This window comes from Pseudonaja textilis, chromosome 2 (genome assembly GCF_049901715.1).
Source record: "Pseudonaja textilis isolate UNSWEBS1 chromosome 2, rPseTex1.2, whole genome shotgun sequence".
Taxonomy (NCBI): domain Eukaryota; kingdom Metazoa; phylum Chordata; class Lepidosauria; order Squamata; family Elapidae; genus Pseudonaja; species Pseudonaja textilis.
Genome location: NC_141991.1, coordinates 10,376,037 through 10,447,467, shown reverse-complemented (window position 1 = coordinate 10,447,467; position 71,431 = coordinate 10,376,037). Strand labels below are relative to the sequence as shown.

The 71,431-nt window shown below is 42.2% G+C and overlaps 4 protein-coding genes across 8 annotated transcripts in view; 1 reads left to right on the top strand and 3 right to left on the bottom strand.

The window, feature by feature from the left end:
- LOC148126705 (vomeronasal type-2 receptor 26-like) overlaps positions 1-1,946 on the bottom strand; it is a 2,964-nt gene extending 1,018 nt beyond the window's left edge. Inside the window, exons 1-3 of the mRNA XM_087923113.1 lie at positions 1,841-1,946; positions 908-1,002; positions 1-317 (exon numbers count right to left, since the gene is read on the bottom strand). The exon at positions 1-317 is cut by the window's left edge and continues 1,018 nt beyond it. Of these exons, the coding sequence (XP_087779239.1) occupies positions 1-317; positions 908-1,002; positions 1,841-1,946 (518 nt within the window). The remainder of the gene's footprint in view (positions 318-907; positions 1,003-1,840) is intronic.
- Positions 1,947-26,123: 24,177 nt separating this feature from the next.
- LOC113452469 (uncharacterized) lies at positions 26,124-35,727 on the top strand. Of its 4 annotated transcripts, none has more exons than XM_087927797.1 (6): positions 26,124-26,253; positions 28,147-28,677; positions 30,713-30,824; positions 31,322-31,446; positions 32,424-32,550; positions 33,331-35,727. In XM_087927797.1, the coding sequence occupies exons 2-6, from the start codon at positions 28,261-28,263 to the stop codon at positions 35,187-35,189; spliced, it is 2,640 nt and encodes an 879-aa protein (XP_087783923.1). In that variant the 5' UTR covers positions 26,124-26,253; positions 28,147-28,260; the 3' UTR covers positions 35,190-35,727. The 4 variants fall into 4 exon arrangements, with proteins under 4 accessions (XP_087783923.1, XP_087783921.1, XP_087783922.1 ...); XM_087927795.1 differs by having other exon boundaries at positions 30,710-30,824; XM_087927796.1 differs by having other exon boundaries at positions 26,124-26,274.
- A 422-nt stretch (positions 35,728-36,149) lies between these two features.
- Positions 36,150-65,358, bottom strand: LOC113453957 (uncharacterized). The gene is given in 16 exon segments (XM_087927659.1): positions 36,150-38,893; positions 40,086-41,252; positions 46,034-47,287; positions 52,015-52,144; positions 53,497-53,564; positions 53,687-53,801; positions 54,601-55,018; positions 55,020-55,144; positions 56,180-56,437; positions 59,290-59,383; positions 59,385-60,681; positions 62,130-62,259; positions 63,009-63,052; positions 63,176-63,275; positions 64,266-64,844; positions 65,057-65,358. Coding segments are annotated over 14 exon segments (5,418 nt in total). The 5' UTR covers positions 64,680-64,844; positions 65,057-65,358; the 3' UTR covers positions 36,150-38,893; positions 40,086-40,281.
- A 1,341-nt stretch (positions 65,359-66,699) lies between these two features.
- The window catches only part of LOC113452162 (zinc finger protein 75D-like), an 11,218-nt gene continuing 6,486 nt past the window's right edge, over positions 66,700-71,431 (bottom strand). The window contains exons 6-7 of one of the 2 annotated variants that reach the window (XR_015742447.1): positions 67,333-67,471; positions 66,700-66,789 (exon numbers count right to left, since the gene is read on the bottom strand). The gene's annotated coding sequence lies outside the window, so the exon portion shown is untranslated. Of the gene's footprint in view, positions 66,790-67,332; positions 67,472-70,928 lie in introns of those variants that run through there. The other variant, XM_087928132.1, reaches the window with a different exon arrangement.

Sequence of the window (71,431 nt, the reverse complement as noted above, 5' to 3'; positions counted from 1 at the left end):
GCTTTCCTTGGTTGACCAATGAAGAGAGAAGAAGACAAGAAGCAAAACAGGAGAGAGAGCAGGAGAATGTAGGAGAGGTCCCGGTTGTTGGCTTTGACAATGGGAGTTTCTCGGTATTTAATGAAGATGATTAAAACAAGGCCAGTGGTTAGGAAGAAGAGCATGGCAAAAGAGACCAGAATGATGCCCAGATTTTCTTCATAAGACAGGAAGGTTATAACTTTGGGGATACATTGGATTCTATTCTCATTTGGGTATTTATCATCTGGACACTTGGTGCATTTTTCTGTATCTGATAAAGTGAAAAAGCAATATTTCTGTAATATTTTGTCCTTTTATCTTACAAGAAATACGTTCTTTGGATAAGAACTGTTACCTTGGGTATTTTCCAAAAGTATTTCTTAACAATTTCATTAAAATGAGCATAAGAAGGATATATTTTTTTTTAAAAAATGTAGCTAGGTTTATGAATTTGAGGGAAGTTCTAGGATGGTAATTATTCCCAGTGTAATGTGTAGAATCTTCATAGGAACCTGCTTTTTTAGAAGTTAACAATTAATCATATAATCTTTTTAGGCAAACATCCTGAGTCCTGCCCCATGGACTTGGAGAATACCTACAGTATCTTGTAACACCTGGAAAAGCATCCTGGAATTAAGAAGAAACTTCCTATCAGTGAGAACAATTAACCAGTGGAATAGCTGGCCTTCAAAGGTTTGGGGTTCTTCAACATTGGAGGCTTTTAAGAAGAGATTGGACAGTCACTTGCCTGAAATGGTATAGTATCTTCTGTTTGATCAGGGGCTGGACTAGAAGACCTCCAAGGTCCTTTCCAGTTCCATTCTGATTGATTGATTCATCTACATTATTGGCAGACTATTTGTGTAATGAGTTCCCCCATAACTACCCACAGCACCACATTATAGACCAGGGACACCTTCTCAGGGATCCTCAAGGGGAAGCCAATAAACAGGGAATTGCAAGGTCTTTCAGAAGGTGGACCTAAAACAATTCACCAAATTTCAAGGAACTCAGGTGTTTCTAGAAAGATAAACTTAGCAGCACCTATCCAAAGTAAAAAACAGAAGGGATATTTCCTCTGCTGTTAGTAAAGCTTGCCCAGTCTACCACCCCTTCCTCCCATCTCTTCCCAGCCCCTCCTTCAAAGTGTTTTTTATTTACTTCCTTTTAGATCAGAAATTGTGCAGGTTAAAAACAAACAAACAAGTGAGCTTCAATCTGTCTTTAACTTGCACTTTCATGAAAATTTTCTGGATGGATCCAGTTCCACCAGGCCTTCCTTTCCTCCAGTGTCACCCACCTTCCTGAGTGGAGATGGTCCCCTCCGGACAAGAAACGCAGTCGTAGCAGCAAACTGGGTCTCCTTCTCGAACCCTCTTGACAAATCCAGGAGAACAACTTTCCACACATTTAGAATGAGGCAGGGACTGAGCAGAAAAAAAATAGGGATGCCAAAGAAAGTGTGTGAGGACTCTCCATCTATGGAAAACGGAGTTAGAGATGGATGGAGACAAGTAGCCTCTGGTCTTCACTGAGGTAAATATGAAATCTCTGACTATCAAATCAGATGCAGGAGGTAGAACAACTGGCAGATTCTTCATTGAGTTCCATTCTTTTGCTTTTGGAATTTAACAATACAATAAAGTATTTTACTATCTAATAAAGTCTACAGGGATGGAATTGGAAAAAGATTTAAGTATGATGATATATTCATATTAAAACTGAGAATAAAGTTTACTGTAAAAGATTTAGGAAACTTTCATTCCATTAGATTTTTTAAATATGAAATTAAACTGTGATGAAGAAAGAAACCTCTGACCAGTAAGATCTTGAAAGATTTCATTGCAAAGCCACTCCACTGAGGTCCCGTCTTGTGAAGAACTTCCATTAGAAGACACCAACTGGCATGGAAGGCCAACCACCATGGAGACTCTAGGCTTTGCCCATTGGAAATGGGAACTCAGGCTTTGGAAAACAGAGAAAAGACACCAACATTTATCTCACCTTATTGAGCGACTTTAACCGTGAAAGAGTATCTTGGTTGATAGAAAGTCTCTGTCTTTCAAAATATGCCAGAGTCTTGGGCTTCTTGAGAAGAACCAACCAGCCAATGATCATCAGATCTGCTGTTATCTCTCCATTTTGGTCCAAGTACAGTTTAAAGCTGGAAATATTCCAAAATTCATTCTTCTCCAGAAAGGGATGAAACTAGAATGGGAACATCCAGGAATTTGAAGAGGAGAAAACTTGGTTTCTTATCCCACATTGAATCTTTCTTCTACAATTGTCTAATCTCTAAATATGCTTAATTAAGATACAAATACTGCCATTATCTTCATAAGTGAATGAAAAAGTTTGAGAAAAATTTGCCACTTATACACTGACGATTCATAAACTCTTTGAAAACAACAAGTTGAGTCCCAGAAAGCATGAATTTATCAAGAAGGAAGTTGTCAGGCTAATCTTCTCCCTGGTCATCCTGATGGAAAACACATCCAGATATGCTAATTCTACTTGATTGTACTACATTAACAAAATTTTGCAAATCTGAAAGAACAAATCTCCCACCAAATCTTTTTTCAGTCTGAAAAGTTACCGAGGATCCTTTCTGAGTTTATTTCACTCCCATTATTAAGCTGCAGGATTCTCCACTCTTATCTGATCCTTCCCTAGGCAACCTCTCTTCTCCTCATCCCAAAAGTCATTGTCACGTATCATTATGCTTCCGAAATAGATTGTGGTAATTCTGGTGATATAACTGGATTTCAGTAAAGGACTCACAAACAATTGTGTGATGTGATTAGAGACCTGAGGGGTTGATGGTATGATGATTAAGTGGATAAAAACTGTCTTCAAAATGATACTCAAATGATTTTGAATCTTTTTAAATCTTTCCTATGAAATCTGAAGATGATGGATAGCAATTTGCAATTGGTCATCAATTTTTCTATATTGTCATTAATATGGTAATTAATACAATCTTAGAGTAAGCTAATTTGATGTCATTTAAGGAATATAAAGTCCTTCAACTTACAAGCCTTATCTGAAATTTCATTTTAAAAGTTTGATAATAAAACAATCAAAATTAATTAATCAGAAGAAAGCAACAATTGTTTAATTGGATGGATTGAATGGATGGATGGTGGGATGGAGTGGAACATAATTTGCTGCTGGTATCCCTGAAGGAGGAGTCTGGTTGGAAGGCAGGCTACTTGGAGATGTCTGGAGAGGCCCTGGATCCTGAAGACTCACAGTGGACAGAACGGATGACTGATGAAATGGATTCTTTCAAGAAGACTGAGGGAGATGGGGGAATGGACTTATCATATATAACTGGAAAACAAGTCTTAAGAGGCATCGTGTTTCAACTTACAGGTCCAAAACTTTGGGGAAGGGAAAGCAATTGTTGGGAAAGATCGTAATTACAATTTTAAGGAAATGCATTATTATTAAGAATCAAACAAAGATGTTTAACCCTGGACAGATTCTGAATGGAATAGAAATAATGATTGTGGTGGTCTGTGGTAGATAAGAAGTCCCTGTGACTTCTGGTTGCATTTCCTTCAAGGATGGACTGAAGACTGTGCAGCTTTGATCCATGTTGCACTTGTTAGAGGGCTCCAAACAGGGCTAGAACCACCTTGTAGGGGTGGGGATAAGGGGGAGATCGCCTGTCATGTTGAGGGGAGCCACATCTCCCCTCCTTGGCTAGGTAAATTCCCTCCGAAGACAGGCTGCAACGGTGGTTAAATATGGCCACCCTGAAGAAGGCGTTGTATTAACAGAGGGATACAGTCAAGATCAAGGGAAGTACTAATACCACTCTATAAAGCCTTAGTAAGACCACACCTACAGTACTGCATCCACAGTTTTGGTCACCACATTATAAAAAAAATTGAGACTCTAGAAAAAATACAGAGAAGAGCAACCAGGATGATTAGGGGACTGGAGGCTAAAACATACAATGAACGGTTGAGGAACTGGGCTTGGCTAGTCTAGTAAAGGGAAGGACCAGGGGAGACATGATAGCAGTCTTCCGATATTTGAGGGGCTGCCACAGGGAGGAAGGGGTCAAGCTATTTTCTAAAGTGCCTGTAGGCCAGACAAGGAATAATGGATGGAAACTGAACAAGGAGAGATTTAACCTGTAAATAAGGAGTAACTTTCTGACAGTGAGAATGATCAACAAATGGAACAGCTTGCCCTTGGAAGTTGTGGAAGCGCCATCACTTGAGATTTTCAAGAAGAGATTGGACCGCCATTTGTCAGAAATGGTGTAGGGTCTCCCGCTTGGGCAGGGGATTGGACTAGATGACCTACAAGGTCCCTTCCAACTCTGACTATCTGTATCTGTACCTGGGACAAAGATAGTGCTGGAGCAGTGATGAATGGATCCCCATCAGGACACCATACCTGCCATGGCTGCAGCCTTTGAGCCCCCAATCTCTTTTCTATCTCCATCCTTCCCCTCCTCAATCTGGGGGAATAGGCGGCATTCATGGCCTGGGCCAGAGTCTGAATGACACTGTAATCCTGCTGTTGGCTTCCGAACCAGATCCCATTCTTTTTCTCCTGGGTCTCCAGTGGGGCTTTCTGGGTGCATCTTCTGCGGCCTTGGACAGAAAAGCTGTGCTTGGAAAGAGAACAGTGGAAATAATGATCTTGAAATGGAACTTCCACAAAGAAATTGGGTTCAAAGGAATCACCTCTTGGCCTGTTTTTAAGCAGATAACCAAAGTTCCAAATACTATGGATGTATTTGAAAAGATTGTGCTTGTTTATTGGATACTGTACAAAATTTGTGATGACCCAGACTTTCCCTTCAATGGATCCTGGCAAATACATAAGTGCTTCGTGGAAAGGACGAATTATGTCCCAAATGGAATCAACTTCTATGAAGTGAACAAAGACATTGACTTGTCTCTACTTAGAGAGGGCCTCCCTGAGGGCTGCTTTATTGTCAGTTGTTGAGAACAGTCGTAATATAACCACACAAATTCCACTCCTGACAAGCATAGGAGAGAAAGTCCTCATGAAATTCTCTCCATTCTCTGTGTCTGAAGCAAAGAGGCCAATCAGGGTCCATCTGAAGTGGAGGAGCAGTTGGACAATTGCTGGGTAGTGGAATCCTTCTTTGGGATGCATCCGGTGGAAAAAAGGGAATTTACTTTTATCACTCAGATCCTCTGAAGCAGTTTTATAACTGATCTGAAAAAGCAATGAAGAATGCTGTATTATACTTGGCATCAGATCAAATCCAAAATGTTAGATTTTAATAGATCCAACCTGGTTCTCATGAATGTATTAGAATAGTTTGTTAATTAGACATTTTTAAAATATTAAAGGCAAAATATTAGCAAGATTGAATTATAGTGGAAAATAACAAACAAAAACACAATAAAAATATAAATTATATTACTGTATCACCCCTACAATTTATTGCAGCTAGATTAACATGTGCAAATGCCAATTGAAGGGTTCTATTCCAATAAAGGGCCTATCATAATGAGGATTGCTGCATCTTTTTCTGCTTCTATATCCCAGATTCTTTGTGGAGGAATCTTCTTCTCCAGTTGTACAAGACACAGGGAGACCCCAGTTGCAGTCTAGGATTGCAATGGCTTTTTTTGGCCTCTGCCACAAACTGCTGGCTCATATTTAAGGGATTGTCCACTCAGACTCCAAGATCTCTGTCACAGTTACCACTATTGAGCCAGGTGTCACCTAATCTGTAAGTGTACATTTGGTTTTTCTTGTCTAAGTGTAAACCTTACTTTTCTCCACAGTGAATTTCATTTGTTAGATAAGACAACTGTCCAAATCTATCTAGATCCATCTGGATCTTCAGCCTATCTTCTGGGGTGTTGGCTATTCCTGCCACTTTAGTGTCATCGGCAAAATTGATGATTTCCCCATCTAACCCCTTATCCAAACCATTGATGAAGATGTTGAAAAGTCCTGGGCCTAAAATGGATCCTTGCGGGCCCCCATGTAGATGAACTTCTATTGAGGACCACAGGCTGAGTCCATCTGGAGGTGATGCTGTCTATCCCACATAGTTTTAGCTTACCGGGAAGTAGGTGGTGGTTTACTTTGTCAAAGCCTTTCTGAAATCCAAGGTTACAATGTGCACTGCATTTTGCTGGTCCACTAATTTAGTACTTTTTTTTCAAAGAATGAAATAACATTTATTTATGATCTGTTCTGGATCCTTCATTAGTCCTAGGAAGTCATTCATATCTACACCGAATAACAAGGGTTCAAATATGCCCCCTTCCCTTTCTCCTTGCTAAGTATCGATCCTTCTTCTCATGGCTCCATTGAGCCCAAACCTCCCTCTCAAACAAGGCCTTGGATCAGGGCCAAATGTCGGAGCTCCATTTTGAGGGCAATCAATTTCCTCCATAATATTTCTCTGTTTATTGTGTCAAATGCTGCACTAGCATCTCGAAAGCCAGCAAACTGTGGTTTACCTACTGATATATATATATATATATATATATATATATATATATATATATATATATATATATATGTGTGTGTGTGTGTGTGTGTGTGTGTGTGTGTGTGTGTGTGTGTGTGTATCTTTGGTTGTTCGGGTTTTCTCCCGCGTAAGATTCGAAGTATCTAGGCAACGTTTCGATGAAGTCTCATTCATCATCTTCAGGCTTCTGTCTCCGGCTCTGTGCTTCTCAGAGTAATGTGAGATTGCAGCTGCTTCCTCCTTTTAACTGCCAGTGGGGTGGGACTTGATTGGGTGGGGGCTTGGCTGTGTTCTGATTGGGTGGGGTGTGTTCTCATTGGTAGGGGTTTGGCTGTGTTCTGATTGGTTGGGGGTTAGCCGTGTTCTGATTGGTTGGAGGCATGTTCTGTTCAGGTGGGGGCTTGGTTGTGCTCAGGTTAGTCTTAGTTGCTGGGGGATTTGAGCTGGTGAGTTGTGATCTTGCTGTTTGGCTTCGAGTTCGTGGTCGTGCTGCATCTTCATAGTGGGTGTCGGTTTGCTTCATGTATGGCTCGGAGGGGTTTGAAGTGGGTAGTGATGCAGCTGCAGTGCAGCTTCTGGTCCATGGTCGTGTCTCATCTTCTGAGTGGGTGTGAGTCTGTTTCCTACATGGAAGTGTGGTGGTGGCATCTTGTGTGGCTCTCATGGGTGTGGGTCTGGTGTCCTTCTTCATGTTAGGTACTCGTCTGTTCATGAGGCGGGTTTCCAAATGGCTGGAAGGCGGGAGGTGTCATCTCGTTTGTTCATGCTGTGTGGGCGTTTTTCTATCTCTATGGCTTCTCTGATTATTCTGCTGTTGAAGTGTTCGGTTTTGGCGATGGTTCTGGTATTTTTAAAATCAATTTCATGTCCTGTGGCTTTGAGGTGTTGGACCAGGGAAGAGGTCGTTTCTTCTTTTTGATTGAGTTCTTATGTTCTTCAATGCGTGCACTTATTCTTCTGTTAGTTTGTCCAATGTATGTGGTAGGGCAGGCAGTGCAGGGGATTTCGTATACTCCTTGGTTTTCTAATTCGATTTTGTCTTTGGGGTTTCTTAGGATGGTGGATATTTTTCTGTTTGTGCAGAATGCTGTTTTGATGTTGTGTTTTTGGAGGATCTTGCTAATTTTGTCTGTAGTGCCTTTTATATATGGGAGGAGGGCTTTGCCGTTTTCTTGTTCTCTGTCTTGGATTTTGGTTGGGGTTTCTTTTTGGATTAGGTGGGTAATCTTCTTTCTTTGGAATCCATTGGCTGTAAGTACGTTGGTGAGAGTGTGTAGTTCGGTTTTTTGGTGTTGTTCATCGGCTAAGCATTTTGTTCTGGAGATGAGTGTCTTGGCTACGGAATTGATCTGTGCTGGGTGGTGGTGTGAGAGTGCATGTAGATAGCGGTTAGTATATGTTTTCTTCTGGTAGATGGTGTGTCCTAGGGAGCCATTGGATCTTTTGTATACCAAGACATCTAGGAAAGGAAGTTGATTGTTGGCTTCTGTTTCCATGGTGAATTGTATTTTGGGGTGTAGGCTGTTGAGGTGTGTGAGGAAGTTGTTCAGTTTTTCTTTCCCGTGTGGCCAGATTATGAAGGTGTCATCTACGTATCTGAGCCAGAGTTTGGGTTTGTGGTCGTATTTTTCTAGAGCTTGTGTTTCAAAGTGTTCCATGTAGAGGAACCTCAACAGCCTACACCCCAAAATACAATTCACTTCAACAGCAGAATAATCAGAGAAGCCATAGAGATAGAAAAACGCCCACACAGCATGAACAAACGAGATGACACCTCCCGCCTTCCAGCCATTTGGAAACCCGCCCTCATGAACAGACGAGTACCTAACATGAAGAAGGACACCAGACCCACACCCATGAAAGCCACACAAGATGCCACCACCACACTTCCATGTAGGAAACAGACTCACACCCACTCAGAAGATGAGACACGACCATGGACCAGAAGCTGCACTGCAGCTGCATCACTACCCACTTCAAACCCCTCCGAGCCATACATGAAGCAAACCGACACCCACTATGAAGATGCAGCACGACCACGAACTCGAAGCCAAACAGCAAGATCACAACTCACCAGCTCAAATCCCCAGCAACTAAGACTAACCTGAGCACAACCAAGCCCCCACCTGAACAGAACACGCCTCCAACCAATCAGAACACAGCTAACCCCCAACCAATCAGAACACAGCCAAACCCCCTACCAATGAGAACACACCCCCACCCAATCAGAACACAGCCAAGCCCCCACCCAATCAAGTCCCACCCCCACTGGCAGTTAAAAGGAGGAAGCAGCTGCAATCTCACATTACTCTGAGAAGCACAGAGCCGGAGACAGAAGCCTGAAGATGATGAATGAGACTTCATCGAAACGTTGCCTAGATACTTCGAATCTTACGCGGGAGAAAACCCGAACAACCAAAGATCTACATACAAATACCCGCGAGAACCTCAGAAAACAAATATATATATAACCTGGCCAAATTTCTTGCCAAACAACTACAACCCTATGCAGAATCCATCAACTCACACGTAAGAAACTCATTCCAGTTCATCGAGATCATAAAGAAACAAAACTTACAACCTAATGACCTACTAGTAAGCTTCGATGTCATATCCCTCTTCACCCAAGTGCCAATAAAAGAAGCCTTGACAGCCATCCGAAACAAATACAACCCCCCCAAGCACATCCTAGATCTGACCAACCACTGCCTATCCAATACATACTTCACCTACAATGAACAAAAATACAAACAAATAGAAGGAGCACCCATGGGATCACCCCTCTCACCTGTCATCGCAAACCTCTACATGGAACACTTTGAAACACAAGCTCTAGAAAAATACGACCACAAACCCAAACTCTGGCTCAGATACGTAGATGACACCTTCATAATCTGGCCACACGGGAAAGAAAAACTGAACAACTTCCTCACACACCTCAACAGCCTACACCCCAAAATACAATTCACCATGGAAACAGAAGCCAACAATCAACTTCCTTTCCTAGATGTCTTGGTATACAAAAGATCCAATGGCTCCCTAGGACACACCATCTACCAGAAGAAAACACATACAAACCGCTATCTACATGCACTCTCACACCACCACCCAGCACAGATCAATTCCGTAGCCAAGACACTCATCTCCAGAACAAAATGCTTAGCCGATGAACAACACCAAAAAGCCGAACTACACACCCTCACCAACGTACTTACAGCCAATGGATTCCAAAAACACAAGATTACCCACCTAATCCAAAAAGAAACCCCAACCAAAATCCAAGACAGAGAACAAGAAAACGGCAAAGCCCTCCTCCATATATAAAAGGCACTACAGACAAAATTAGCAAGATCCTCCAAAAACACAACATCAAAACAGCATTCTGCACAAACAGAAAAATATCCACCATCCTAAGAAACCCCAAAGACAAAATCGAATTAGAAAACCAAGGAGTATACGAAATCCCCTGCACTGCCTGCCCTACCACATACATTGGACAAACTAACAGAAGAATAAGTGCACGCATTGAAGAACATAAGAACTCAATCAAAAAAGAAGAAATGACCTCTTCCCTGGTCCAACACCTCAAAGCCACAGGACATGAAATTGATTTTAAAAATACCAGAACCATCGCCAAAACCGAACACTTCAACAGCAGAATAATCAGAGAAGCCATAGAGATAGAAAAACGCCCACACAGCATGAACAAACGAGATGACACCTCCGCCTTCCAGCCATTTGGAAACCCGCCCTCATGAACAGATGAGTACCTAACATGAAGAAGGACACCAGACCCACACCCATGAGAGCCACACAAGATGCCACCACCACACTTCCAAGTAGAAAACAGACTCACACCCACTCAGAAGATGAGACACGACCATGGACCAGAAGCTGCACTGCAGCTGCATCACTACCCACTTCAAACCCCTCCGAGCCATACATGAAGCAAACCGACACCCACTATGAAGATGCAGCACGACCACGAACTCGAAGCCAAACAGCAAGATCACAGCTCACCAGCTCAAATCCCCAGCAACTAAGACTAACCTGAGCACAACCAAGCCCCCACCTGAACAGAACACGCCTCCAACCAATCAGAACACAGCTAACCCCCAACCAATCAGAACACAGCCAAACCCCTACCAATGAGAACACACCCCCACCCAATCAGAACACAGCCAAGCCCCCACCCAATCAAGTCCCACCCCACTGGCAGTTAAAAGGAGGAAGCAGCTGCAATCTCCATTACTCTGAGAAGCACAGAGACAGAGACAGAAGCCTGAAGATGATGAATGAGACTTCATCGAACGTTGCCTAGATACTTGAATCTTACGCGAACAACCAAAGATCCATATATATATATATATATATATGTAGATCTTTGGTTGTTCGATTTTCTCCAGCGTAAGATTTGAAGTATCTGAAACGCTTCGATGAAGTCTCATTCATCATCTTCAGGCTTCTGTCTCCGGCTCTGTGCTTCTCAGAGTCATTACTTGCTAGTGCAGAGGATGTTGGTGATTTCGAGTCTGATTTTGTTAGCATCATCAGGGTTGGTTTTGGTCAGGCTGGTTTCAACTCCACATATGATGGTTTCTGTGGGGATGTGTTTGGGAGCGACAGCAAAGTTGAATCCTTTTGAGAGGATCTTGGTTTCAGCTTCAGTGAGGATCTTGTCTGAGATGTTGTGCACTGTTTGTTTCATGTGTGGCTGTGGGGGAAGAGTTGGTTTCTGGCATTGTTGTAGTTTCCTGAGTTTGTTGGTCTGTGTGTCTGTCTTGAGGATGGTCTGTGTTTCGGCTCTCCAGACAGCGAGTTGTTTGGATTTGTCCCAAAGTAGAGGTGAATCTTGTTGCTGAGTTTGAGGTGGAGTGTGAGGAGATCTTTGTTGATTTGGTCTAGGAGAAACCTTTTTGTGTGAAGTTCATTTCTAATTAGGGCCAGTTCTGTTCTTTTAAGGATGCGTTTGGTGGCTGCTCTGTTGGTGTGGAATTTCAATTGGAAGCTTGTGGGAATTAAATTTTGATCTCGGCAGTTGCATAGGAATGCAAGGTCACATAAAATGGAGGCTCTTTGGACTTCAAGTTTTTCATAAGTCCTGGTCAGATGGTGGGTTTCCTCCCGTAGAGGTGCAATATTTGTTTTCTGAGGTTCTCAGGGTATTTATATGTAGATCTTTGGTTGTTCGGGTTTTCTCCCGCGTAAGATTTGAAGTATCTAGGCAAGCGTTTCGATGAAGTCTCATTCATCATCTTCAGGCTTCTGTCTCCAGCTCTGTGCTTCTCAGAGTAATGGAGATTGCAGCTGCTTCCTCCTTTTAACTGCCAGTGGGGTGGAACTTGATTGGGTGGGGGCTTGGCTGTGTTCTGATTGGGTGGGGGTGTTCTCATTGGTAGGGGTTTGGCTGTGTTCTGATTGGTTGGGGGTTAGCCGTGTTCTGATTGGTTGGAGGCGTGTTCTGTTCAGGAGGGGCTTGGTTGTGCTCAGGTTAGTTTTAGTTGCTGGGGATTTGAGCTGGAGAGTTGTGATCTTGCTGTTTGGCTTCTAGTTCGTGGTCCTGCTGCATCTTCATAGTGGGTGTTGGTTTGCTTCATGTGTGGCTCAGAGGGGTTTGAAGTGGGTAGTGATGCAGCTGCAGTGCAGCTTCTGGTCCATGGTCGTTTCTCATTTTCTGAATGGGTGGGAGTCTGTTTTCTACATGGAAGTGTGGTGGTGGCATCTTGTGTGGCTCTCATGGGTGTGGGTCCAGTGTCCTTCTTCATGTTAGGTACTCGTCTGTTCATGAGGGCGGGTTTCCAAATGGCTGGAAGGCGGGAGGTGTCATCTCGTTTGTTCATGCTGTGTGGGCGTTTTTCTATCTCTATGGCTTCTCTGATTATTCTGCTGTTGAAGTGTTCGGTTTTGGCGATAGTTCTGGTATTTTTAAAATCAATTTCATGTCCTGTGGCTTTGAGGTGTTGGACCAGGGAAGAGGTCGTTTCTTCTTTTTTGATTGAGTTCTTATGTTCTTCAATGCGTGCGCTTATTCTTCTGTTAGTTTGTCCAATGTATGTGTTAGGGCAGGCTGTGCAGGGGATTTCGTATACTCCTTGGTTTTCTAATTCGATTTTGTCTTTGGGGTTTCTTAGGATGGTGGATATTTTTTTGTTGGTGCAGAATGCTGTTTTGATGTTGTGTTTTTGGAGGATCTTGCTAATTTTGTCTGTAGTGCCTTTTATATATGGGAGGAGGGCTTTTCCGTTTTCTTGTTCTCTGTCTTGGATTTTGGTTGGGGCTTCTTTTTGGATTAGGTGGGTAATCTTCTTTCTTTGGAATCCATTGGCTGTAAGTACGTTGGTGAGAGTGTGTAGTTCGGTTTTTGGTGTTGTTCATCGGCTAAGCATTTTGTTCTGGAGATGAGTGTCTTGGCTACGGAATTGATCTGTGCTGGGTGGTGGTGTGAGAGTGCATGTAGATAGCGGTTAGTATGTGTTTTCTTCTGGTAGATGGTGTGTCCTAGGGAGCCATCGGATCTTTTGTATACCAAGACATCTAGGAAGGGAAGTTGATTGTTGGCTTCTGTTTCCATGGTGAATTGTATTTTGGGGTGTAGACTGTTGAGGTATGTGAGGAAGTTGTTCAGTTTTTCTTTCCCGTGTGGCCAGATTATGAAGGTGTCATCTACGTATCTGAGCCAGAGTTTGGGTTTGTGGTCGTATTTTTCTAGAGCTTGTGTTTCAAAGTGTTCCATGTAGAGGTTTGCGATGACAGGTGAGAGGGTGATCCCATAGGTGCTCCTTCTATTTGTTTGTATTTTTGTCCATTGTAGGTGAAGTAAGTATTGGATAGGCAGTGGTTGGTTAGATCTAGGATGTGCTTGGGGGGGTTGTATTTGTTTTGGATGGCTGTCAAGGCTTCTTTTATTGGCACTTGGGTGAAGAGGGATGTGACATCGAAGCTTACTAGTAGGTCGCTAGGTTGTAAGTTTTGTTTCTTTATGATCTCGATGAACTGGAATGAGTTTCTTACGTGTGAGTTGATGGATTCTGCATAGGGTTGTAGTTGTTTGGCAAGAAATTTGGCCAGGTTTTGTAGAGGTGAGCCTATGGAGCTGACTATTGGTCTGAGTGGGGTTCCTTCTTTGTGTATTTTGGGGAGACCATAAAAATCCCCCAGCAACTAAAACTAACCTGAGCACAACCAAGCCCCCTCCTGAACAGAACACGCCTCCAACCAATCAGAACACGGCTAACCCCCCAACCAATCAGAACACAGCCAAACCCCCTACCAATGAGAACACCCCCACCCAATCAGAACACAGCCAAGCCCCCACCCAATCAAGTTCCACCCCCACTGGCAGTTAAAAGGAGGAAGCAGCTGCAATCTCCATTACTCTGAGAAGCACAGAGCTGGAGACAGAAGCCTGAAGATGATGAATGAGACTTCATCGAAACGTTGCCTAGATACTTCAAATCTTACGCGGGAGAAAACCCGAACAACCAAAGATCTACATATAAATACCCGCGAGAACCTCAGAAAACAAATATTGCACCTCTACGGGAGGAAACCCACCATCTGACCAGGACTTATGAAAAACTTGAAGTCCAAAGAGCCTCCATTTTATGTGACCTTGCATTCCTATGCAACTGCCGAGATCAAAATTTAATTCCCACAAGCTTCCAATTGAAATTCCACACCAACAGAGCAGCCACCAAACGCATCCTTAAAAGAACAGAACTGGCCCTAATTAGAAATGAACTTCACACAAAAAGGTTTCTCCTAGACCAAATCAACAAAGATCTCCTCACACTCCACCTCAAACTCAGCAACAAGATTCACCCTCTACTTTGGGACAAATCCAAACAACTCGCTGTCTGGAGAGCCGAAACACAGACCATCCTCAAGACAGACACACAGACCAACAAACTCAGGAAACTACAACAATGCCAGAAACCAACTCTTCCCCCCGCACAGCCACACATGAAACAAACAGTGCACAACATCTCAGACAAGATCCTCACTGAAGCTGAAACCAAGATCCTCTCAAAAGGATTCAACTTTGCTGTCGCTCCCAAACACATCCCCACAGAAACCATCATATGTGGAGTTGAAACCAGCCTGACCAAAACCAACCCTGATGATGCTAACAAAATCAGACTCGAAATCACCAACATCCTCTGCACTAGCAAGTAATGACTCTGAGAAGCACAGAGCCGGAGACAGAAGCCTGAAGATGATGAATGAGACTTCATCGAAACGTTGCCTAGATACTTCAAATCTTACGCGGGAGAAAACCCGAACAACCAAAGATCTACATATAAATACCCATGAGAACCTCAGAAAACAAATATATATATATATATATATATATATATATATATATATATATATATATATATATAGTCAAGTTATATATATAGTCACACATACACACTGTATTCAATATATATATATTACAGTGTATTGTATTGTACCATTTTGCAAAAGAAAAGAAAAAATAACAGATATACTCATAGTAAGAATAATAATACAATAGAATAATTCTAACCATGTTTATAATTATATTCACTTATTTATGTCCCTATTTATTACCATACTTGTAGTTTTGAACATTGATATTTTTACTTAAACAAAGCAATACTTTCTTCATTTAATTTCTACCTCTTATCTCTGATTTTACCAAAGATTTTACCATTGATAAAACCTATTCCACGTTAAATAATATTCTGCGTCTCCTTTATCTTTTATTTTCAATGTCAATCTATCCATCTCTGCACAATCCAATATGTTCTGAATTATAATTTCATCTGATATATTTCTTGATTAGATATTTCAGGACAAATTTGTTGTCAATATTAGATTATTCTTATGTATGATTTATTATAAAATCTATCTAGCTTTTAACTCTACCTAAAACCTTTTGGTTCTTCTGCAAGGAATGCATTTGTCTCAAGTTTAACTTGAGGATCATGACATAAATTTTAGCCACAATATCTGCCAATCTATTTGGCCTATACAGGTGAAACTCAAAAAATTAGAATATCGTGCAAAAGTTCATTTATCTCAGTAATGCAACTTAAAAGGTGAAATTAATATATGAGATAGACTCATTACATGCAAAGCAAGATAGTTCAAACCATGATTTGTCATAATTGTAATGATTATGGCTTACAGCTCATGAAAACCCCAAATCCATAATCTCAGAAAATTAGAATATTACATTCAATCAATAAAACAAGGATTGTACCAGGGGTAGGATTCTACCAGTTCACACCTACTCACTAGAACTGGTTGTTAACATTCTAAGCAGTTCGGAAAACCAGTTGTTAGAAGAAATTACTGGGCTAATCCTGTAAGGAAGGCAGGAAGGAAACATTCTGGTGTTACTTACAGAAACTGCCTCTCTGTTAACCCTTAGTACATTCTTGGCAGGACTAGACTTCCTGTCTCAGGAACTTCTCAGGAGTTTTTTTTCCCTCCTTTGCTGGTACTTTGCTTGTGTGGAGTGACCATTCAAAATTAAAATGGTACTGAAAAAAGTGTCTTATGACCATTTTTCACATTTATGACTGTTGCAGCATCCTCACAGTCATGACAGGCCAGGCAAGGAAATGTATGCCTCGATGTGAGTGATATTGAGTTGGCCACGCCCAGCCAATAACATGACCACCAAGCCACGTCCACCCAGTCACATGACCACCAAGCCACAGCCACCAACTAAGCCATGCCCACAGAACTGGTTGTTAAATTTTTTTAATCCTACTCGTGGATTGTACATAGAACAATATTGGACATCTGAAAAGTATAAGCATGCATATGTACTCAGTACTTGGTTTAGGCCCCTTTTGCAGCAATTACTGCCTCAATGTAGCGTGGCATAGAAGCTATCAGCCTGTGGTACTGCTGAGGTGTTATGGAACACCAGGATGCTTCAATAGCGGCCTTCAGCTCTTCTGCATTATTCAGTCTCATGTCTCTCATCTTTCTCTTGGCAATGCCCCATAGATTCTCTATGGGGTTCAGGTCAGGTGAGTTTGCTGGCCAATCAAGCACAGTAATCCCACGGTCATTGAAGCAGGTTTTGGTGCTTTTGGCAGTGTGGACAGGTGCCAAGTCCTGCTGGAAAATGAAGTCAGCATCCCCATAAAGCTTGTCTGTGGAAGGAAGCATGAAGTACTCCAAAATCTCCTGGTAGACGGCTGCGTTGACCCTGGACTTAATGAAGCACAGTGGACCAACACCAGCAGATGACATGGCTCCCTAAATCAGCACAGACTGTGGAAACTTCACACTGGACTTCAAGCATCTTGCAGTGTGTGCCTCTCTGTTCTTCCTCCAGACTCTGGGTCCTTGGTTTCCAAATGAAATGCAAAAGTTGCTCTCATCAGAAAAGAGGACTTTGGACCACTGAGCAACAGACCAGTTCTTCTTTTTCTTTAGCCCAGGTAAGACACTTTTGACGTTGTTTGTTGTTCAGGAGCGCCTTGACAAGAGGAATACAACATTTGAAGCCCATGTCCAGGATCCGTCTGTGTGTGGTGGCTCTTGATGCATTGACTCCAGCCTCACTCCACTCCTTGTAAAAGTCCCCAACACTTTTGAATGGCCTTTTCCTGACAGTCCTCTCCAGGCTGCAGTCATCCCTGCTGCTTTTTCTTCCACACTTTTCCCTTCCACATAACTGTCTATTAATGTGCTTTGATACAGCACTTTGGGAACATCCAACTTCGTTTGCAATTACCTTTTGAGGCTTTCCCTCCTTATGGAGGGTGTCAATGATGGTTTTCTGCACAACTGTCAGGTCAGCAGTCTTTCCCATGATTGTGATTCCTACTGAACCAGACTGAGAGACCATTTAAAGTCTCAGGAACCCTTTGCAGGTGTTACGGCTTAATTAGCTGATTAGAGTGGGACACTTTGAGCCTAGAATATTGAACCTTTTCACAAAATTCTAATTTTCTGAGATTGTGGATTTGGGGTTTTCATGAGCTGTAAGCCATAATCATCTCAATTATGACACATCACTGCTTGAACTATCTTGCTTTGCATGTAATGAGTCTATCTCATATATTAGGTTCACCTTTTAAGTTGCATTACTGAAATAAATGAACTTTTGCATGATATTCTAAATTTTCAAGTTCCACCTGTAATTGCTAGAGTTCTTTTTATTCCACATTTTAGATAGTTAAAATGCTACTATAATATGGAGAAAAGCAACTCTTGAATTCCATGGAGAAGACATGATTGCCTCTATTGCTCACCCACCAACACCTACCACTCACTGTACCAGATAGAGAAAAACACACACAAACCTGTGAGACTTTGTAGATGCTTCCTAATGTTGACATCTGGATGGAGATGGTCCTGTCAGCTCTATCAAGAAGAGCCAGAAGGTTCTCCTTCTTTCCACAGCTGTAGTTGGGGACATTGGTGTCTCCAGTGGAGAGTATGTCTAGCAAGGCATGTGAAGTGTGGAATGTGCTCCAATAGTTGTCATGGATGTTGTAGCCCAGTGTGAGATTATGCAGCTGCTGGGAATTCTTGTTGACCATTTGAAAGGCGAAAATGAATAGAAAGCCATATAAAAAGCCATAAGCATCCCTATTGTAAAAAAAATGTTATAATCAACAGCAACAACAAATACTTTTTAAGTACTGTATATAATATACATAATCCTCCACAAGCCTACTGAGCCTTAAGCCAACATTGATCCAAAAGGAATGATCAGTTACACAAATATGGAAATTGGCTGAGGTACGGCAACCACAATTGGTTCAACCACTGCTTTAAATAAAATTCATTATTCAAGTGATAAATTAAGGATTGAACTGAGAGAGGAAAATAATCTGCAGTCCTTTCAGCTTTTTTTCAGACCCCTTTTTGGATGTGAGTCTCTTTCACAAATTCAGACAAAAGAGAGAAGCCATGGAAATCAAAATCAGACTTATCCCCCTATGTAGGAATAAATGAGAAAAATAAAAAACAGAAAAGAAGGAGGGAATGGAGGGAGTGCAACTCCATCACCCAGAATGACTTACAAATCATGGAAAACAAACTGAACAGAAGGAGCCACGTTGAAAAGCAACTTTGTATGCAATCCTTCATTTCCACTGATGACTATACCAATGAGATAGTCTCCTGGGCTGTAAAAGCTCTGTGGTTGTTTTCCATCCTGGTGCTTGAAATTTGGAGGGCATTTCTTTCTCAGCTTCCCAGAGACTGGATGGGACACCAGCAGCAGCAGAACCAGAAGCAGGAGGTCCATAATTCATGGGGGTGAATCAATCAATCTCCTTCCTGTTTGTAAAGTAGAATTAGAAGAATTCAAAGGATTCTCACAAGATGGAATATCCAGTCACTTTCCTGATTGAAACAGAGTAACACTCAGCTGCAAAGTAGAGAGACACATTCAAGAGCCCTGCCTCTCCCCAAAATCCATATTTCTCTACCCAAAGTCTCCCCTGGAGGATTCGGCCAAAGAGCAGAGTTGAAGCTTTTATCATAATTCTCCCTCTCAGGAGGGATCCCTGGATAATTCAACTAGTTCTTGGACTCAAAGATTGTTGGGCAATTCTCTGGAGATGAATGAAAGGGGAATAATCCTCGTGTGACTCATAATAATAGGGGCAAAGATTGAATTAAATCTATCATCTAGAATTGAGGGGTTTGGGGTCTCCATCCTTGAATCTGACCCAAGAGGGAATACACGGCACTTGTGGCTGAAGACAAAAAGAAATGTGACATTTGTTGACGTTGTGCTTAAAGATAAAATCCCAGGGGCCAGTTAATGCCAGAGCATGTCACGGATCTGAAACAGCTGCCTGCTGAGTTGCAACCAAAATGTACTTTATTTTGAAAGCTAATGCTCAAGGGCACCACCACAAAAGGGCTGATGCAATAGTGCAGCCAGTCTCTAAGGAAAAAAAAACATTAGTGAAAAACTAGTTGCCAGAACTTTGCAGCGTTAATGTGCTGTCCCAGCCAGTCTATGAGAATTGGATAGTTACTTAGGAATTATGAGCTGTCTCCTTAAGGGAATGTATCATGGTAAATGTACTTAAAGGTATCCTAGGAAATGTAGTTCATGTCACGTGGCCACATCTGCAATCCTGATTGGTCACTAAATTGACCCTCGAGGAGTTGCGGGGGGGGGGTCCCCTCATTCTTGCCTGGACTCACTAACTCATAGCAGCTTTTTCTACTGCTACGAGATGGGTTGGGAAATAACCATCTTTTACCTGCAAGGCTGATATACAAAGGATTGGTCATTAAAGAAGAACTTCGTCACAAATGTGAGTTATGAAGATACCTGATGTACCAATAAATGTATTTTGTTATGGATGTTTTGTGGAATTTATCTATCTGCATCTGCACAGCTACAAATCCACCTCTGTGCATGAGACAGGACAGTTAAATAATAATCTCACACACAGAGACACAGACAGTAGTTAGAAAAAAACAAAGTGAAAAGAGATGGAGAAATCAAGGCTGCCTCTCAACCTCATGGAAGGGAGGGAGGGAGGGAAGGGAAGCTCAGGAGCCTCGTGTTGCAGATGGAACGCAAAAAAATAATTGATCGCTCGTCTGGAGAACAGCTTGAAACATTTTATAATTTTGTCCTGTTGGAACATGTTAAGAGTTAAAATTCCTCTGTCTCAGATTTCTACATTTCTTCTGGCTGTAAGCTGCTCCTTTGTGAAATGGTAATGGGAGCAGCACAAATATGGGTGCCCCAGAGCTGTCCACACCATCTTATTGTGGACCAGCAACATCTTCTCAGCGTTCTTCAAGGGGAGGCCCATGTCGAACATATCGCAGTAATCCTTCCAGGAAGGGGACCAAAGAGATTTCCTTGAATTGAAAAATCTCAGATGTTCCTGGAGAAGTATGGTAAACGCATTGAAACTAAAACAAGAAAAGAGATTTTCTCTGGCAGTAGTAAAGCTTGCCCAATCTTCACCCTCCTGCTGTTCTGACCAAGGCTTTCTGAGACTGCAACAAACACATGCTAGTCCCAAAAACCTTTTGTTTTATTTCAACTGCTGTGAATTATATACATTCACAGCCCGTAATGAGTCCCAAACAGTTTGGGAATAGACCAACAGAAGTCTGCCACAGTCTTTCAAGATAAGACTGATAAGCACCCACCTTTATCTCCCTTGAAATGCTGCCAATGACTAAATTGCCAATTAGCTGTACAAGGCCAAATGGAGCACAAAGTCAACACGGAGCTTCAGATGTTAAACTGACCAGAACGAACAAAGTTGCTTCCTGCAAAGGCTCCTGTCCCTTTGCTCCTCCTTTATGTCTTATGGGAGAGGCCAATCACCTTACTCCCAACATACTCCTTATGGGAGGGGCCAATCACCTTACTCTCAAGAAATCCCTTTTGTCTTAATTGTTCCTGCCTTCTGGCAGCTCTGCACAAGTGCGCACTGGGAACAGGCTCCCACTGTTCCTCTGCCTCACTGATGTCAGATTCTGGAGGCTCCGGAGTCAGCACATAACTCCCAGATGGCCTTTGCCTCATCTCTGTGTCGAATGCAGATCCCTTGTCCGAGCCTTCCCCATGCTCCAGGATGGGCCCCTATTCCTCCCCACTGTCTGACTGCTGCCAGCTCTGCAGGCCGCTGGCAGGCCACAACACTTGCCTCTTCCCTTCCAAGGGCTGACTAAGGCCGGGATGACTGAGTAATATCTCTCCATCCATGAATTGGCTGTCTCATCTCACTGGATGTTGGTTCAAGTGTCATCCAAGACAATATGTTTCCACACTTTCCTGTCCATTGGATTAATATCAAAATTCCTACACAGTGGATTTACTTATGTGAAATTAGATAAATCTAAATATATTGATATCATTTCAAGAGATCAAGCCTGTAATGTCAAATGTTCACTAAATCTAACAGATAGGATTATCCAAATATATCTGTCATGATGCCCACTCTGGAACATTATCTCTGAGTGAATAAATTGGTTAAAACTTTTGCCCATTTGTATCACAAACAGTTTCAGATGGTTCTTCTGCATCTACTTCTGAAAGAGTGACTAAGTTCGAGGGATCCTTGTCAATACTGCTTACCTGCCATGGCTGCAGCCTTGGAGTCCCCAATCTCTCTTGGAACTCCTTCCTTCTCTTCCTCCATCTGGAAGAATATGCAGTCTTCAAGGCATGGTCTTCAAGGCATGGTCTTCATGAAACTGGAATAATATGGAATATTATTCCATATTATTATGAATATAATAGTTTAGAACAGGCTTGTCCAGCCTGCGGCCCAAGGGCCGCATGCGGCCCAGGTCACCTCGTAATGCGGCCCAGTGCCCACCCCAACCTTCGTGCCAGAGCCAGCGAGGAGGAGGAGGAGAGGCAGGCGCAAGGCGGGGCAAGGCGAGCGCCAGGCCAAGCAGCAAAAGAAACGGCAGGCGCCGTAAGAGCGCCACCTCCTGCTGTTGCCGCTGCCACCACCGCCGCCGCTTCTGCCCCCGCTGCCGCTTCGGCCCCCACTGCCACTTCTGCCCCCACCGTCGCTGCCACTTCTGCCCCCACCACCACTGCTGCCCCCGCCGCCGCTGCCACCGCTTCTTCCCCCGCCGCTGCTTCTGCCCCCGCCACCACTTCTTCCCCCGCCGCCGCTGCCCCCGCGGCGGGGGCAGAAGCGGCGGTGGTGGCGAGGGAAGAAGCGGCAACGGCGGCAGGGGTGGCAGTGGGGGCAGAAGAGGTGGCGGGGGAAGAAGCGGCGGCGGCGGTGGCGGGGGCAGCAGCAGTGGCAGGGGAAAGCTTCTGCCCCCGCCGCTGCTGCTGCTTCTGCCTTCCAGTCCTGCCTCATCCAGCCGGGCCATTTGCAGGAGGAGAGGTAGGCGTGAGGCAGGCGAGCTTTCTCCCCCCCCCAACGCAAAATTTGGCCAGAAAATAAACCGTGATAAAAAAACTGTGATAAAAAAAACCGTGCTAAAAAATAAATAATTTTTAATAAATAATTAATAATAAATAATAAAAACATCTCACTAACTTCATTTCCAAATAAATTTAATATGTTAACTATGTTTTCTATGGTTTTTTTGGATGATCAGGTATCGTTACTGTTACTTTATTTTATGTGCGGCCCATACCAAATTTTCATCTTCTAATGTAGCCCAGGGAAGGTGAAAGGTTGGACACCCCTGGTTTAGAATATGGGATCCGCATCCTGTTCCATTTCCACTGGGTCTCCAGTGGGGCTTTCTGGGTGCATCTTTTCCGGCCTTTGATGGAAAAGGCACGTTTTGAAAAAGAACAGTGGAAATAATGATCTTGAAATTGGGGTTCCATAAGGAACTAGGGCTCAAAGGCATACTCTTTGGGCCTTTTGTTCTTCTCATACGAAAATCTCCAAATACTATGGACATATTTCAAAAAATTGACCTTTTTAATCAACCTAAAACCCAAGACTGTCATGATCCAGACTTTCCTTTCAATGAGTCCTGGCAAATCTTCAATTATTAAATGGAAAGGAAGAATTCTGTCTGAAATGGAATCATGTTTTATGAAGTGAACAAAGACATTGACTTGTTTCCACTTACAGAGGGCAGCCCTGAGAGGCACTATATGTCCAGTTGTTGAGAATTGTTGAGATATAACCGCACAAATTCCCTTCCTGAGAAGCAGAGGAGGGAAAGTCCTCCTGAAATCCTCTCCCTTCTCTGTGTCTAAAGCAAAGAGGTCAATCAGGATCCATCTGAAGTAGAGGAGCAGTTGGACAATTGCTGGGTACTGGATCCCTTCTTTGGGGAGCAACAGGTGGAAAAAAGGGAATTGGCTTTTATCACTCAGAACCTCTGAAGTAGTTTCAATCCTGATCTGAAAAAGCAATGAAGAATGCTGTATTATATTGGGGGGTCAGAGCCAGCCCAAATTATTAGCTTTTAATGACTACAACCTGGTTCCCATGAACTTACTACGATAATTTATTGTTGATTAGCCATTAAGTCACATCAAAGTGCATAATGTAGAAAATGGAACATTTCTAAGTCTGCGATAAAAAAACAATGCAAGAAAAATTTAAGTATAATATAAGTATAAATAAGAAGAAGAAAGAATGTAAATCATTTCTATATAACCCATACATTTTATCAGATATTTCAATCTGAAATGAAATGTTTTGCTCAAATAAGGAGCCATATTATATTATAATATACATATCGTAAGTTTGAAATCCTGACTGCACAGGAAATATGGTATTTTAATATATGGATCCCAATGTGGAGTCCAAGATACTAATTTCTCTCTTGGAAAATGGACCTTCCAATAATAGACATGTTAAATCTTAATATAAGTTGTACAATCCAATATGTCTTTAATTGAAGCTTTGTTTTCTTCTAACAGACTGAATTTTGGTTTGCTCAGTTTCCACAGCTTTAAATTTAAATCAATAATAATATGCCCCAATTTTAAAGAAAAAATTGTATAAATTCCAAACTCAGAAGCTGAAATCTTTTTATCCACCACTAAGATTCTTCTCACATGCTGTGATTGAGTTTATTCTACTAGCAATATATTTTAAGTACCAAACCTCAGAGACTTGGGAGTAACTTTGGTATTATATACTTTAATAAATGAAATAAATAAAAGAAATGAAAAGAAAGCTGGATAGCTATTTTTTAAGGTTTTTTTTTTTAAGGTTAAGCAGTTAATTCACTTTCTCTGGCTTCTTTGATGACATGGAAGCAACATCCACTTTCAGAGAAAACTATCTCAGGCAAAGAAAGGGTTACTTGCTCTATTGGCTCATCACCAAATAGAGATCTATGGTTATTATGTTGTTTTTCAAAAGACTTTGATTTGTTAATAATTAGAGAATTATTGTGTCAGTAGAAGCCTTTTTCTGTTTTCCGACTTTGTCTGTTTTAATCTCAATAATATGCACACAAACAACCATTTAAAACTCAATGTAAATCGATCTAAACTTGACTGTAAAAAATACGATTTCTATAATAGAGTTGTCAAAGTTTGGAATGCTCTGCCTGATTCAGTTGTCTCAGTTACAAATTTTCAGAATTTCAGTCACAAATTGACTTCCGTGGACCTTACTTCATAGTTAAGTGGTCAGTAGAGGGGGCGTGCATAAGTGCACTGACGTGCCTATCATCCCTGTCACTGTATTTTTATTCTCTTATTCTTGTTCTCATTTTTGTTTGACAAATTCCAATAAATAAATAAAATAAATAAGCCAAGTCTTCTTAACAGCCTACACAATCCAATATACAAGAATGATAAGAGTATTGTTTTATCAGTGTAAATCAGCGTGTTCCAACATGTATTTAGCACCTTAGACATGCGCACTACATTACTCCTGGTAAGTCATTCATATCTAGACTGAATAACAAGGGTTCAAATATGCACATTTCCCCTCCCCCAAGTAATAGATCCTTGTTCTCAGGGCTCCATTGAGCTCCAACCCCAGCCTCAAACAAGGGCTTAGATCAGGGACAATAGTCTGAATTCTAAATTAAGGGCAATCAATTTCCTCCTTAAAATTTCTCCATTTACTGACTGACACATATTGTGATTAGGAATTTGAAGAGAAATCTTAAGTCAAATTAAATCATTAATTTATGTGTTATTTATTATACAAATTTATATAACCTTTAACTCTGCCTAAAACCTTTTGGTTTTTCTGCAAGGAATGCACTTTTCTTCTCCCCAATCTCAAGTTTATTTAAAAGGAATGTAGCAGATATTTTTGCCATAAGACTAACTGGCCGGTAATTCCAAGAGATATTTTTTAATTCCATGAGGGCGGGGAGGGAGAGAGAATTAAAAAAAGAGAGAGACAGACAGAGACAAGGAGGGAGGGTACTATTGCCAACTTCAAGTTGCATATGGCAGATATTGTTTCTATGTGAAAAGGAACATGGCAATTGAGAATAGAATAGAATAGAATAGAACAGAATAGAATAGAATAGAATAGAATAGAATAGAATAGAATAGTTCTTTATTGGCCAAGTGTGATTGGACACACAAGGAATTTGTCTTGGTGCAAATGCTCTCAATGTCCATAAAAGAAAAGATACATTCATCAAGAGTCAAGAATCGTAAGGTACAACACTTAATGATAGTCATAGGGTACAATTAGCAATCCCATTACTACTGTGGTATGTTTCCTACATACATTTCTTAATTGTTTAGCAAAATGTTCGTCTATTTTTTCTGCTTGGTAGGTGGCTTGTTGTATACCCCTATAGCAATTTTCCCTTTTATATTGACCCATATGGATCTTAGGAGGTTTTCATCCTTGGTTTGGTGGATTTCTGTAGAGATATAATGATCTTTTATCTATAATGGAAGTTCACTTCCTCTTTTGTTAGGTCTGGTTTTCTTTTTTAATAGTTTGTATTTTTCCATCAGGGGGTTTACCCCGCCCATCTTCTAATCTAGTCCCCCACATCAGAAAGACTCCCATTCATTCCCATTCGGACTCTTCCGGGAAAGCTCCACCCGGCGACGGCCTTTCCTAGTGACGTCATTTCCTGTCCAAGTCCGCCGCCGGGCGCTTTTTGTCCGATCGTTGACGCATGCTCCCTCCACTCTTGACGCTCGGAGGCTGCCCGCCCCCTCCTCCTCCTCCTCCATCTTTGCTGCCGGACAACGGCGCACGCATGCCCAACCCAGACGGAGCGACGTCGACCAAAGCGTGGCCCCTCTACGACTCTAGCCTCGCTCGTTTTAACCGCTTTTGTTCCGCAGGAGGCGATGCGGCCGCGGGGAAAGTTTTGCGAGGACGGAGGAGGTGCGGACGGGAACCTGTTCAGTGAGTGGGGGGAGTATTTTTTTTTCTCGCGGGGGGCGGGTTTCCCGTGGAGCTGGAGACATGGAGGGAGGCGTGCAATCTCTCCCTCCAAAGTGCTGAGTCCTGGGGAAGGGGGAGAGGGAAGGAGGTGGAAGAAGCCCCGGGGCCCCATCTTCCCCTGCCGCCCCTTTGCATGCTTGGGAAAAGCCTAGGTGGGGAGAGAAGAAAGTTGCGTCGCAGAAATCCAGCAGGAGGACTGGATGTTTTGCAGCGGAGGAGGAGTTGCAGCTGACTGCATTCAAGCAAAATGCAGGGGAGAAGCCAGGTAGCCAAAATAGAAGGATGGAATTGGATGGGATAGAAAGAGGATTGAAATGGAATAGAATCCAGAATAGAGGATACAAAAAAAGATTGCAGAGTAAAATACGGGATAGGAATAGAATAAAGGATAGAAAAAAGACTAGAGAAAAGAAAAAGGACTAGAGAATATGGGATAGGAATAGAAGAGAAATACAATAGAAACGAGAAGAGAGAATAGGAAAAAAAACTAGATAATAGACTAGAAAAGAGAATAGAATATAGGAATAGACTAGAAACCAGAAAAGAAACTAGAAACTAGAAAAGAGACTAGAGAATAGACTAAAAAGAGAATAGAATAGAATAGAATCTAGAAAAGAGACTAGAGAATATACTAGAAAAGAGAACAGAATATAGGATAGGAATAGAATAGAAATGGAATAGAAACTAGAAGAGAGACTAAAGAATAGAAAAGAGAACAGAATATAGGATAGGAATAGAATAGAAATGGAATAGAGGATAGGAAAACTAGAGAACGGAAAAGAGACTAGAGAATAGAAAAAAATAGGACAGGAATAGAATAGAAACTAGAAGAGAGAATAGAAACTAGAAAAAAAGACTAAAGAATAGACTAGAAAAGAGAATACAACGTAGGAATAGACTAGAAACTAGAAAAGAGACTAGAGAACAGACTAGAAAAGAGAATGGAATATAGATAGGAATAGAGTAGAATCTAGAAAAGAGAATATACGATAGGAACAGAAATAGAATAGAAACTAGAATAGAATAGAAAATAAAATATAGGAATAGAATAGAAATAGAATAGAATAGAAGATAGGGTAATAATAGAATAGAAACTAGACACTAGAAAGGAGACTAGAGAATAGAATAGAAAAGAGAATAGAATATAGGATAAGAATAGAATAGAATCTAGGAAAGAGAATAGAAACAAGAATAGAATAGTGACTAGAATAGAGAGGAGGGGAGGGGAGAGAGCTGGAAGGGACCTTGGAGGTCATGTAGTCCAGTCCTTGCCTCATGCAGGAGAACCTATACCAGTTCAGGTAAGTGACTGTCCAGTCTCTTCTTTAAAACATCCAGTGATGGAGCACCCGCAATTTCTGAAGGTAGGCTGTTCCACTGGTTTATTGTCCTCATATGCTATTGCTATTTATTTAATTTATTTATGGAATTCATTTTCTGCCCATCTCCTATCCAGTAGCCTTTACGACATAAAAACATTGAGAAAAATATTAAAATCATCCATCATAACAAACACAGCAGATAAAAACATCAAGAGATGAACTCACATACATCTTCCTAATAGCAATAGCACTTAGACTGACACACCGCTTCATGGTGCTTTATAGCCCTCTCTAAGCAGTTTACAGAGTCAGCATGTTGCCCCCAACACTCTGGGTCCTCATTTTACCCACCTTAAGAAGGGTGGAAGGCTGAATCAATTTTGAGCCTCGTGAGATTCGAACTGCCAAATTATGCAGTCCCTTTGCCAGCTCAAAAGAATCCTTAGTTCGACATTTTGCAGGGAGTTGTTAAAATGTTACTTGTTACGTTCTCTCTGCTTTTCTGTTGCAGATCTATAGGGCGGAAGCATCTTGCCTCCTTGCCTAGACACAAAAATATCTCGCAAACAAGGAGCGTGAAAAGATCCGCGGCCCCATTTAAAGCTGTGTTGGAGAGCAGAGGAAGATGGAGAGGCCCCCTTTAGCAACTGAGGCAACTGGAAAAGGTCCTTCTGCTGTTCAGCTTGGGAGCTGTGAGGAGATCTGGGCAAGCGCTAGGCAGAAGGTCCTGGAGGAGGAAACCATCCTCCGTTCAGGAGTTCAGTCCTGGGACTTCAGGAGCTTCCAATACCTGGAGGCTGAGGGACCCCGAGGACTTCGCAACCGATTCCACCAACTTTACCACAAATGGCTGCAGCCAGAAAGGAACACAAAGGCACAGATGCTGGACCTCGTGGTCCTAAAGTATTTTCTGACCCTCCTGCCCCCCGAAATGAAAAGCTGGGTGCGGGAGTGTGGAGCAGAGACCAGCTCCCAGGCAGTGGCCCTGGCTGAAGGCTTCCTCATGAGCCAGGCCAAAGGGAAGCAACAGGAAAATCTGCAGGTAGATACCTTCTTAGGTCTTAGAACGGTCCCAAATAGAAGAAACAATATATACCGTAATACTATAGTTCATTTAATACTATAGTTTAACATAGTGGCCCCCAACCTTTTTTGTGCCACGGCCCGGTATCGGCATCACAAAATGATCCGCGGCCCGGTATCGGCATCACAAAATGATCCGCGGCCCGGTACCGGCATCAGCACGCATGACAAGGCAAGGCGAGCCAAGCAACCAGCCAGCCAGCTGTCCCCCGCTTCTCCCCGCCACCTTCAACTCCTCCTTTGTACCTTTGTCGATGGGCTTCGCTTCGGGACGGTCGCTCGGCTCGCCTTGCCTTGGGTGCTGAAAGAATCCTCGCGCCTTAGTTTCGTTCGAAGCCCCCCCGCTTCGATGAAACTAAGGCGTGAGGATTCCTTCAGGATGCAAACGCCGCTTTCCAACCAGAAAAGCTCACCCGGAAATACTTTCTCGTCAAAGAAGATGGCGGTGCCCAGCAAACCGGTGGCCTGGTAGGAAATGTTCCACGGGACTGGGACCGTGGCCCGGTGGTTGGGGACCCCTGGTTTAACAGATTAACAGAGTTGGAAGGGATCTTGTAGTCATCTAGTCCAACCCCACCCCCCGCCCAAGCAGGAGACCCTACACCTTTTCTGACAGATGGCAGTCCAGTCTCTTCTTGAAAGCCTCCAGTGATGAAGCTCCCACAACTTGCGAAGGCAACTTCTGTTCCATGAGTTGATTGTTCTGTCAGAAAATTCCTCCTTATTTCTAGGTTGAATCTCTCCTTGATCTGTTTCCATGGTTGAACATGCTGAGGAATCAGTTTCCATATTAAACATGCTTGGGAATGAGATAAGCGCATGTCTGTCATCTGACAAAAAAATATATAAATTTAATAAATAGGGCAGACTCCATGTTACAGTAGGTCTTTTTCTGCCATCAGTTTTCTAGGTTTCAATCATAGGGTGTCAACCATCCCAGTATGGTAGCCCAAAAAAGAAACTCCTGGGACATTTTTTTTCCCTCCAAGCGTATACTCTGCTGAAAAACCGGAAGTGGGTACAGAAGTGGAAAAGCCAGTTCTAACATTTCGTGCGCAAAAGCGTCAGATAAATTCCCCTTTTTCTTCCCTGGTCCTACCATAGACTTAGAAGAACTTTATTGTCACTCTGGAGTCACATGGTCCTTTGCCCACCAATCAGCTGAACCTGGGTTGTTTTGAGAACAATCTGTTTGCCTCGGACATTCTCAGAGTTGGTGACCTTGGGGGTGGAACTATCTCCGGCTTCCAGATGACACACTTGCATTCCAATGCTTCCCTCCCCCTCCCATTGTTGTATGGTTGCGAGCAATTTGCGTAGCAACTCAGCCATGGCATGGGGATTTCTGGCATTTCAACATTAAGAACACCTTTCTTCTACTGTAAACTGCCACAAAAACTTCAGTTGATGGGTAATTTTTAAAAATGTAATAAATAAATAAACTCTTGTGGCAGATTTCAGTCCTTTCCATTTGGGGAAAGTGTTTGCCAGCTTTGGAAGCCATATTCCATGCTGCCACATAGCCTGAGAAAGTGAAAGGGGAGTGATTTCAATTAAGCAGCTCTAAGTAAGACAAAATAAAATTCTTTCTGTTAGTTCAAGGTCATTTAGTATGGCTCAGGATGAAATAAGGATCTTACTTTTGGACGGATCATGATTGGACCATGTGATCTGATGATGACCAAGGGGGAATGGATTTGTAGTTAGGGAAAATTTGGAAAGCCCGAAAACTTTTAGATTGGGGGTTCCACAGATGTGCCAGGTGCTATTCTAATAAAGGTACTTTTGAGATATGTTTGTCTCGGAGTTACTGATTGGAATGGAGGATTGCTAGAGCGCTGACATCGTTCCCTTCTTAGTTTCCACTTCCACTGATGGATATAAGGGACTGCAGGACTGTGGATTGAGAAATATCCATTACTTCATCTCTGTTGGTCCATTCATCCTTTTTTCCTTTCTTCTATTTTCTTTTCTCCTTCCTTCGGTTTCAGCAGCAGGAGTCCCCCTCAGCTGTCGTTCCTGAAGATCTGGAGATAGAAGATCCCTCTGAGGAGCTGCTTTTCGAGCAATTCTCCAAAAAAGATCCCTATCAGGACGCCTCAGGAGGTAAGAGAAAGGTCCTTCTAAGCAGCCTTGGAAGCCAATTTTACATGGAAGCTTCGAGGCTGCCACATTCAGTGCCCTGGGAATTTGGGAGGGAGGATCTCATAGTGAGGTAGAGGTTTAAACATAACAACATTCTTTCTTAGAGAGTCAAGGACATATTTCCCTGCACCTGGAGAGGAGTGACAGGAGGGATGTCTCCAGTTGGGATGAATGATTTGATTGGGCCATGTGATGGGTGCAGGGGATGGATCTTTGATTTTATTTTGGGAAGGGAAAACCCGGAACTCACAGATTTGGGTTTTCCCAGATGTGCCAATAGGACAACTCTAATAAAATGGAACTTTGAGGAAATTCATGTTTCGGAGTCTCTTGGTTTGGAGTTGGTTAGTTGGCATGCTGACACAGTGAATGTTCTGGCTCCCCATGGATAGAATTACCTTTCCATATTTGTTAGGTTCTTAAAAATTATTCTTTTATCACCATTGTCTCCTTCACAGGGAACAGAGGCATCTCATTTGTATTCGTACAGCCATCTTGTTCTGGTGAAACTGAAGGCGTGGTTGAAGCTCCAGCTCAGGTAGCAGAACAAATCTCAGAAGATGCAGGAAACCATATTCCAAAGGTACTTTTCCAAAGGGCAACTGGGCTTACTTGGGTTTTTTTTTCCCCTTGAAAACATTTCGCTTCTCATCCAAGGAGCTTCTTCAGTTCAGAATTGAACAAAACATACATTACATTTCCAAACCAATAAATAACATTTACATTTGAAAATAAGGCATCATTTGAAATCTAGTCTGAGGAGGGGGAAAAAAGCCTCTGGTTTGAAGAACAGTGTAAAGTAGAATCTGCAATTTAATAGTTCTTTAGGAGGTAGGTTACATAGTAAATGGAATAGAAATATTTTATGAGACTTTCAGAAAGGATCCACTGAAGTTAATCAGAAGAATCGTGGGCTTGGAAGTTCACACCACAAAAACATTCCCTATAATCTGAAGAGCAGAAATTGCTCATTCTCAGGTTAATGGCCTTCACGCAGATCCTAATATAAATTCTCCAGCACATTTGTGATGCTGTTCCATCAGTTGTAGGGATACATTGGACATTAGCTAACATCCAATCTGGGTCGGTCATCAGAATCAGAACTTTTGTCTCCTGAGCTTCGGACTTGTGCTGGAGCCCATCCTTGGTGAACTTCTTTCTCGTAGAACATTCTGGTAAAATTCCCTGAGAATGGGCTGCAGCACAAGTCCTAAAGCTCGGAAGACAAAACATCTGCAACATTACCCCGGGACACATATATTCGCCTTCATTCGTACTAGCCAACATGTTAGGAAGGAAACCTCCCCCCCCCCCCATTACAGCTGTGTGTGTTGAGGTCTAACTGCCAATAGATTCAGAAGTTAACTTTTACTGAATGGAAAATTCTGCCATGTAAATTAAACTTGTTCCAACCGTACCTTCAGTGAAAACCTGTGAACATGGCCCATTTTCCTATATAAAGCTTTACATCCTTATCATTCACTCATTGCCCCTTATGTGATTTTTGAACTTCTAAATCCATCGTTGTCTGTTAATAGGGAAATTTGTTTCCTTGTTCAGGGCCTTGTGTCCTTCGAGGAGGTGGCGGTGTATTTTTCTGAGGACGAGTGGTGTCAGATGGATGCCCACCAAAAAGCCCTCCACGAGGAAGTCATGCTGGAGAATTCTCAGAATGTGGCCTCTTTGGGTAAGAGTTGCCTGCTTGGCCTGCAAACATTTAGAAGGTAGTCAAATTCAGTCAAAACATTTCTCCCCAACCAGGTCTCATCTCCTATATACAAGAAGGAGTTAATCCTATCTTCTTCTGCTCCAAACAAGGGAAGAAATTTGCAGCTACTTCCTTAAATCCATCATGCTGTTACTTGGTATCTCTTTCTTCAGGTGTTCCCCTTCAAAAATATATATTTTTAGTTTCTCAGTGATTCATTTTAGATCAAGGGTCTTCAAACTTGGCAAGTTTAAGACTTGTAGGCTTCAATTCCCAGAATTCCTGAGCTAACATGACTGGAGGAGGAATTCTGGGAGTTGAAGTCCACAAGTCTTAAAGCTGTCAAGTTTGAAGACCCCTGTTTTAGATTATGGATTCAGCGATCTGACCTCTAACCTTAATAGTGACTTCTTGTGTAGGACAAGAAGCTGCCTGCCTGTCCTATGTACCACAGAAAATAGAAACGATTTACTTGAATTGGTTTGCTATTTAACAGAAATTGACTTTTGAAGGGGTTCCGTAAACAGAAACTACATCTGCATATTGATCATTCATCTTTATATTCCTGAAATTGTAATAATCCCATCAGGTGTCCACAATGAATAAATGTTGCATCAGTGGTTTTTTTTTTAAATTATTTCTTATTTTAGTAAGTCAACAAAACCTTGGGGAGAATTCATTTACATTAATTTGATTCATTTTCTTTCCCCTTCATTCAATTAGCTTCATTCAATTTTTCTTCTCTCTTTTCTTCCCAAGGAGCTCATGAGCAGGAGAATGAAGGTTGCAAGGAACTATTTCAAGAGATCAATCAGAAAAAGGAAGAAAGACTTAAAGAAAGAGAAAAACCAGTCAAAAAAAGGAAGAAAAACAAGTCAAAAAAACAGGGGAGGAAAAAATTCAATCCCCACCGTATTCAGATTCAACAACAATCTTGGAAAGGAAGGAGAAAAGAAAAGACATTAGGGAAAAGAAAGGAAGTATTCAAAGACACAGTTGTGAATAAAAATCGCAGAACTTATACTAAAGGAGAAGGTGGTGAAGTGCTGAACAATGGAAAACATAACAGAAAACCTGTTTCTTTAGCTGCAAGAAGAAGAGCAGGGGAAAAGCCATATAAATGCCTGGAGTGTGGGAAACTCTTCAAATGGAGCAGTTATTTTACTTCCCACAAAAGGATGCACGCAGGGGAGAAACCATACCAGTGTTTGGAGTGTGGGAAGACCTTTGGTCAAAAAAGCCACCTTACTTCTCACAAAAGAATCCACAATGGGGAAAAACCTTATAAATGCATGGAATGTGGAAAGAATTTTGCTCAGAGTAGTCACCTTAATTATCACAGAAGGATCCACAGCGGGGAGAAGCCCTATGAATGCACAGAATGCGGTAAGACTTTCCGGAGGCGCTGTGACCTTACTTCCCATCAAAGGATCCACACGGGAGAGAAGCCATATAAATGCCTGGAGTGTGGAAAGAGCTTCAGTCAGAATTGTTCCCTTAGGTCTCATAAAAGGATCCATACAGAAGAGAAACCATATAAATGCCCAGTGTGTGGGAAAAGCTTCCGATGGAAACATTCCCTGATTTCCCATAAAAGGATCCACACGGGAGAGAAACCATATCAATGCAGGGAGTGCAGAAAGAGCTTCAGTACAAGCAGCACCCTTAATATGCACAGAAGAATTCACTCAAACGAAAAAAAGCACAAATGCACGCTGTGTGGAGTAAGTTTCAGTCAGAGGGCCTCCCTGATTTCTCATAAAAGGAGCCATAAGGGAGAGAAACCATACACATGTGTGGAATGCGGGAAAGGATTCCAGAAAAGCAGCTCCCTTGTATCCCACAAAAGAACCCATACTGGAGAGAAAATGTTTGAATGCATGGAGTGCGGGATGAATTTCTCCGAAACAGGATCGCTTGTGCATCATGAAAAGAAGCACAGAGTGGAGAAACCATATAAATGCATGGAGTGCGGAAAGAGCTTTAACAACAGCGCTGCTCTTACTTGTCATCACAGAACTCACACTGGGGAAAAGCCATTTAAATGTACGGAGTGCGGAAAGAAATTTAGTCAAAATAGTTACCTCATTATCCACAGAAGGATTCATACGGGGGAAAAACCGTATAAATGCCTGGACTGTGGGAAAAACGTCGCTCAGCTTTCTTCTCACAGAAGAGTCCACAGGACAGATAAACCACATCAATGCACGGCGTGTGGGAAACGTTTTAAATGGAAAAGCAGCCTGACTTACCATGAAAGAACTCACACGGGGGAAAAGCCATATAAATGCGGCAAGTGCGGGAAAAGCTTCATCACGAGCAGCAAGCTTTCTTTCCACATAAGGATCCATGCAAAAGAGAAACCCCATAAATGTACAGAATGTAGAAAAAGTTTTAGTCAGAGATGTGACCTAATCTCCCATAAAAGGATCCACTTAATAGCAAAGCCATTTAAATGCACGGAATGCGGAAAGTGTTTTCGCTGCAGGAGTGCGCTTCGTTATCACAACAGGAACCACACAGGGGAGGAACCCTACAAATGCAAGGTGTGTGGGAAGACATTCAAAACTAGCAGTAACCTTACTTCACACAGAAGGACCCACTTGAAAAAGAAGTAACTGCCTGAAGCAGGGGAAGAGTTTTGAGTTAAATTTCTCATCTATGAGTCCACCAAAAAGTCTATATAAGCGGAACGGGGAGATAATTTGAACTAAGTGCAAAGAATTCATATGAAGGAATATTGTCCTAAAATACTGAGACATTTGTGTCAGTTGTCAAAGTCTAGGAGAGGGCTGGACTAGAAGACCTCCAAGGTCCCTTCCAACTCTGTTCTGATTCTGATTTAAGTCCTTCGCTAGCCATCATGTGATGGACAGAAGAAAATCATGCATGAGAATTTCAGTCCTAACATGGAATGGACTTTTTCAACGAACACTCATTTATGTTGTTACTTCAGATTCCAACTGCAAAAGGATTATTTCTTCATGAGAGAGGGTTGAGATGTTTTAATGTTTCTTTGGCAGTTTCTTAATGTAACTGATATTCTGGTGCTTTTATTGGAATTAAAGGGTTTCTTTTGTTTAGTTTACAGGCACTGGGTATATATGCTGTATGCTACTCACAGTGGTCATAGTAATAAACATTTTGCTAAAATGTTTGCCTGGATGTTCTATACCACAGATGTCAAACTCGCCATGTCACATTGCCATCATGTGACATATTGCAGTGTTTTTTCCCTTCACGGAGCTGGGGTGGGCGTGGCCTGCGCGTGATGCACCTTGCCCAAGGGCCGCCAGTTTGACACACCTGTTCTATACAAATGAAGCTACACTGCACATTAATGCAAAGAGGAAAAATTAAGTCAGTGACACTCAGGATATAGAAATGGGTCTGAAAAGAAGAATGCTACTTATATTCAAATACATTTCAAGAAGAATGCTATATCTGGGATAAAAGATGTAAGTCATTTCTAGATGGCAGCAATAATTTAGGATTTATTTATTTATTTTGTATCTTGTGTTAATGTGCCAGAGTTTAATATCCCAAATCTGGGAGTTCTAATTTAATCTCAAAGACTACTGAGCAGGAAGCAAGGATCCTGGCTTGATGTTGGGCTCTTTAGGGCATTGTATGGTCTCATTTTAACTTATTGATGGCGACTGTTACAACCGTGGATATTCAAAGGTTTTTCTTTGATCCAGAACAGAGTGCAGGGTGGCCAAGTTGCACCTCATCTTCCAAAGAATCAAGCAGTTGCTGTGAGAAGGAATCATCAAGATAGCAATATGGATCAACTGGTCTGGAAGCTAAATTGTATGATGAATGGTTGAGAGAGCTAGGTATGTCTAGCCTGTCAACAAGGATTATGGGGTGGAATAACTGCCCTCCAGTATTTGAGGGGCTGTCACAGAGAAGAGGGGACTGAGCCCCCGAGGGAAGGACAAGAAGTAAAGAGCGGAAGCTCGTTAAAGACAATCCGACCTAGAAGGAGAAATTTCCTGACAGAATAATCAATGAAACAGCTTGTTCCCTGGAATTGTGGGTGCTCCATCACTGCAGGTTTTCAAAAATAGACTGGACATCTCTTTGACCAGGATGATACAAGGCAGAAACTCGGTTTCATGGAGGCCCATATCAGGGTTGTGCTTGACCTGGGGGGCGGGGTTGTGGAATGGGTGTGGCCAGTTCAACAGTGGCCCGAGTACTCTGCCAGAGGAAAATTCTCCCAAGTTCTGTTTTCAGCTGCGACAGCCTCCTGTAGCCCTCTGCCAGCTCCCTTTTTGCTGGCAGAAGCTCCACGGGTCAGTCCTTCGGGCCAGATCCTAACCCTCTTTATTATAAAATAATGGTGATAAAATGATTGGGAAAGTACACATTTTGTTCTAGCCGAGGGAGGGGGAGGGGGAGAAGGAGAGAGGGATACCACTGGTTTGAAGAAATTCCTTTGCATATGGAGGGCTTAAAAAAGAGACTGAGATCGAGCTACAATTAGCAGTTAAAATAGAAGAGGAATTGTGGTTAAAAAGCAATTTAAAAAGAGTGGAGTTCTGTTTTATTTTTCTCCAGCCCATTTCTTTATGTATCCAGCTTTCTTGTAATTGTTTTTAATTTTTTTATGATTGTCAATCCGATTTCTATTTCTCTAATGAAAAACTTGACAATAACGCACACAAAACTGGAAACATTTCCTGCCATAGGGAGGAAGGGGTCAATCTATTTTCTAAAGGTCCTGTAGGCCAGACAAGGAAAAATGGAAACTGAACAAGGAGAGACTTAACCTGGAAATAAGGAGAAACTTTCTGACAATGAGAACCATCAACCAATGGAACAGAAGTTGCCTTCGGAAGTTGTGGGAGCATCATCACTTGAGACTTTCAAGAAGAGATTGGACTGCCATTTGTGAGATACAGTGTAGGGTCTCCCGCTTGGGTGGGGGGGTGGACTAGATGACCTACAAGGTCCCTTCCAACTCTGATTATCTGTTATCTGTTATACTGTATGAATAAAGAGCTTGATGGCAAGAATTTATAAATTTTATAATTCTTGTTAGAAATATTGTTTAGGGTGTTTAGGTAATTATAAATTAACTGACCCAGATCTCCAGAAAGTTATTTACTGCCCTCCAAATCCTTTAAACTCACCCAAACATAAGAATTGTGTTGTTTTAAATTGTAAAATACCACACAACCAAATACAAAGAATGTAATTTACACTACATAAACTTAATTATAAAGGAAGAAATTCAATCATTGCTTGATTTAATTAATTCTTTTTTCCAGGGCAATAAGAATGCTAAAAATAAAGAAAAACAGTTAAGAGACTGATTTAGAATGTTATATATATTGTTACTAGAGCTTTCCCTATTTTATAGTCTGCCTTCAAGAGACTTTGAATTTCTGAAAAATAAACCTCTTCAAGTAGCTGACAGCTATAAAATGTGTACAGAAAATGTTTTATGAAAATATGGAGAATATGAATTGATACATCCAGAGGGGTGGTGGTGAAAAGCAGGCTCAAGGGTAACAATGAATTACGTATCTCAGAGTCGGCTACGCCCAGGTCATGCCAACATGTTGACTTCTAATAAATCCTTTGAAGTTTTGGGAGTGTGGCTCAAGACTCATGATTTAATTGGAGTAACTGCCGGAATCCTGACAGAAGCTTGAAATCCGGACCAGATTTACTTCCACAGCTTCAACTCAAGAGTCTCTGAAACCCAAAAATTTGTCCCCTACCCAAAGTCCTCCAAATATTAGTAATTTCATGCATTAGTAATTCTTGATGCAACCAAAGAGAAAAGGGGTTTTAATACATGCCTAGAAAGTAATCACATCATTGATATTTAATTTTATTTAAACATTTTTTTTTCTTAGCTCTCATCACAGCACAGAAAGCCAAAAGGGGTCTTGATGCTTGAAAAATCTTTTGCACATGAATTTTGGGGAGTTCTCGTCATTCTGGCTTCTTTTGTGACAGAGGAACTCTTCCTCCTAAAGTTCTTTCTTCATTCTCTATTGATACCTATGTTATTCTCTCGCATCATGAGAGGCCTTTGACCTATGCAGTCATACTGGTTGATTCAGGTCTCAGTTCTTTATAGTGGAACCGAGTTGGATTATTTTTTGGTATCTTCACATCCCACAAGAAGCTCCTATTCTCATTGTGTGTTTGATCAGGAAGAACTGAAGCACTTTTCTGAAGTAGTTTTTCTTAATTTCATAGATTTTTGTTTGGGTCCCCACTGATTTCTAAATGTCTTCCTTCTTGCTTGATCATCTGCAGTATCAGCACACTGGAGTGGGCTTCAGTCTCCTGAATATTCCTGAGACAGGAAGGAAAGGAAGGGAAAGGGAAGGAAAGGGAAGGGAAGGAAGGATTCAAAGCACATACCCTTTTAACTGTCACTTTTAATGCATATCAGATACTCAGTGGGACAATTCAATTTCACTTTGAGTTCCCTTTGGATTATATTGTTTCAGATCCCACTATATCTCTGCTGCACCATTTCTTTTTGTGAGGACAGATAAAATGTGAGTGTATTCAAGAATGAAGTGGAAAACAATTGTAAAAAGATGGAAGGTTTATACTATGGGAAGTTACTGAATTTCTATCTGCTTGTTTGCCATAATGGAAGAAAGACTAAGATAAACCTTTGTCTTAAAAAGATTCCGCTGCTTTTCCCACCAGGGAAAGAATCACCTGTTAAATGTTTGCCTCTTCATATCCATCGCAGAACCAAGATCTGGAGTGAGATTCCACCAGTTATAACCAGTTTGGAGATCGCGCCAAATGTGCGCTCTGCACATAGGCACAGCTGAGAAACAGCAAACCACTCTGCCATGTGAATCAACTGTGCTCTCACAAAAGGGAATAAAGCACAGGGCGGGTGGGCCTACATGCTTGTCGAAGTGAACCGGTTCACTGCCAACTGATCTTCGGAGCAAAGGGTTCGCCCGAACCAGTCGGAACTGGTAGAATCCGACCCCTGACAAAGATCAAGTGGGAAGGACAAATAACTGGGTAATAGAAGCTCACTTTTTTTTAAAAAAAAACACAACTTCATAAATTCAGAGTCCAGAATTTGAAATGCCTATATGGGCTCATTTTTCTTGGAATTGACATGCAATTGAAGCTAGAATGTAAACAAGACAAAACAATCTTCTGACATGTGCAATTCTCGACCCTGTAAAATGACAGTTGAACCTTAAAAATCCCATTATTTAAAACATATTTATGATGGTTTGCAGTGTCCCGAGGCCACATGATCCCTTCTTGCAGCCTTCTGAAGAAACCAGATTCTCTTAACAACCATGTGAATAATTTAACGACTGCAGTGATTTACTGAACCAATGTGGCAAAAAACTCATAAAATGGGGTAAAACTCACAAATTTCTCAGTAACATAAACAATTGGGCCCAATTGTGGTCATAAATTGAGGACTACCTGTATGCTGGAGAAAAAGAAATACTGAGGGGGAAAAAAAAACAGATGCAAAATGCTCCAGAAATTTTTACCTCAGAACCATTTTTTTCTATTGGTAAAATCATCTCTCTGAAGCTGTCAGTTGTGAGGGACAGTAAAATCTTTCTTTCCTAGTTCAGTATACATAGAATCAAGCAATTAAATCTAGAATTTACATGGATTCTCATCAAATGGATATGAAAAATTAGGCCATTTCTCCCCTTGGAGCTCTTAACACACTTCACACATTTATACAGCTTCTCCACTGTGTGGAATTCTTTTATGTCTCACAAAGGACCGATTTTCAGAGAAGCCCTTTCCACACTCCATGCATTTAAAGGGTTTCTCCCCCATGTGAATCCTTTTATGGCAAGTAAGAGAGTTAATTGTGCTAAAACTCTTTCCACATTCGACGCACTGATGCGGCTTTTCTCCTGTGTGGACCCTATTATGGGAAGTAAGATGACTGCTCTGAACAAAGGATTTTTCACACACTCTGCATTTATATGGCTTCTCCCCAGTGTGGATCCTTTTGTGGGAAATAAGTTAATGGTTCTGAAGAAAGGCCTTTCCACAGTCCATGCATTTAAACGGCTTTTCCCCTGTGTGGATCTTTTTATGGGAAATAAAGGAACTGCTTTGACCAAAGCACTTTTCACACTCCGTACATTTATAGGGCTTTTCCCCTGTGTGTTTCCTTTGATGAGAAAGGAGATAATGGCTCTGAATAAGTTTTTCCCCACACTCCATGCATTTATAGGGCTTTTCCCCACTGTGGATCCTTGCATGGCAAGTAAGAGAGCTAATTGTGGTAAAACTCTTTCCACATTCCACACATTGATGTGGCTTCTCTCCTGTGTGGATCCTTTTATGGGAACTTAAATGGTTGCTCTGAGTAAAAGTCTCTCCACACTTCACGTATTTATATAGCTTCTCTCCTGCGTGGATCCTTTTATGGGAAGTAAAATGGCTGTTCCGAATAAAGGCCTTCCCATACTCCATGCATTGAAATGGCTTCTCTCCTGTGTGCATCCAGTTAGGTGGGGCTAGTTGATTACTTTTAGTAAAGCTCTTTCCATACTCCAGGTATTTAGAGGGCTTTCCCCCTAGGTGGTTTATTTTATGGAAAGTAAGTTGACTGCTTGTTCTGCAGCTCTTTCCACATTCCAAACATTTATATGGCTTCTCTTCTGTGTGGATTATTTTATGAGATATAAGGGGCCCATTTTTGTGAAAAAAGGGAAAGTCCAATTGTAATTTTTTTTCAGCATAAACAAAGGAATCGAATCAAGATCACATGAAATGTTAATACCACTTTATAATGCCTTGGTAAGGCCACACTTGCATCTAGTTTTGGTTCCACGATGTAAAAAAGACGTTTTTTGGCTTATGTTGAACAAGTATCCAGTTCATGTTTTCTTTTTTTCTTCTCCTGCCAATATTCCTGTCAAAAAGATCCAAGTCAGGATGCCTCAGAAGGTAATCAAAGTCCCGCCCCCACCATTCCCCAGAAAAATCCCACCAGTCTTACTTTCTCTATGTCTTTTCTTCTGTAGAATACCTCCTACTTTGTTAATTATGCATTTTACAATTCTGTATTTCTCACAGAGAAACATAGAATGAAGTTTTCTGGAGGAGGGCCGCCCGTGCACGACTCTCTCCCTCCTCTGCCTCCCTTTGCATGGAAAGACACCCCCCCCAACCCGGAGCACGTCTGAATTACCCCCAGCCAGACTTCTTCTACAGCCTCTCCTCCTCCTGCAGGGTTCCAAGGGTTAAAGCGAGTGAGTGCGGCATCCTAGAGCGGTCAATGTTTGTGCTGACACGCCTCTGGAAAGCCAGCTGTGACGTTCGCTCTCCAGTGGTCCAATGGGGAAGCGCCTGACGTTACCTTCCTTGGGCAGAGGGCGTCCCCTGGAGGATCCTGCTTGCAATGCAACGGCTCATGCCATGAGTGATGAACCATTTTCCATGGAGGACAGGAAGAAGTAAATTATTTCCCCCCACACCCCCCAATCCAAAATCTTCTCAATCCAACTGCTTTGGACAACTTTTGAATGTATCCATCCTTCTATTTTCAAGGAAGCATAGACTCATTAAGGTTGGGAGGGACCTTGGAGATCTTCTAGTCCAGTGGTGGCTAACCTTTTGGGGCTGCTGTGCGAAAAGTTATGTGCGCGCACTTGCATGCTCACGGCAATGTGCGTGCACATAACTTTTGGCCCGGTATTACAGGAAGTGACAAAACGGGCCTATTATTCATCCTTGCAAAGCCTGCAGGTTTTTTTTTTTCAAGCCTCTGGGAGGCCGAAAAAGACCTCAAATCAGCCAAAAATTCAGCTGTGAGGCACGTGCATGCACAGTGAGGTAAGTTTACCTGTGGCTTATGTGCCAGCACAAATGGCTCTGCCATAGGTTCGCCATCACGGTTCTAGTCCAACCTACTGCTCAAGGCAGGAAACTAATCCTGGACAAATGGTTGATAAGTCTTTTCTCAAAAGCCTCCAGCAATGGCGCATCCATGACTCCAGGAGACAAGCTGTTCCACCAATCGTTATTGCTGTCAGGAAATTTCTCCTTATTTCCCGGTTGAATCTACTGACTGCCTGTCAAGTATTGGCTATCATGTCACCCCAAGCCTTCCCTTATATTAGGCTAAACCTAGTCCTAGTTCTCTTAGCCATTCAGCCTCTTGTAGGAAGCTCCCAGCCCCAGCCCAAAGGAAAGAAATGTTTTGGGAAATATTTTTTAAAAGGCAGGATAGAATATTTCCCGTTGGGAGAAATATACATCTGAGTTCCCTTCCAAGTGGGGAGAAAAACACTGGAAACATGGAGGCTGATTGGAAGGATGGTTTATTGGTGGACAGGACCACATGGGGTTGAAGTTCTGGTGCAGCTGAACACATGGGTTTGAGAGAGAAAAGTATTTATACTTCTTGGGCCTTGCCCTTGAGCTTCCTGTTCCTGGGCAAAAAATGTATTCTATTGGTTGTTGTCAGACTCCCATGTGGAGTCATGCTTGTCTGAATCAAGTTTGGTTGAATCTTGGGCTGATGTAATATCCCCAGGTGCCATATGGTCATCTTTGCTGTTAGATGGTAGAGGGCTCATCCTATTATATCCTGAAGGTGAAGGTCTTTTGTCTTGTAGATAGGCTGGCACCAAAATATCTGCTGGGGACAGGGAACTGAGGCTGAGTTTCTGTTTCCTTTAAGATTATTTCTCTTTTAGGGGAAATATTCTGCCTTTTTAATATTTCCTAGAATATTTCATTCTTCTAGGAGAGGGGTGGGTGCTATCTTTCTACACCCCTAAAGAAGAAATGGGGGAAAAAATCTTAAGGGAGGCAGAGACCAGCACCAGTCTTCCTGCCCCAAAGCAGAAACTAAGGAGGCCAGCTTTTAGACATGCAGATTTGGTAATCCAAATCTGGTACCATCTTATTGATATTTTATTACTCTGTTGCTTTGCATGTACGCTGAGAGCTGCTGCATGGGAGACAAATTCATTGTGTATCTAATCACACTTGGCCAAATAAAATATTGTATACAGTGGATGCTCCATCACCAGAGGCTTTTAAAGAGTCTGGATATTCATTTGTTTGAAATGGTATAGGGCCGTGATGGTGAACCTTCGGCACGTGTGCCACAGGTGGCACATAGAGCCATTTGTGCTGGCACATAAGCCGCAGGCAAACTTACCTCACTGTGCATGCGTGTGCCTCACAGCTGATTTTTCAGCTGGTTTGAGGCCTTTTTTGGCCTCCCAGAGCCTTGAAAAAACCTTCTGCAGGCTTTGCAGGATGTATAATAGGCCCGTTTTGTCACTTCCTGTACTATCGGAAGTGATGAAACAGACCTATTATTCGGCCTGCAAAGGGTTTTTTCAAGCCTCTGGGAAGCCGGAAAAGGCCTCAAACCAGCCGAAAAATCATCTGTGAGGCACAGTGCAGGTAAGGGGGCATGGGGGGGGGGGATTGCGCACGCATGCACAGGGGGCGTCAGGGGGTGTGTATTGCCTTCTGGGTACTGATATGCAAGCCCAAAATTTTAGCACAGGAGCCCCAAAAGGTTAGCCATCACTGGTATAGGGTCACCTGCTTGAGCAAAGAAGGGTTGGACTACAAGACCTCCAAAGTTCTTTCCCATTCTAATGTTCAATATTCCATGAGAAAATGCGCCTTAGGAATAGCTGTGTGGTTATAAACAATTTTTACAGGCACAATAGGTCAGTAGACCTTCAAAAGACTGGGCAATAAGGCTAGAGTTATCCTTTTAAGGTTATTCTCATTATTTTTGGCATGCTTTTCCATATGTCTTCCACATGTCTTACAATATTATCACATCTGTGTTTCTGACTCATCAAAACTGACCCTTGGATGCTTGGTGAGGTATCTGCCTTCCCCTACAAGAACTTTCTCATAATGAAACTGTTAGGAATAACAAGGTTACCTAAAGTAGTTTGGGTAAAATATATATAAACTATGATTGTAAGTTTAAGTGTGTGTCACTTTAAACTGCAAAGCATGTAATTTTGGGTGCAGTTGTGAACCACCATAAGAGGGAGCAAGAGAACCTGATTGATTGCTGACGATTCCCGACTGGTTTGATGGATTGATGGTTTGTTAACTGCGTGTTTCCTTACTGCTGAGTTGCTGAAGGAAGAGAGGAGTTTTTGACTTCTTCATATCTCTACTGCGAGGAGATATATTACTGGACTGATATTTGTAAGTTTACTGACCTCTCTTTTTCGACACTGGAATTTGCAACTGAATAATCCCCAGACGGACTGAATTAGTGAATGATATATGGACTGTTTGACTATGCTATAACTCTTACTGGAATAAACTATTTAATTAGCACTGTGTATCTGTTTTACTGAGTGTAAGCTACAAAAACATTTATCTCACATATTTTGCCTGCCTGCCTGACTGCCGTGCAGATTCTGCTAGGGTGTATCCCTAACAGAAACTACTTGCTTTAACTATTCCATGTGTGCTAAACACAGCTAAGAACAGAAGGGTGGATATTTCCACAAGACTATGAGCTATTGCTAACCTGCCTTTAAGTAAATAATTTCAACCTGGACTCAGTAATTGCACTATTATCGTTTTTAATTGCATCCACAGACAATAAAATATGATAGGAACTAAACCATAATATATTTGAATTAATCTAAGGTATAGGTAAATATTTTGTGGGTGTTTTTATTATTTTAACGTCTTTAAAATGGTTGTTAGACTTCTAGGCTTCTCAGAGTCACTAGGTTGAATTAGGCAGCCATAGAAATTAAACAAACGAATAAATACAATGCCTATTAGCTTTGGTCGTACCCTTGTTATTCCACAGCAAAGCAGGCTTTGGATCACTCATAGGAGAAAAAGGCTGTTCATATGCAATTATAGGCCTTCCCATCTCCTTTAATGAGAAATATGAGCTTTATATCCACTGATCCTCATTTCGGCCTTGGTATTTGCTAGTTTGCAAAAGTCACAATGAGCAATTGGGATTCCTTGTCTTGTTCGGACCAGAAATGCATGTGTACTAAAGCAGATCTATCATTCATATGGATTATTGCCCTCGTAGATCCTTGCGAGTGATTTTAGATGACTCTTCCAATTCAGCCTCTTCTTGCATTCCTGCTTCCCCCGTGTGGGTTTCCTTTTATGCAGGCAAGTCTTAGTAAAGCTCTTTTGCACACTGCATGAAATTATTTTATTTCGCCTGTGTGGACCTCCTGTTGGGAAGTCAAATATTTGTCCTGAGCAAAGATCTTTCCACATTCCATGCGTTAATATGGCTTCTCCCCTGCATGCATCCTTTAAAAGTGAAATCACTGTTCCATCTAAAGCCCCCTTCACATTCCATGCAATTATGTGGTTTTTTTCCCATGTGGATCTTGTTATGGGAAGTAAGAGTACTCCTCCGAGCAAAGCTCTTTCCACACTGCATGCATGTACGTGGCTTTTCCCATGTGGATCCTGTTATGGGCAGTAAACTCGCTATACCATCTAAAGTCTCTTCCGCATTCCATGCATTTATAGGGCCTTTCCCCTGTGTGGATCCTGTTATGGGAATTCAGAGTACTGACCCGGGTAAAGGTCTTTCCACACTTGGTGCACTTGTAGGGCTTCTCCCCTGTGTGTCTCCTCTTGTGGAAAATCAGATAACGGTTCTCCAGAAAGGTCTTTCCACACTCCAGGCATTTAAAGGGCTTGTCCCCTGTGTGGATCTTCTTATGGGAAATAAAGGAACTGCGCTCACTAAAACACTTCCCGCACTCGATACATTTGTACGGCTTCTCCCCAGTGTGTTTCCTTTTATGGGAAAGGAGATAACGGCTCTGGACGAAGGTCATTCCACACTCCATGCATTTGTAGGGCTTCTCCCCGCTGTGGATCCGTGTATGGCAAATCAGATAGCTGATGGTGCTGAAGCTCTTTCCACATACCACACATTTATGCGCTTTGTCTCGTACGTGGGTCTTCGTGTGGGAAGCGAGAGAGCCGCTTTGAGCAAAGGACTTTCCACACTGCCTGCAGTTGTACGGCTTCTCCCCTGTGTGGACCCTTTTGTGGCGCGTCAGAGAGCTGCTGGTTGTGAAACCATTCCCGCATACCATACATTTGTAGGGCTTTTCCCCCGTGTGGATCCGTTTGTGACTTGTAAGATGGCTGCTCTGAGCAAAGACCTCTCCACACTCCATGCATTTATATGGCTTTTCCCCTGTGTGGATCCTTTTATGGGAAATAAGCTCACGCTTTCCCCTGAAGTCCTTCCCACACTCCATACATTTATATGGCTTCACCCCTGTGTGGATCTTGCTATGGCAATTAAGATGACCGATTCTTCTGAAGCTCTTTCCACATGTCAAACATTTATACGGCTTCTCTTCTACGCGGTCCCATTTTTGTGATGGGAGGGAACTATTTTCATGAGACAGAGTGAAAGTCAACATTTCTCCATTGTCTCCGAATATATTGTCTTCTCCTTTAATTGGATATTCTTCATTTACCTCTAATGTGCCTTCGCTTAGCTGCACAGAATTCCCCCTATATTCTTCATCTATTTGCCCTTCTCCAACAAGAACGTTTTGCATCTGAGCATCAATGGAAGATGAGCTTTCCGGATTCCAATTTTCTGATTGGTTTCTCTCATGGTTTTCTAGTTGCATTTGAGAGTCCTCAATTTCCTTTCCAGCATTGATCACTTGGAACAGTTCACAGAAATCTTCATTCTCCTGCCCGTTATTATCTTCAAAGGAAAAATGAAAATGATAGCAAGGTTAGACAAAAGATCGAAACTGTAGGATGTCGTATCGAATTTTCTTCTGAATTTTGGCCAAATACCAATATACAGGTAGTCCACGACTTACAACACTTTGTTTAGTGAGCAAAGTTACAACGGCGCTAATAAAATGGGTTTATGACTGTTTACACTTGCAACCATTGCAACATCTCCGTGGTCACATGATCAAAATTCAGATGGCTGGCAACTGGTTCATACTGTTCTGAACTACGCTTCCCCAAAAAGCACTAAGCCAACTCCGAGTCTTGGCACCACCTTTTTTATTAAATGAATGTGAATTTAGTGCATTCACATTCAGCCAACAGCTTGGCAAACAGTCTTGCAAATGTATGCTAATTAGCTCAGACCTTATCTATCTTGGAAAGCTGCCCAATAACTATTTCCACATGCGGTGCTGACAGGGAAGGGCTGGGTTACACAGACGAATCTTCACGAGACTGAAACGAACAAGCAATTATCATGCAATTATCTTTTGCAAACTTCTCACAAGCAAAGTCATTGGTGAAGCCAGATTCACTTAGCAACTAAGTTACCAATTTATCAACTGCAGGGATTCACTTTAACAACTGTGGCAAGGAAGGTTGTAAAATGGGGCAAAACTCACTTAAAAACAGAAAATGTGGTCATAAGTCGAGGACTATCTGTGATACACGTTTGCAATGGCATGGTATAGAAATGATAGTTTCTATATTCATAAGCTATAACATATTTGAAAAGACCTAAAACGCATTTTCTTGACAATTATCCATATATTCAAGTGTCACCCAGAGTAAACTTTAGGAAAAATCAGAGAAAACATCCACTGAAGTATTAGGAGAAAAATTAATATCAAGCAATGAATTAGCAAATACCTAGAGGTAAACAAAGTAATAACAAAAGCCAACATGGGTTTGTCAAAAATAGATCAGCCAGACAAATCTTATTCCATTCTTTGACAAAATAACAAAACTAATGGACCAGAGGAATGCTGTCCATATAAATTACTTGGACTTCAGTAAGGCATTTGACAAAGTAGACCATAACCTACTATTTGATACAATAGAAAAATGTGGGTTAGACATTATCACCACCAGATGGATTCATAATTGGCTGAACCCACACTCAGTGTGTAGTCCTCAATGGAACTGCATCGACATGGAGAGAAGTAAGTAGTGTGATACCCCAAGGCTGTTTTAGGCCCAGGATTCTTCAACATCCTCAATGATTTGGATGAAGGGATAGAGGGGTACTCATCAAATTTGCAGATGACAGGAATAGCCAACACATCACAAGATAGGCTTAAGATATAGAAGGATCTTGGCAGACTTGAACATTGGGTGCTATCAAAGGTGAAAAAAGTAAGGTTCTACATTTAGACAAGGAAAAAAAAGGCACAGGTACAGTATATGTGGTACCTTGCTCAATAGCAGTAACTGTGAAAGAAATCTTGGAGTCCTAGTGGACAATCACATAAATATGAGCCAGCAGTGTGTGCTACAGTTGCCAAAAAAGCCAACACAGTTCTAGGCTGGATAAACAGAGGGGTAGAATCAAGATCACATGAAGTGTTAATACCACTTTATAATGCCTTGGTAAGGCCACACTTGCATCTAGTTTTGGTTCCATGATGTAAAAAAACATGTTGGGACTCTAGAAAAAGTGCAGAGAAGAGCAACAAAGATGATTAGGGAACTGGAGGCTAAAACATATGAAGAACGGTTGCAGGAACTGGGTATGTCTAGTTTAATGAAAAGAAGGGCTAGGGAGACATGATAGCAGTGTTCCAGTATCTCAGGGGCTGCCCCAAAGAAGAGGGAGTCAAGCTGTTCTCTAAAGCACCTGAAGACAGGACAAGAAGCAATGGGTGGAAACTAATTAAGGAGAGAAGCAATCTAGAACTAAGAAGAAATCTCCTGACCGAACAATTAATCAGTGGAACAACTTGCCTCTAGAAGATGTGAATGCTCTTAACACTGCATGTTTTTAAGAAGAGATTGGACAATCATTTGTCTGAAATGACACAGGGTTCCCTACCTAAGCAGGGGGTTGGACTTGAAGACCTCCAAGGTCCCTTCCAACTCTGCTATTCTAATCTATTTATTGGAGGGAGCCAATTCTAGCAGTGACCTGTGACTAGACCTGTGACCAGTGACTAAACTGATTTTACAACAGGTCATTTTCCTTCCACCTAATTTACCTTCCCTTTACTATTCACTTTCTCCTGCCAAAATCATACGGTTGCAAAACAAAATGAGAGTTGTTCTATTAAGCCTAAAGAGCATGTTTAAAATAGAAAAAGGTGCCATTTAGCTGAGTGATGGCTAATTGTTTTGACTCAAGTGTATCAAACATTCAGAAAATTCCTCTGCTGGTGTTTCACACAACCCCTTCTCTAAACAAAAGGGAAACAATTTTCTGTGTCTTCCCCATCTAAACCACCCTGGCAGCAGCAGTTGGACTTGAAGTAGAGGGCTGGAACTCAACTTTAGCCCTAGAACCATTGTCTTGACTCAAAGAGATTACCTTGCATCTTTCTGCAATGTCTGTGATCCTTGGGGTATGATGCGATTTCCATGCAATGCCCAACATTCCCCACAATCTGCTGCCTCATAAGAAGGTAAAGGTTCCCCTCGCACATCCGTGCTTATCGTTCCCAGCTCTAGGGGGCACTGCTCATCTCTGTTACAATGTCAAAGAGCCAGTGCTGTCCGAAGATGTCTCCATGGTCATGTGGCTGGCATGACTAAACGCCGAAGGCGCACGGAACGCTGTTACTTTCCCACCAAAGGGGTCCCTATTTTTCTACTTGCATTTTTTACGTGCTTTTGAACTGTTAGGTTGGCAGAAGTAGTAATGGGAGCTCGCTCCGTTACGCGGTGCTAGGGATTCGAACCACCAAACTGCCGACCTTTCTGAGCAACAGGCTCAGCATCTTAACCACTGAGCCACTGCGTCCCCTAGTCAAATAATCAAGTAATGTTCTCTTTAGAATATAGTGTAACAGAGTTGGAAGGGACTTGGAGGTCTTCTAGTTTAATCCCCTGCTTAGGCAGGAAACCCTATACCATTTCAGACAAATGGTTATCCAAATGGTTTCTTAAAAACTTCCAGTGTTGAAGCATTCACAACTTCTGGAGGCAGGTCATTCCACTAATTAATTGTTCTGTCAGGAAATTTCTTCTTAGTTCTTGGTTGCTTTTCTCCTTAATTAAAATGAGTTAAGTAGTTTTGCTGTTGCTTGCTACCTTGTTGCCACTTTCTCCCACCAGTGGACCAATCGTTGCCTTGACTTTTTTTCTCGTTTTTAATGTTGAAAGAAGCTTTTTTAAAAAATTATTTTTGACTTTTGTCGCAAGCCTTAGTTCATTTTAGGCATTAGCCTTTCCTCACTTCACTTTTGCAAGCTCGGGCTATTTGCTGATATTCTGCCCTAGTTATGTGCCCTTCTACTTTTATACTTGTCCTTTCTGTTGACTGGACACAACGGACTACCTTAGGTTGCTACGTAAATCACAGAAGATCTTCGTTATTGAAGCAACATTGGGGAATGCTCTTACATGAACCCTGCAACCTCTGAAAACTACATGAATAATATCAGATACTCCAGAGGTCAAAAGAGAACGTCAACTAAAAAGATACTCCTTGGTCTTTTTAGCTGCCAGAAAAAGGGAGTGGGGAAAACAGGCGCATTCCTTAAATGCCTAGATAATCGCCCTGGCAGCCCAAAGTTGTTGGAGCACAAGAATATTACTGGAGAGCATGATTGATGACTCTTGCCTATGGATGTGTCCCATTGGAGAATATACATCCAGGTGGTGTGGGGAAGACCAGGGTCAACGCGGGAAATGAATTAATGTATTTTAGTGTCGGCTACATCCAGCTAACGCAAACATGGCCACTTCTAATAAATAAATTTTCTTTTCTGCGAGAGATGTGTCTAGAGATGATTTGAATGGGGGTGGATTTGTTGGATCCCTGACCAACACATTTCTCTCATTCAACTTCTGGAGACCGTATAAAAGCACGCACCATTTTCCCCGGCCTCCAAAAAACATGCAAAGATTAGGAGAATTTCAAAAATAGTTATTGGGTTAGGGTAAATTCTGGCATGTTCCCCTTAATTTCATGGCATGTCACCTTTGACCCCGATGTCATATGTTTGTCATTACTGATTTAGACCCCAATCCCAAGGCTCAAGATTTAAATTAAAAGGTGAAAAAGTGATCTACTCAAGGGCCTTGAAGTGATAACGAAGATGGAGAAGCATCCAAGCCCAAAAAGCTGAAAACAGTATGATACAATTCAACAACTCTTCAAGCCAAGAGGTTAGGTTGTCACTGATAGGTCAACCAAAAATAGAAAAATACAGATGAGAAAAGGCCAGGAAGGCACTGAGCCCTTTCTTATGTTGAAGTAGATCAGGAGTCTTCAAACTTGATAGCTTTAAAACTTGTGGACTTCAACTCCTAGAATTCCTCCTGCAGTCATGTTAGCTCAGGAATTCTAAGAGTTGAAGTCCACAAGTCTTAAAACTTGCCAAGTTTTTGAAGGCCCTTGAAGTAGATAGTGAGATCTTTTCCTTCTCTCCGAGGAGATGGCATCTAATTGGGGATTTTTAAAAAATAAGAAGTAACTGACACCACCCAATTTCAAACTATCTCCTCATGTTCTCTGATTGGTTGACAAATTCTTACCCAGAGAGGCCACATTCCTATAATTTTCCAGCATGACTTCCCAATGCAGCGCCCTTTGGTCAGGATCCAACTGAGACCACTCCTCTTTGGAGAAAAACACGGCCACATCCTTGAAGGACACAAGACGCTTCTGCAGATGTGGGGGAAAAGAACAGAACAAACCCATGAGATTTCAAAGATCTGTTCCACTGTTCACAAAGTGTACTAAATTAAATGGCTGTGCTTGATAGGATTCCAAGGTTTAGTTGAGAATTTGTCTTTAACTGAAGACGCTCTACAGCAGGTTTATCAACTTCCTTCATTCTGCAGGACTTTCAATCTCCTTTAGAGGAAGAAACCCCATTTCTGGATATCTGTCTGTCTGTCTATCTATATTTTGTCTATCTATCTACCTATTGTGTATCAATCTAATCTATCATTTATCTATCTTTTATTTATTTATCTACTAGTAATATCTATCCATCTAATCTATTGTTTGCCTGTCTATTTTATCTGTCTATCTATTTATCTATCTACTAGTATCTAATTTATTGTTTGCCTATTTATCTGTTTATTTATCTATTACTAGTAATATCTATCTATCTAATCTATTGTTTGCCTGTCTATTTTATTTGTCTATTTATCTATCTACTAGTAATATCTATCTATCATTTGTCTATCTGTTATCTATCTATTGTATCTATCTATCTATCATCTATCTATCTATCTATCTATCTATCTATCTATCTATCATCTCTCTCTCTGTCTCTCTTCTACTATCTAGCTAATCTAATCTGTCTTCTAGTAATCTGGCTGAATGGGTGAAAAGCAGAGAAAATTCTCTGGAAAGGGAAATTCTCAGCCTTTGCAAAACTGGTTTGTTTGGCCTCCAAATCCAGGGACAAGTCAGAGGATTACAAATTATTTTGCAGACCAAAATTGTACTTGTACTTTCAGAACCATTTTTAATAAAGAGATTCCCATTGGCATTGCAGGTTATAATTGTCTGCCTTGGCTTTTTTTTAATACAAAAACCTTATTTTTTATCAATGATTGTGAAAAACACTTTACAAAACAGTAATGCACTGGTGTATTTAATTATTTACCAACCTTGCCTAATTCTAAATCAACAATAATCAAAATAACTGGTCTCTGTTTAGCAATTGCTACCATTGTGAGATGTTTATTCCTATTTTTTAAAGGAGTTTAAATTTGTAAGAATACCAGCAGAATGAGTTAATTACTGGCTTTTAAAAACAACATTGCTTAAACAGAATCTGAGGGTGGGAATGCCTAACCACTGTGTCCCAACAACAGTCTTCAGTGGAAGCTAACCTGGCTGAGAGAAACTTGAACCTGTTATTTCCCTTTCCACATTGGTCAGAAAGATGAAAATAACCCAAATAAGAGGGGAAAATGGAAGGAGAGTGCTCTATACATGAACTTCACTTCCTGAAGGAACGAGAGTATACAAATCATAATAAATTTATTTATCTTACTTACTTGGTTTGGAGGTCCAACCACAGTTTCAGCTCCATCATAAAGATCAGAAAAATTCATTCTATGTTCCTCTGTGAGGGAAAACCAAATTTTATAATGCATAGTTAACATATCTGTCAAAGTAATCTAACAAAAACCTGGAGAAGATAACTGAGCTGGGATCTCTCTGGAAAATAGAAGAACCTTTGATTACCTTCTGAGGTATCCTGACTTGGATCTTCCCGAGAGGCCCTCCTGAAAAACCGCTCCTGTGAGGGATTTGAGGGACTTCTTCTTCCATCAGGATCTCTGATCTCCATACTGAAGGACTATTTTGCAGTAGGAGAAGAGAAGCAGAATTAATGGACATCACACAAACTGAAGTGGATTCTTGGTTGTCTGAATACAACCTCAAAGCTCCCATTATCCATCAGTGAGACTGAATGAGAAATGAACTGGGAAAATGAGCAGGAACTGGGCATGGCTAGTCTAGTGAGGAGGACCAGGAGTGACATGATAGCAGTGTTCCAATATTTGAGGGGCTGGCACAGAGAGGACAGGGGGTCAATCTATTTTCCAAAGCACCTGAAGGCCAGACAAGGAATAACGGATGGAAACTGAGGACAGACAAGGAATAATGGATGGAAACAAAGGAGAGATTCAGCCTGGAAATAAGGAGAAATTTTCTGACAGTGAGAACCATCAACCCACGGAACAGAAGTTGCCTTCAGAAGTTGTGGGTACTTCATCGCTGGAAGCTTTCAAGTTGAGACTGGATTGCCATCTGTGAGAAATGGTGTAGGGTCTCCTGCTTGGGTGGGTGGTGTTGGACTAGATGACCAACAATGTCCCTTCCAACTCTGTTATTCTATGTTCTGTGTTTTAGTATGGCATCTCCATATATTATGGGTGCCAGAGAAGTCTTGGAAGGAGGGGCAAAGAATTCAAACACATTTGTTATTTCTTTTTGGACAGTCTAAATCAGGGGTGTCCAACTTTGACAACTTTAAGACTTGTGGACTTCAACTCCCAGAATTCCTCAGCCAGCTTTGCTTCTGGGAGTTGAAGTCCACAAGTCTTAAAGTTGCCAAGTTTGGACACCCCTGGTCTAAATGAAAAGCCTCTCACCTGCAACTCGACCTGCTCCTTGTTTTCCTCCACCTGGCTCAGGAGGAAGCCTTCCACCAGGGCCACCGCCTGGGAGCTGGTCTCTGCTCCATACTCCCGCACCCAGCTCTCCATCTCTGGGGGAAGAAGAGCCAGGAACTGCTCCAGAACCACCAGGTCCAGCATCTGATCTTTGGTGTGTTTTTCCTTTTTCAGCCACTGCCTGGAAAAGTCATGGAGTTGATTAAAAAGTTCTCGGGGACCCTCAGCCTCCTGGACGCCCCTGAAGTTGCAGGTCTGAACTTCTGAGTGGATGGTGTTTTCCTCGTCTAGGATCTCCTGCCCAGTGCTTGCCCAGTTCTCCCCACAGCTCCCAGGCTGAATACCAGAGGGGCCTTTCCCAGGTTCATCACTTGCTGAAAGCTGTGTCTCCATTCTCCTGTAAGGCAACTCCAAACGAGTCCGAGCAATCTTGTGGATCTCCAGAGGCCTTTTCACTCATGGAATCGCCTCTATTCCTGAAGGACCAACCGCAGCAAGCCACCGAGTCCAGCAAGCCATGATTTTTGTCCATTCACGTAAATCATAGCAACAGCTTCCAGCCGGTGTATCTGAGATGGCAAACAAACAAACAAATGAATAATTGCTCAGAATTAGAAAGTGGCAGTTCAGCCACTGAGTAGCATTCATCCCTATGGAGTTGTGGGAGAAAGGTACGGCTTTTTGAGAGGGTGGGGTATTTCCAGTGGCATTGATCGGACAGGTCCTCCTGGTGTGTGTGTGTGTGTGTGTGTTGAGGTATGCAATATGGGATTGAGTTGGAGCACACAATAGATGCAGTTTGGGAGCATTTCCCATAACTTCTTCCTAGGAAAAGGTTTTCCTTTTTTGAAAAAAAAATTTATAGACTTAACCTTCACTTCCTAGTAAGGTTTACAAAACAACCTAATTTGAACTGAGTGCGAAAAATTCATATGAAGGAATATGGCCCTAAAATACGGAGACATCCTGTTGTCAAAGTCCAGGGGGTGGGGGGGTAGACTAGACGACCTCCAAGGTCCCTCCCAGCTCCGATTCTGATTTAAGTCCTTTTTAACCTGCTTAACCCAAAACAAGGGGATCAAACCATTGGAAGATCAGTTCATACCGAACGAAACGCCAGGAAATGAATCCTGCGCTCCTTTTTGTCTTTTGTCTTTCTTTGGAGATCCGTGTCTCCCTCTGACACGCAGGCAGGTTCACACAACCTGCCCCCGAGTCAGCCAAACGGGTCAGCCAAAGGGCTGCAAGGTTCCTTCCCAAGCAGGACTAGGGAGGAGGCAGCTGCCCTGCTTCTCTCTCTCCCCCCCGCCCCACCCCCAATTCGAAGACAGGCCGAACTGCGGAGGGTGCGGCCCCTAGTGCAAATCCTGCGCGTCCCCGGTTCTTCTATTCCTACTGCTGCTGCTGCTGCTCTGGAGCTCCGCTTCCCACCCACCCCCGCATGGAGAGAGGGCGGCTGGGGAGAATGGGACCCAGGGTTGAAGCCCGAAGAGGGCCGGGCGCGGATCTCTCTCCCTCCTCCGCCTCCCTTTGCAAGGGGAGAGCCCCCCGCCCTCACCCGGGGCACGTCTGGATCTCCTCCGCCCCGCCAGACTCTCCCGCAGCCTCCGGGATTAAGGCAGGCGAGCGAGCGAGCACAGCGTCCTAGAGAGGCAAAGCTCGGTGATGTCATCTCCTCCCGCAGCCTCCCCTCTGCAAGGGCACCTTCGCCCCCCAGCGGCCCGGTGGGGGAAACGCAACAGGGTGTGCCCTGGTGGAGCCCTGTGCGCTCCACGCGGGAGACGCTTATGCGCACAAAGACATCGTTGGGAGGGAACTTTTCAAGTTACAGATTGAGAGTTGGAAGTCGTCTAGTCCAAGGGTCTCTAACCTTGGCGACTTTAAGACTTGTGGACTTCAATTCCCAGAATTCCTCAGCCAGCTTGTTGAATCTCTCCTTGATCAGTTTCCATCCATTGTTCCTTGTCTGGCCTTCGGGTGCTTTGGAGAATAGCTTGACCCATTCCTCCTCTCTGTGGGAACCCCTCAAATATTGGAGCACTGCTATCATGTCTCCCCTGGTCCTTCTCTTCACTAAACTAGCCATGTCCAGTTCTTTAAAGCACTAGAGATGCTACCTAGTTTGATAATGAAACGTCTGCCATAAAATCACCAGAGAGCGCTGAAAAACTCAAATCCTGAGCAATGCAGATTCAATCATGAGCAATACATATTTTCTTCTATTGGGAACTTTAGAATGTCTCCGACCTGCAGTTTTCAAGGAAATTTCTGGGGAAACCTGCATCAGTCAAGGTGGTTTGCACAGGACTTTCACTCATTGTGAAACGGGGGGATGTCCCAGTTTCTTCCAGGGAGGAGTTGGGTGTCAATGTGGCTGCTCTGGAGTCAACTTATTTTCCAAAGCACCTGAAGGCAGGACAAGAAACAATGGATGGAAACTAATCAAGGGGAAAAGCAACCTAGAACTGAGGGGAAACTTTCCAAGGGTGAGAACAATTAAGCAGTGGACTGGTTTGCCTTCAGAAGCTGTGGGTGCTCCATCACTGGAGGTTATTAAGAGACTGGACAGCCACTTTTCCGAAATGGTATAGGATCCCCTGCTTGAGCAGGTGGTTGGATTAGATGACCTCCAAGTCCCTTCCCAATCTGTTATTCTGTTCTGTTTAAAGCGTTGTTTCCTCCCCTCTTTTACCTCAAGATTTAGCGACGAGTAATGAGAGGCCTTTGGCTGAAAACAGGTTGCATACTTCTAGAAGTCTAATTTTATACACACAAACCAGTGGTGGTATTCTACCAGTTCGGCCCAGTTCTGCAGAGCCAGTAGAGGCAATGAGCTGCTCTGCTGTTTGGCCTGCCCAGGCTCCCATACTCTCCTTTATCTTAACAGATAATCAGAGTTGGAAGGGACCTTGTAGGTCATCTAGTTCAACCCCACCACCCAAGCGGGAGAACCTACACCATTTCTGACAAATGGCAGTCCAATCTCTTCTTGAAAGTCTCAAGTGATGACCCTCCCACAACTTCTGAGGGCAACTTCTGTTCCATTGGTTGATTGTTCTCACTGTTAGAAAGTTTCTCCTTATTTCCAGGTTAAATCTCTCCTTGTTCAGTTTCCATTTTTCCTTGTCTGGCCTACAGGACCTTTAGAAAATAGATTGACCCCTTCCTCCCTATGGCAGCCCCTCAAATATTGGAAAACCGCTATCATGTCTCCCCTGGTCCTTCTCTTTACTAGATTAGCCAAGCCCAGTTCCTGTAACTGTTCTTCATGTTTTAGTCTCCAGTCACCTAATCATCCTGGTTGTTCTTCTGTGTACTTTTTCTAGAGTCTCAACATCTTTTTTATAATGTGGTGAACAAAACTGGATGCAGTAGGTGAAGTCTTACTAAGGCTTTATAGAGTGGTATTAGTACCCCACTTGATCTCGATTGCATCCCTCTGTTAATGCAATTTAGGATTGCATTAGCGTTTTTGGCTGCTGCTGCACACGGCTGGCTCCTATTTAGCTGGTTATCCACTAAGATTCCAAGATCCCTCTCTCAGTTACTGCTATTGAGCCTGGTTTCACCCAGTCTGTATGTGTACCGTTGGTTTTTCTTGCCTAAATGTAGGCCTTTACTTTTCTCTACATTGAATTTCATTTTGTTAGATACAGCCCAGTGTTCTTGTCTGTCAAGATCCATCTGGGTGTTAGCGATTCCTGCCAGCTTATTATCATTCTCCTTTTGAAGCACAGCTTTGTGCGGCACAGCAGTGCTGCGCGGCAGCTGCTGAAGCGACCGGGAGAGTGCAGGCTTGCAGCTGAGTTGGAATGCCTGTGCACCTGCACAAAAGCCTGTGCACCTGTGCAAAGTGCGTAACTGGCGCATGTGTGCATGCAAAGTTCACACCCACCAAACTGGTGGTAAAGAATTTTTGAAACCCACCGACACAAACAGTGCATTCAGAAAGTATAATCTATATTGAATGTAGATTAATTTTAAAAATGAATTACAACCATAAAATCAGGCTGCAGCATAACATTGACAAAAGTGAACGCGATCTGAATACTTTCTGAATGCACTGTACATACGAATGGGGGTGCATTTATAAACACACAGACACACACATATATATTCACATTCCAGAGTCAGTAACTGTGGTCATTTTCTGAAGTACAGATTCTACTCAATTTACAACCATTTATTGAACATCTGTTCAAACTAAAGGCATTTCCCCCCAAAATAGAATTTCAACCGCATCTCAAAATTATGACCTGCGATGGTGTGATAAAACATCCGGCTACTTTGGAATTTCTGGATCCTCTTGTGGAAAATAAAATCAACATTTGCAGTAAAGCCTTTTTAACATGCCATGCATTTGTACGGTATCTCCCCTGTGTGGATTCTGTTATGGCGACTAAGGAAAGCTCTTTTCAGACTCCATGCATTTATATGGCTTTCCCCACGTGGGTCCTTTTATGTTTTATAAGCAATGAATTTTCACAGAAATCCATTCTACAGTCTTTGCATTTATATGGTTTCTCCCTTGTGTGGTTCATCTTATGACTGTTCCAAACAAAAGTCTTTCCACACTCCATGCATTTCTGTGGCTTCTCCTGTGTGGATCTTTTATGTAAAGTAAGATAACTATTCTGAGCAAAGTTCTTTTCACAATCCATGCATTTATATGGCTTCTCCCGTGTGGATCCTTTTATGTAAAGTAAGAGAACTGTTCTGAGCAAAGGTCTGTCCACACTCCCTGCATGTATATGGCTTCTCCTGTGTGGATCTTTTTATGTAAAGTAAGAGAACTATTCCGAGCAAAGTTCTTTCCACACTCCATGCATGTATATGGCTTCTGACCGGTATGGATCCAGCTATGTAAAGTACGTTGATGACTTGACCTAAAGCTCTTTCCACAATCCATGCATTGATAGGGTTTTTCTCCTGTGTGGATTCTTTTGTGGGAAGTAAGATAACTGCTCGTCTTGAAGCTCTTACCACACTCTCTGCATTTATATGGCTTCTCCTTTTTGTGAACTAATTCATGTGTGGTAAGCTTACTGGGATAAGCAAAGGTTTTCCCACATTCTCTGCATTTATGTGGCTTCTGCCCTGTGTGGATCCAGTTATGTAAAGTAAGCTGCTGCCTCAACCTAAAGTTCTTTCCACACTCCGTGCATTGATATGGTTTTTCCCCTGTGTGGATTCTTTTGTGGAAAGTGAAACACCTACTTGTTTTGAAGCTCTTACCACACTCTCTGCATTTATAGGGCTTCTCCTTTTTGTGAACTATTTCATGCGTAGTAAGTTTACTGGGATAAGCAAAGGCCTTCCCACACTCCATGCATTTGTGTGGCTTCTGCCCTGTGTGGATCCTTTTATGAGAACTAAGATTACTCTGTCTTCTGAAGCACTTGCCACACTCTCTGCATTTATAGGGCTTCTCCTTTTTGTGAACTATTTCATGTGTAGTAAGTTTACTGGGATAAGCAAAGGCCTTCCCACATTCTCTGCATTTATGTGGCTTCTGCCCTGTGTGGATCCTTTTATGAGTACTAAGATTACTCTGTCTTCTGAAGCACTTGCCACATTCTCTGCATTTATAGGGCTTCTCACCTGTGTGGTTCCAATTATGGGAAGTAAGTCGATAGCCTTTTCTAAATGTCTCTTCACATTCCCAACTTTTAGATTGCTTCTCTTCTGTGTGGGGCCTTTTTTGAGATGTAAGGGACCTATTTCCACCAGAAAGAGTGAATGTCCAGTTGTAATTTTTCCCATTGTCTCTGAATATATTACCTTCTCCGTTAGTTTGGGATGAATAGTGTCCATCTGCATGTATTTCGTCTTTGATTTGCTTCACACTTTCCCCAATATATTCCTCTATTTTCCCTTCTTGGACCACGAAGTCTTGCACCGAGGCATCAGTGCAAGATGAGCTTTCCTGATTCCAATCGTCAGACTGTTTTTCTTCGTATCTTTCTACTTCCATTTCAATTACAGATGTCTCCATTGTGTCTCCAGTAGTGTTCCCTTGTAATAGTTCATAGGAATCTTTATTTTCCTTCCCATCATCGCCTTTAAAAAAAGATGGAAAAATGAAAATGACAGCAAAGTTAGGGAAAAGATCAAACCAAAGATCAAAGTACTATGCATTTCCCCTCTGAATTCTAGTCAAATTACATGTTTGCACTCTTACAATGGCATGACACAGAAATGATAATTCCTACATGCATGAGCTATAAAAGATATTAAAAGTTCTAAAACATCCTGTTTCGCCTAATCACCACTATTGCAAACATCCTTTTTTATTTAGAATTATTCTGATTTGAGTTAAAGAAGAATCAGGGGAAACAAAATGTCCAAGAGGAATGAGGAGAAAACTAAACATTTATTGAAGGGTGCCAATTCCAGGAAAGACCTGTAACAACTAAGTAAATTTTGAAACATGTCTTTTTCTTCCCATACAAACTATCTTCCCTTTGTTAATCATTTTCTTTTGCCAAAATTACATGATTCCAGGGGTGGAAACCAAAAGTTCTTCTATTAAGTCTCAAAAGCAGATTTACAATTGGAAAACGGTGCTATTGAGCCCAGAGATGGCAAAAAGTTTGGATTCAGCACATCAAAAGTTTGACACTTAACTTGACTTAGCTGGCATCACGCACATACATAAAACAAAAGATAAACAATTCTCTATTATCTCTCTCCCCCATTCAGATCACCCTGAACAGGGGCTCTTAGCTGTAGAGCCAAGGCTGGGCTTGAGGTAGGTGCCTGGCTATCAACATGAGCCCTAGGACCACCACTTTCACTCAGAAAGGCTGCCTTGCATTTTTCTACAAGGTGCACAATCTTGGGGAACAGCATGATTGCCCACAGTGCAGCTGATAGCACTTTCTGTGGTCCTCCGGCAGCCTGCGGAGACGGCAGCAGAGTCAGATAGTGGGGAAGAACAAGGGCCAGTCTGGGAGTCTGGGGAGGATGAGGGTCCTGCGTCCAACACAGAGATGGGGCCAGGGCCATCTGGGAGTTATATGCTGACTCCGGAGTCTCCAGAATCTGACAGCAAGGCAGAGGAATAAGGGGAGCCTGTTCCCAGTGCGCGCATGTGCAGAGCTGCCAGAAGGCAAGAACAGTTAAGACTCAGGAATAAGGCTTGGAGGTGATTGGCCCCTCCCATAAGACATAAACGAGGAGCAAAGGGACAGGACCCTTTGCAGGAAGCAACGTTGTTCACTTGAAGCTCTGTGTAGACTTAGTATTCCGGTTGGCTTTTTACAGTTAATTTAGCACTTTAGTTGTTGGCAGCAATTCAAAGGAGATAAAGGTAGGTGCTTATCTCGAGAGACTGTTTGGGACTCATTACGGACTGGGAATGAACATAATTCCCATCGTTGAAATAAAAAGAGAGTTGTTTGGACTAAGCATGTGATTAACTATGGTCTCAGGAAGCCTTGATCAGAACAGATCTGATTACAGAATGACTTCCTAAGCAGTCTGATTGCAAAGTAGCAAACCCTTACCCAGAGAGGCCATGTTCCTATGATTTTCCAGCATGACTTCCCAATACAGTGCTTTTTGGTCAGGATCCAGCCGAGACCATTCTTCCTCAGAGAAATACACAGACACCTCCCTGAAGGACACAGGACCTACCTGGATATGGGGAAAAAGAGAACAGAACAAGACCAGGATCATTTGCAAGATCTGCTCCATTGTTCCCAAACTCCCAAACCAGATATGCGCTAACTTACAGGGCTGTGCTTGGTAGGAATCCGAGGTTTAGCTGAGAAAATGTATGAAGCCAGAAACCTTTGCCTGAAGAAGTAATTTAACCATATCTATCAACTTCATTTATTCTTCAGGACTTTCAGTGCCATTCCGTGATACTAACCCACTGTATATTGATTGACCTATCATCTACCTCCATTTCTGCCAGCAGGCGAGTCGTCGCCCAGAACAGACCCTCTGCACATGCACCCCCTGCCAGCCAATTGTCGGGTATGTGCCGCACATGCACGGGGGGGGGGACATGCATGCGGGAGACATACACATATGCGCAGGGAGTCACGCACTTATAGCAGGGGGGGGTCAGGGGGTCGCATGCGCATGGCAGGGGTCGTGTGTGCATGCACAGTGAGTGGGGGGGGGTCTCATGAATATTACATTTTTAAAAAATCTTAAAAAGAATGACAATGGAAATAGTAATCCACTGTGCCCCAACAACAGTCTTCAGAAAAAGCTAAGCTAGCTGAGAGCAACTTGATCATACTATTCCCATTTTCACATTGTTCAAGAACACAGAAATAACCCAGGCCAAACAGGAAGGAAAATGGAAATAGAGAGTGGTCTTCCTGGAGGAAAGGGAGAATACAAATCTAATAAAACTAATTTCTCCCACTTACTTGATTTGGGAGTTCAACCACTCCTTCATCTCCTCTATGAAGACCTGTTGGGGGATACAGAAGTTTAAAACGCATAATTAGCAAATTAGGCGGAGGTATTCTACAGAAGACACGGATAAAATGAGAGAGCTAAGATTTCTATGTGGAATGTGGCAACCTTTGATTACCTCCTGAGGTGTCTTGATTTGGATCTTCCTGAGAGAACCTCCGGAAAAACAACTCTGGAGGGATATTTCCTAGATTCCTCCTTTCCTCAATATCCTTGATCTTCACAGCGGATTAAAAATATGAAACAGGATTAAAAGAACAATTAATGGATATCATACAATATCAACTAAATTCTTTGTACTCTGAACATGTTATCAGAATTCCAAACATCCATCAGTGACAGTGGGTAAGAAAAGAAAGGTTGCTTCAAATCTACAATGAGTAATGGTACAATGTCCTACAAGAATTGGTGTGACATCTCCATATATTATGAACTAGCTCAATATCTGTGCTTTGCTACAAAACTGGTCGGGCATATTTTTTGTGGAGGAAAAAAAAAATCTGCCTCTGTCTACCAGCATTTATCGGTATTCATCTGGCTAGCATCCTGTTGGTATATGAGAATTGAGGGCTGTTTGGAAACTGAAACAATATTTGCTGTGTGAGCAAGGAACCTGGGCGGGCTTAGCTCAACTGTTCTGCACTAAAGTTGTTTGCTGCTGTGAAGTTAAAACTGGAACTGAAACTCCTCTCCTCTGCTTGTATCTTGCATTTGGAACAGATTTCTTTTCAGGCTGGGAGCAGGAGTAGAACTCCTTAGCATCAGAACGTGTTAATATATATGAAATACTAATGCTCTGATGGTCATTTCAAAAAATCCCTTCTTAGTGAGCACCTAGAAGCCAAGAGGAACATACGTGCCAAATTTCAAGTTTGTAGGCTTTACAGTTCTAGAGATTTTGTGGTGATGCGTGAGTGGTATTTCGCTTTTATATAAATAGAAGATGCCAGAGAAATCTGGAAAGAAGGGATGAAGAATTCAAATACATTCTTTATTCCTTTCAAATCCATTCTGGACTTCCAAGAAAAAAATCCCTCACTTGAAACTCAACCTGGTCCTTCTCCTGAGCCTGGCTCAAGAGTTAGCTTCAAATCTACAAGGCATGTCCAGACATCTCCATATATTACGAGTGTCAAAAAAGTCTGGGAAGGAGGAGTTCAAAAACATTTCTCATTCCCTTCTGAGCTTCCTAGATGAAAGTGTCTCACCTGCAACTCGACCTGATCCTTCTGCTCCTCTACCTGGCTCAGGAGGAGGCCTTCCACCAGGGCCACTGCCTGGGAGCTGGTTTCTGCTCCACACTCCTGCACCCAGCTCTCCATCTCCGGGGGCAGAAGGGCTAAGAACTGCTCCAGCACAACCAAGTCCAGCATCTGCGCTTTGGTGTACTTTTCCCTTTTCAGCCATTGCCTGGAAAATTTGTGGAGTTGACTGCAAAGTCCACGGGGACCCTCAGCCTCCTGGACGCTCCTGAAGTTCCAGGGCTGAATTTCTGAATGGATGATGGTTTCCTCCTCCAGGATCTCCTGCTCAATACTTGCCCTGATTTCCCCACAGCTTCCATCCTGAACAGCGGAAGGACCTTTTTTAGTTGTCTCACTTGCTAAAAGTTGTGTCTCCATCCTGTCTCTGGAGTAACTCCAAGGAATGTTTTTAGATCTTGAAACACCTTTTCATTCAGAGGATGGTTTCTGTTTCCGCAGGAGTGACTTCAGCAAGCAGTTCAGTTTAGATGAGATACTTTGGCTGTATGCGAAGACGTACAAACGGCTTCCAACTTCATACATCTGAGATGGAAAAGAAATTTCAAGAATTAGAAAATACAGATTTCACCGCTGAACAACACTCATCCCATGGAAGGAAGTATTTTTTCAGAGCTGGTGTAGGGGTGGAAGCTATTGGAGATGAATCTTAAGTGTGTGCGTGTTAAACTTTGGAATATTTATATATTTTACTTACAAGAAAGGGCTTCCTTTTTAAAACCTAGAGCTACATTTACCTCCAAGTAGGGTTCACACCACCTGCCAAACCCAAAACAGGCGAACAAACCGAATGAATTTCCAGGAAATAACCCTGGTTGAGGAGCCCCCCTCCCTTCTTCAGGGTGTGCTTTGGAGAGCCTAGTCGAGTCTCCCTGCGGGAGGCAGGTTCACACAACCTTACTTCGGCCGATTTCTCCCCTCTCCTGCTGGGCCTCCGCAAGGCCGACCCTCCTCTCACCCCACTCGGGGCCTTCCCTCGGCCAGACTCTCCCGCAGACTCTCCGGCCTTCTGCGGAGCCACAAAGGTTAAGGCGAGCGAGGCCGGCGTCCTAGAGCGGCCAGCGTTTAGTGATGCCACGGCTCCTCTGGAAAGCCAGCTGTGACGTTCGTCCTCCAGTGGACCAATGGGAAGCGCTCGGCGTTACCTTCTCGTGTCAGAGGGCGCCCCCTGGAGGATTCTGAGCAGTGTGACAGGGACTCTGCAAGGGCGGGAAGGAGGAGCGCGCCTTTGAGGGGAGGCTGAGGGCAGAAATGATGGGCGTTGAGAATAACAGTAAAGAGACTTCTCATTGGTTGCCTGTCAGAAAAAGGTGGCGGCGGAGGGAGGGGAAAAAATCTGTCAGGAAAATTTTTGTAGATTTTTATTTCTTTACTTCAATATACACAGCTGCTCTTTTCAAATTCTCAGCTCTGGGTGCCTAAGAATAATTGTAAAGAGCAGGTAGCAGCTTCTGACAAAAGAAATAATGCTGACGAAAAAGAAATATCGGAAGGAAAACCAGTTCCAAATTAAAGAAAAAAACTCAAACTGGTGGACGTTCTAAAATTTTTACCTCACAACGAGGCTCCTTGGTGGAGTAATGAAGAGGGGGAAACGGCGTCTCATCTGTGACTGGAGAAAAGTGGAATCGCAAAATGAAGTAAAATAGTAAAAAAGGAATATAAATGTCAAATCCACGAGTGGGGTGGAAAGAAAAAATATCTATTTAAGGGTTAAGTAGGGAATTTACTTCATAGGGAAACATGAATAGGAAACTAAAGGCCTCTATAGAATCTAAGGCAACCAGAAGCATCTGATAGTCCCTTCTCTTGACCAATACCCTAGTGGATGCAGGTGCCCATGCAGAGATAGGGAGCCTTTTTTAGGAGATCGAGGGACTGTTGTGTCCCTTTAAAAGTGTCTTGTTACCCTCCTGTTTTATGGAGTCTTTTTATTGTCTGCCTTTTGCTGTTCATTGCTTGAAGTGTGTGTATAGATGGGTGGTGTTCATGCCCTATTGAACAGCCACTCTTCCCTGCCACCTACAAAACCTGTGTGAAACCAATGAGAAGCTCTCCTCTCTGCTGCACAGGACTGTCTGATTTCCCAGCTACATGGGGCGAATTGTATATGACCAGTGGAGTTGGCTTTTTTGATAATCTAGTATTCTATCTTCTTTCTTTCTTCCTCCTCCTTTTTTATTGAATATTGTAAATGAGCAAAATCACAGGTAGAGCATATTGCTGCTTAAATTGAAGGAAAGGAATGAATGTGATGGGCATTTGTGTAGGGCTTAGATTAAGTGTGTTGAGAAAAGCATGTGAACTTGTCAGTTGCAAATCTGAAAAGTGTAGGAAATCCTTTGTTGTATTAAGATGTGTGATTAAAATAAACTGGAAGACTTGTGAGTAAGCAGCTAGGTTTCTCTTCTGAAGAGCTTCAGTGCTCAGAAGAATTGCCACAAAGAAGAGGGGTTGTCCTCCAAATCACCTGAAGGCAGAACAAGAAGCAGTGGAAACTAATCAAGGAGTGGACTAACCTAGAACTAAGAATACATTTCCTGACAGAACAATTAATCGGTGGAACAACTTGCCTCCAGAAATTGTGGGTGCTCCAGCACAGGTTTTAAGAAACAATTGGACAGTCATTTGTCTGAAATGGTGTAGGATTTCCTGCTTGAACAGGGAGTTGGACTAAAACATCTCCAATGTTCCTTCCAACACTGTTATTCAGAAGAGATTTGCTAGTGGCATCTGGCTTCGTGCTCCACAGTTTTTTGCCCAAACTCCTATATGAGGTCTTCCCTTCAGCTTTCTCTGGGTTTTTTCTTCCCCTTTGCCTCAGCTCTGAAAAATGGCCTCCCCCACCCCATGCCTCCTGTCTGCAAGTAAACTGGTTAGAAAATAGGACCAATGGAGAAGATAAAAGCCAGAGGGAATGCAAGGCCTTGAGAAACAACCCACGAGTTTTCGCCTCCCCATCACCCTTTAGGTTATCTGAATTACTTTTACAAATTGCATTATAAATAATTACCTTTAGTGAAGTGTGCAAACCAGCATTTGCATTTCCTGCATCAGATGAGAGCACATCTTTCTCCTTGTCAGGTGAGGCTCCATTCAAAATCCAAGAAAGAAAACCTTAGACTCCATTATGATAGAGAAAAGGACTTTTACTGAAAATTAAAATGGTAGCATCAGAAGAATACAAGATCTGAGGCAATAGGTGCAAAAATCACAGATACAAAGTTATTTCCATGAACCCACCCCCAATAGTTCAAACTGGCCATCCAATCTGAGATGTGTATAATGTCATGTGGGGCATCTTCGGGCAGTGTTTTGGACATCTGACACGCCAGGACGTTGACCTTGGCTTGAATAGATGAGAGGCAGCATCTGCGCAGTAAGCAAGTAAGCATAGTCAAAACATACATTTCACCAACTCCTCCAGCACTCTTCCACCCACAAAGCCCAATTAATCTCCCCCCCACCCCATTCTATGGCAGCTGGAAAGAAACAGAAGAAGGATTCTTGGAGGCTGATACTCCTATCCTGGCCACTTTTTATAGAAGCACAATTGAAAATGTTTTAACAAACGATCACTGTTTGGTTTGGTGATAGATATGCCTCAGATAGAAGGTCCATACATAGAGTGGTAAGGACAGTTGAGAAGATTACAGGAAGCTCTCTCTCCCCGTTATTCAGGATACTCCTTATAAGCACTATGTGCTTGGAGCTCGAAGCATTGTTAGAGACCCCCCCACACACACACTTCGCAGTCTGTTTCTATTGCTCCCTTCTGGGAGGAGTTTTCAAAGTATCTACAGCAGGACCACTAGATTCTGTAACGGCTTTGTTCTTTATGCCATCCATCTTGTAAATTCACGGGATTCTTTTTTTGCCATGTAGATGTATATGCTCGAATTAGACTGTGATATTTATGTATGTCTATATATCAATATATGCGTAATGGTTATCCCTTGAGAGCTAGATGTAACAAAATTTCATTTTAATGTATGCTGATTAGTGTACATTTAAAGTGACAAAGTTTTCTATTTCTATTCTTTTCTATTTCTATATTTCTAATGCTATCATATCCCTAAGATTTGTTCCTTGTGTCAGCTTTGGAAGTCATATTAGCACCAGAATCTTCCACACTGCCGAATTCCTATGCCTGGGAAATTGGGAGGAGGGATTTTGTAGAGTGTTTATTGTTAGACATAATAACATTCTTCTTTACAGTCAAGTTTATGTTATTCCTGCACCTAGATGAGGAATAGTTTAAGGCAGTAGTCACCAGCTGGTGGGTCGCGACTCACTGGTGGTCTGTGAGCAAATTTTAGTGAATTGCAGAGAAATGTCATTCCCAGAGCATCCCCCAAAGCAATTAATCCAGGCTGCGGGGGAACACAAGGCTGTACTACCCACATGACCTGCAGGAACCCTCCCCGCAGACTCTGCTAAGTTGCTATTTTTCCTTTTTTTTCCTGACCATCAGTTGTTCTGCTGTGTCGGGAATTTTAGATTAGCTAGAAAGCAGGAAATCGTCAGATTTCTTGCTTTCTAGCTAATCTAAAAGCAGAGCTGAGCCTGAAGCTTCTATTATTCAGTGCAGACTCAGGTAGCTGATGGCAGAAACACCAATCTCTAAGTGATTCTATGAGCAATTTAATCTGCCTGCCTGCTCTGCCTGATTTTGGGTAAAAGTTGTTCTTTTATTAAAAAAATCAATATTTACATACATGGTGTGTTGTGAGTTAATTTTGTGAGTTTGCTTGTGTTGAAAGGCTGTCAAAATGCCTTTCTTCTGAGGATTTGAATTTTCCCGCTGGGAGAGCTCCGGCGCAAGGATACGAACAACTGCTTGAAAGCTGGATCTTTTTTTATTTTTCAGGAAGGCGAGAGATAGCAAGGAGGCTGCGTTCCTGGGCTAGCTAGCTTCGTATGGTAAGTCCCTGATTTTTATACCCTTTTCTCCTTTTGTGTGTGAGTGCTTGTGTTTGTATTTCTTAGTGTTTTAAATCCTGTCAGTTGTCTTTATTCCCGCTGGAGAGTAAAATCCGCGGGGTGCAGAAGGCAAACTTTGCGGGGTGGTTTGATTGTATTATTGGTCTCGTCCTAATCTCTTTTAGCTTAATGGTTTCTTATATTTGTTTTGTGGTAATCTCCTGTCTGTCTCCTTTGTGGTATATTTTGTCTTTTGTCTGTTTGTTTTGCTGATTTGGCATGTCTTGCGTTTGTAAGGGTTTTCTTTTCTTGTTTCCCTAGTTTTCTTAATTATTTGGGCTTTTGTCTAGGAGGCTTCTTTAATACCTTTTATTTTGATTCCTTTTCCTATGCAAGTTTGTTTTATGGCTGGCCTGATGTTCCCTTTGGGCTTTTCCTGCTTGGGTGACACCACTGTCCTCATGAAGTTCCCTTTCCACACTTGCTAGCAAATTGTATGGGTTTGCTTGCAAGCAAATTTTATGTGACAGACTCAGGGAGCCAATGGCAGAAAGATAGATCTCTGAATTAATCTGTGATTCTGTGAGCAACTCAATCTGCCTGCCTGCTTTGCCTGATTTTGGGTAAAAGTTGATCTTTTATTATAAAAAATTCAATATTTACATATTTATAATATTTACATACAAGCCATGCCCAGCCTGTCACATGACTACCAAGCCACACCCACAAATTAGGCCATGCCCACAGAACCAGTTGCTAAGAAATTTGAATCCCACCCCTGCCTCTGTTTGTGTGTGTGTGTGTGTGTGTGTGTGTGTGTGTGTGTGAGAGAGAGAGAGAGAGAGAGGGAGAGAGAGGGAGAGAGTCAAAATTCATGTTAATGGTCCCCGGGATTTAAAATTATGAATTTGGTGGTCTCTGAGGTCCAAAAGGTTGGCAACCCCTGGTTTAAGGTATTTCTTAAGTTGGAATGTATGGTGATTGGGGCATGTGATGGAATGATGAGTGCAAGGGATGGATTTGGGGATTTTTAATTATTGGATGAAAGCCCACAACTCTCAGATTCCGGTTTTCCCAGATGTGCCAGTATGACAACTTTAATAAAATGGAACTTTGAGAAAATGCCTGTCTCAGAGTTTTGGTGCTGACATTTTTTTTCCTGGAATGCTGACACCTTGTTTTGGAAATCTTCCACTGAGTATCTCTGCCTGTGCAGAGGGCAAAATGATAAGATTGATTCTCTTTGGCTTGATACCAGAGCTGCTGCTTCTCCATTGACTGTGAACTCAAGAACAACATACTTGAAATTACAAATATTAAAACATGCCACAGCCAACTCGCTGTGGGACTTATCAAGGACAACTTGCCACGGGACAATTTGTTCAGGGACAAGACATATTAAAATTAAAGAAATTATGGGGGGAACAAAATGAAATGTAAATGACAAAAATTATTTTTTAATTCTTTTAAATAATTTTTGAATTGTCCCATGGCAAGTTGTCCTGCAGTGAGTTGGCCATGGTGACTTAGCTTTGGTGAGTTGTCCCATTCCATTGAAAAAATTGGTGTAGGGGAAAAATGGACATTAACAACAATGATCACAGTCTATAAACTGTGCCTTTCTTTTACCTCAGGACTTTGTAACTGATGAGTAATTAGCAATGAGAAGCCTTTGACTAAAAAAGGTTGAGACTTCTGCAAGTCTGATTTTATTACACACACACACACACACACACACACACACACACACAGTACTTTCAGAAAGTGTAATATACAGAGATTAATGAGAGAAAAATAAATTACAACAACTGTAGAATCAGGTTGCAGCATAACAAAATTGACAAAAGTGAAGAGGATCTGAATACTTTCTGAATGCATAGTATGTCTATGTATGTGTGTATATATGTGTGTTTATACAAATGCATGCACATTCCAGAGGCAACTTCCATTCTTTCTGTTTGAACAAGAGCAACTGTGGTGATTTTCTGAAGTACAGGTTCTGGCTGAATTAAAACCATTTATTTAAAATTTTGAATGGTTATTTAATAAATTATTGTAAGTCAAGAACTACCTTGGCTGGCCAGTAGGCTGGATAGTTAAGGGAACTTAATAAAACTACTTGCTTTAATGCTCCATGTGTGGACAAAGCTTGGAACAGATGCAAAGTATACATATTTCCACAACTCTAG

Bases quoted from the DNA above. Each gene is read 5' to 3' on its own strand.
- LOC113452469 (XM_087927795.1), top strand. From the start codon at position 28,261: ATGGAGAGGCCCCCTTTAGCAACTGAGGCAACTGGAAAAGGTCCTTCT. The intron at 30,825-31,321 runs GTAAGAGAAAGG...TCTCCTTCACAG, and splicing joins CTATCAGGACGCCTCAGGAG to GGAACAGAGGCATCTCATTT. The intron at 31,447-32,423 runs GTACTTTTCCAA...TTCCTTGTTCAG, and splicing joins CAGGAAACCATATTCCAAAG to GGCCTTGTGTCCTTCGAGGA.